The sequence below is a fragment of the Pezoporus wallicus genome, unplaced genomic scaffold (assembly GCF_028554395.1).
Source record: "Pezoporus wallicus isolate ANWC-B61680 ecotype Strahan unplaced genomic scaffold, APGP_CSIRO_Pwel_v1 contig_8476, whole genome shotgun sequence".
Lineage (NCBI taxonomy): Eukaryota > Metazoa > Chordata > Aves > Psittaciformes > Psittacidae > Pezoporus > Pezoporus wallicus.
Genome location: NW_026641139.1, coordinates 218487 through 279434, shown reverse-complemented (window position 1 = coordinate 279434; position 60948 = coordinate 218487). Strand labels below are relative to the sequence as shown.

At 45.6% G+C, this 60948-nt stretch overlaps 2 protein-coding genes across 7 annotated transcripts; both read right to left on the bottom strand.

Moving 5' to 3' along the window:
* Positions 1-1312: 1312 nt before the first annotated feature.
* On the bottom strand, positions 1313-8553 carry SEC11A (SEC11 homolog A, signal peptidase complex subunit). Of its 2 annotated transcripts, XM_057422129.1 has the most exons (6): positions 8462-8553; positions 8253-8362; positions 6191-6340; positions 2367-2486; positions 1773-1830; positions 1313-1611 (listed from the first exon to the last, which is right to left on the bottom strand). In XM_057422129.1, the coding sequence occupies exons 1-6, from the start codon at positions 8510-8512 to the stop codon at positions 1561-1563; spliced, it is 540 nt and encodes a 179-aa protein (XP_057278112.1). In that variant the 5' UTR covers positions 8513-8553; the 3' UTR covers positions 1313-1560. The 2 variants fall into 2 exon arrangements, with proteins under 2 accessions (XP_057278112.1, XP_057278113.1); XM_057422130.1 differs by lacking the exons at positions 1313-1611; positions 1773-1830 and adding an exon at positions 2975-3123.
* Positions 8554-9520: 967 nt separating this feature from the next.
* ZNF592 (zinc finger protein 592) lies at positions 9521-51363 on the bottom strand. Of its 5 annotated transcripts, none has more exons than XM_057422119.1 (9): positions 51173-51363; positions 45896-48213; positions 27016-27194; positions 22215-22391; positions 20202-20361; positions 17054-17332; positions 15531-15643; positions 11944-12079; positions 9521-10624 (listed from the first exon to the last, which is right to left on the bottom strand). In XM_057422119.1, the coding sequence occupies exons 2-9, from the start codon at positions 48203-48205 to the stop codon at positions 10106-10108; spliced, it is 3873 nt and encodes a 1290-aa protein (XP_057278102.1). In that variant the 5' UTR covers positions 48206-48213; positions 51173-51363; the 3' UTR covers positions 9521-10105. The 5 variants fall into 5 exon arrangements, with proteins under 5 accessions (XP_057278102.1, XP_057278101.1, XP_057278103.1 ...); XM_057422118.1 differs by lacking the exon at positions 51173-51363 and adding an exon at positions 48698-48718; XM_057422120.1 differs by lacking the exons at positions 11944-12079; positions 51173-51363 and adding an exon at positions 48698-48718 and having other exon boundaries at positions 10392-10624.
* Between the last annotated feature and the right edge of the window lie 9585 nt (positions 51364-60948).

Genomic DNA, 60948 nt, shown 5'->3' with positions numbered 1-60948 from the left:
ACTACAAGTCAGCCCAGCTCCTGAACATCAAGCAAAATGGTCCCATGGACATAACTAACGGCACAATTCACCTCCATAGGAGGGACAGGCCTGACAAGCCTAATGAGGTACACATACAAGAAGACCATAAACACCCAGCTGGGTTTTGTCCTTGCTTTTCCAGACTGCTTTTACCCTAGCTGTGTGCAGGGCACAGTGATCATCCACGATAATCCCTGTTGCTGTGGATTCTTGAAGCAGTCATGAAGAGGGAATGGAAGATACAGTGAAATGCACCTGAAGTAACACACAGCAGCTGTCCTAGCAAGACAACCAGAAAGTAAACTGCAGGAGAGGGGAGAGGGGCCAGGCAGCCTCAGAGAGAGGTTGTGCTCCCACTGCCTGCTCTTGTGAAGATCTGCCCTGGTGAAGGGGAAGCAAAATGGTTTCATGAGTCAGTGTAACGTGACAGACACTAGTTATAATGGTCGATCACCCAGTGAAAGTGGCACACGTTTAGACTGAAGCTGCTAACTGCAGACTCTCTTCCTTGGGCTTTGCTGTGACACCACTCTACACAAGCAAGTTCATCATTCTGAATAAAAAGCCTAGAAAAAAGCTGTTGCACATGGTGACAAGTGACCTTCTTTCAGACCTCAGGGCAACGGGGGCACAGCCTTTCTGTGCCTGTCAGGTGAGCTCCTGAGGCGGCCAGCTGTAGAGACCATTAACAACCTCAAACATGTTTACAAACCTAAGAAAATTTTATTATTGCATCCTATTAAATTGTCCTTGCCAAGAGCTACAGCTACTTCCCATCTCAGTTCTTCTGTTACCTAGTGCTACAGTGCCAGCTTATGCATGAAGTAATCCTTTGCCATCTTCTGCCCAAAACACCTTGCAGCCTTCAAGCAGATCATTTCAGTGTTTCTGTTTTACAGAAACATAGAAATATCAATGGATCTATAGCTCAGGACCACTTACTCTCCATAAGGAAACGAGGAGGAGCTGCTATTGCTCTGTAAAGACAGGACAAGTTAGTTCACGAGGCTCTAGGAGTCATCCTGCAACGGCAAAGCCCAGGTACCTCCCAGGGCAAGGAGGCTGCACTCAACAGAGCAGTAACCAAGAATATGGCAGGGATCATACCGGGCAAGATGCATAATCTTTATTCCAGTTCTGAATTGGAAAGAACACCACCTCCACAGCCAGTGTTTGACAGCTCAGTCAGCACAGGGAGAGGTCACGCTTGCCCAGTGGAGGCACAGACTTGGAAGCAGTCCTGTAGGCACTTTGAGAGGAAGCTCAGCTTCAAAGTACAAACACTGACCAGTTTGGCTTAAATTTTTAATATAAAAATTCACTAAAAATGCTAAAATGTGACAAACCATTGGAAATACTGTGACAAACGTTTCCCCTTACGCAGTAAAAAACAGAACAAACCCAAGAAGCTCTGAAATTCTTGGATGGACTTCTTCTTCCTCCTGGCACATGAGACCACCATCTACTTCAAACGTTCATCTTTCATAGTTCTAAAAAAAAAATCTATGGCACCTTCACCTCATACTTCAGTTCAAGAGGCTACTCTCGATGGACCAGCACAAACAGACCCAGGAAAAAAAGGACTGCATACTGTAAGAGAAAGGAGACACAAGAATGCATGCTCACATCTAAAGATGCAGTAACAGCAGCAAACACACAGGGCAAATGGTTCTGCCTGTGCTTGTAAAGTTCTCATGAAGTAATTTTAGCCGGGGTGGGAGAAGCAGGCAGAAAATGAAAAGAGCTCTTACCTTAAATTTTGGATAATCATTCATTAAGATAGTCACTATTCCAATATAGGGCACAAATCTACAAGAATAAAGGTTTTATTAAAACCTATTCAAAGCTGCATGTTGGAGAAGCACTGCCCTGGTACTTCAACAAATGAAGAGCCACTTAAGCATGCTGAGGGCTATGGTAAACTTGCTTAACAGGCCTGGGACTTCCTCCCAAGTAGGGAAGCCACTGCAGTGGGGGCCAAGTGACAATCAGCCCCAGAGCATGTTTTAGCCTCTGCCCTGTTCAGCTCTCACCTGCCTGTAAAGACTGTGCCTTGCAGACTGATATTGATGGGAATTCCAGTCACGCCTGAGCGTGCGTGGACTTTGCATCAGTGTCCACCCAGGATCAAAACCTCAGGATGCAGCTCAGGGCTTGATACCTTCGCTTAAGCCCAGCCAAGAACTGAACTACCTCTGGTTTTTAACTCTCCATAGTACCTTTTGAAATGCTTTCAGGCAGGTTACATAAACCCAGCAAGGAGAGTTCAAGAGGAAGAGGAGGATTAACAGATGGCACAGGGGGAGGGCAGTGTAAAAAGCAGCATCTTTTTCAACTTCACTTACCCTCTTGCTCGTCCTACTACATCCTTTTTCTCCAACCAGTGCTGCCCTCGTTTGTACAGCCCTCTGTCATCAACAGCATTATTGTCTCCCTTTGTCAGAAATTTGATGTCACCATTTTGCCTAGCAAAGGAAAGGCAGCCAGGTAAGTCAGAGAATAACTCATTAAAAGCTGTTCTAGAGCGAGCACATAGAGACTAACACAAAGGTTTTAGAAGCAGTCATGTCCTACATGTGAAGCAAGATGAAAAAGGAAACTCTGTCAAATGCAGTGGAAAGCAGTTTGGAGGAACACTGCCAATGAAAGAATGAATTCTGGCCCCAGACAAGCTTTCTAGCAGAGCTGAAGAACGCAACCAGCAGGATGAGACATTTCTAACAAAGGTGCAGCTACCACCTCTTTGCTTTTGACCTCTCTCATGTTGATGCTTCTCTTGCTTCATATACAAATGTTGGGTGCCGGGCTCTGTACTATCACCCAAAATGAGATTTGGGGTTAAAGCATACAGTTCTAGACAGTGGTGGTCAGAAGCAAGCCGAAACTTAGAAATTATTAGGAAAGGGGGATAAAACAAAGCAAACAATACCATTATGATACTGCATGAACTCACAATGTGCCTACATCTTGAATGCTCTGTGCAGTTCTGAACCCCCTACATCCTTTTTTGAAATGGAGAGAAGAACTGGCAAAGGCTCAGAAATGGGTAACAAGGTCTGGAACCACTTCCATACAAGAAACAACAGACCAGGACTCTTCAGCCTGGAAAAGACAGAACTGATGGGAGATACGTTGGTAGTCCAATGCAAATGACACAGACAACAACAATAAAACAGCTTTTCACTGCCTCTTCCAATACCAGACTGAGAGGGCATCAAATCAAACTCAGAGATAACAAGTTCAAACAAGCCAGAGAAGGTGCTAAGCAGAACCAACAACAGTGCAAACATCTCACCGGAAGGGTGTTTTGGATGCCAAAAAATTGTATTAATTCAAAAAGTGACCAGATACTCCATGTGAAAAAGTGAAGGAGGCCATTAATAACAAACTGTGACTGTGCCTAAAATCATAATGTGCTAAAGCAGGGAAATTATCACTAAATACTCTCTCTAGTCTTTAATTCATCCTGAGATTAATTAGTCAACTTGCCAAAACCAGGATCCTGGAGCAGACAAACCTTTGACGTGCAAACAGCTGCTCTTATGCTCTAGCTCTACACACCACATTGTGCATCCTTCCCAGTCATTTCCCTTCAGTGTGCTGGGCAGTCAGCTCTGCTGTCTTCCAAGCAGCAGCCTGTGCCACTGCTCGGGGTTCAGTGACCACTGTCATCTCCCTGTGGCATCTGGAGGCAGATGCTGAGCAGGAGCATTCTCCATGCTTGACTCTGTCAGCTTATTCACAGAAACGACAAATTAAATGCAACACAGGAAAGCATGCAGAAGGTCTTCAGAGCTCGTGCTGTTTTCATCATGCCTGAATAGCAGCATGTGTTACTTACTCAACAGGAGAAGCTTGAAAGGAAAAAGAGGTGGGGAAAGAACAGATCTTTCTTCAAAGCACATTTGTCTCCCTGTGTAGGGACAACAAACTCTAGAACTTACAGATACAGTCTGGAAAAAGAAGATACCCAAACATAGAGAGAAAACAGTTATCTCTGCAGACTGATGGTGTAGGAGCACACCATCTTACTGAGGAGATTCAATGGTCTACCAGGAATGAGCACAAGAAGCCCACAGCACAGTTGCTCTGTCTGAAAGGTGACTAAAATCTGCTTTGGCTGTCCTGCACCAAAACCACCAAGGAAGTTTTGACTACAGACTGTGTTTAGTGATAAAGAATGAATTCAATTTCAGTCTGAACAAAGAAAAAAAGATCAGCAAGGAAAAAACATTTTCTCCCTGAAACAATATTGATGTGAACTGGAGCCCAAACTGCTAGAAGATCCCAGGGAACAGGGTTTCTGTTTTCCCTCAGCTTCACACTCGTCAGCTTTTGCAGAGACTTTTCACATTCATATTCACTTTTCACATTTCATATTCAATCCATGACTACAGGAAGAAATGGGAACTCCATCCATTCAGAGGATACTCCCAAACTCTAAACTGGCACCAGAAAAAGTATTCTTTAAATAATTAAAAAAGCAACTGATACCCGAGTCCTGCCTCCTGGCTTCTGCCTGGCTTAAGGTCACTGTAGGGATTTTTCAGTTTATCTTTCCTAACATAAAGTTCAGGTTTTTATTTGGTTGTTTTATTTAAATGAAATCTAAAATATTGGAGAAGGGTTTTACTTCACAGAATCAACGACTGGCACTATAGGCCTGTTACTTAAAATAGGAAAAGCCCTGGATACCTTTATAGTGCTGAGACAGAACCAAGCAAAAAGTGTAGGGTGGGTAATATCTCAAGATGAACTGACACATAGAATGCACATTTCTGCTTCCCCTTCCTAGATAGCGGCTGAGAGTGGAGAAAGAAGACCTTGAACTTTGTTGCCTCCTCAATAATCAGCCCAAGCAGCACTGGAGCCCAGCTGAGACTTTAGCATGCAACAGGGGAGGAGGAAAGTACCATTTCACTTAAGAGTTCCCAAGACATCTCAAAAAGTGCACGTGCAGCATTAGATTACAGATTTATCAACTATACTGACCTTATTTTTGAATTACTGGTATCAAAGTGGTACTTTGAAAACTGGCATTGTTAAAAGATTTGAGTACAGAGTAAATCTGAACAGCAAAGACTGCTCTGTCTGCTGGGAGAGGTGCCACCCTCTCATAGCCAGGATTTCAGCTGGACTATTTGTGTGCATGAACCTGTCTGACCTTGTTGTTGGGCCAAACAAATGATCTGGGTGTCTCAACAGCTATGGCTGCCATGAATGCTTGGGGGAAGGGACCTTTCTCTATCCCCTCAACCTCGCTTGACTGGAGCAGTCATCAAATGCCACCTTTACACATGATTCAAGTAATTCTCTTAACCTAGGAACAGATCTCCGAGTACTGGTATAGTTCCAGTTCATGCATCTTCCAGCAGGTAGAAACAGATGCTGCAACCCCATCCAACTGTTGCCCTCTCCGAGCTGGCTTGAAGAACCAAGGATTCAGTGCAAGATTTAATTTTTGCTCAAATGCCTCATGGGGAAGGCTCATTTCCCCCCAGACTGGCCAGAAGCAGTCACAGCATCCAGCAAAACAGAAAGGCTCATGGCTGCTGAGGAAGCCTTGCTTGAAAATCAAGCCCTGTTCAGCAACCAAACCAGAATGACTGCGCTTCATTCCTTCAGACATGCAATCTGACAGAGAATGAACAGGACGTGGACAGCCCAATGCATAGAGACCGCGAGTGTAACACTGCCAGACTTCCTACAGAGAAGAAAAGAAACACCCTCCCTCTGCATGACAGCAGAAGCCAGGGAGGGTTCTGCTTTCTTCCACAAAGACAAACTTTAAAATAATGCACTCTACACACAAAATACCCTTCTTCCATCAGTTCTACCTCCACAGACAAGAACAACTTCACACACAGAAGTGCAGCCGTGCCTACAGGTGACAATACGTAGTACCTTGGGATGGAAATGATGGCACAAGAAGACATTAAGTGACATGGGGAGTCCAGGTTACTCGCACAGACCTTCTGCATTCTGCTGGATTACCTTTACAAGTAAACCAAGGAGGGCAGATTTTGTCTGTCTGAAACTTATGTGCTGCTTCCTACAGCACCTGGATACCAGTTACTGACGTCACACCCGTTCATTTAACCAAGGAGATGAGGAAAAACATAATTTAGCTTAACATCCTGCAGTACAACCCCCCAGATTCTTAACATACTTCTCATGAATTTTCAGGACACGATGGACTATAGGAATTTCCCTTCCTTCTATCCTAAAGACCACGATTTCTCCCACTCTGATTGGATCTTCAATTCGATTTGTGAGGAACAGGAGATCTCCTCTGTGAAATGCAGGCTCCATGCTGCCACTGAAAAAGAGAAAAGGAGCAATTGAACAATATTTAACACTCAGAATCAGGTTTTGGAGATTACAGTCCTTTAAGAAAAATCTCACAAGAACCTCAACAAAGAGCTCCTTAGAAAACCACCCTGGAGACCAGGCACTGTTGAACCCCTATCACAATCAGATTTTAAATCCCCATCGTACCAGCAGTTTAGATTTGCTGGGAAAAGAGCACTGCCAGCAGCCGGTGTTAATATCACACCAAATGGGAAAACCCTTCTGCTTTCTTCATAACAGCAAAGCTGATGACAAGCAGCAGCTCTTGACTTCTGAGCTCTTCACTGGTAGAACTTCCACAGTGGTGGGAAGCTTCTTTTCATAGAAACAGCGAGGCTGGAAAAGACCCTTAACATCATCAAGTCCAATCTTTGTATTTCATTTGGTTTCTTTTTTTGCAGGCAGGTAGATCCTCCTCACTAACAAAGCTCTGAACACACACAGGCTCTGTATTCCCATCTGGAACAGACGGGTGTGCTAAAAATCTGCTACCATGATTCATGGCTTTGCTTCCCGATCTCATTTCAGGCACTGCTATTCATTTATTTTAGTCCTGTCTTCTAAATGGCAATTGTTACAAAATACTTAACCTTCTTCATTCCAAATAAATAATGCAGTCCAAAACAAAACGATGAACTTTAAGTACCATGTATATTCATGGCTTATCTTGAGGCAGCACGGAAGCTGCTACTCAGAAGATCACATTGCTGAAGAAGTGACGTGACCTAACAGCCCCTGTCTTACTCATTGGAGGAACAGCATGAAATATGCCCCCTGTACTTACAGACCCTTTGGCAGGGAGTTTTGTTAAATGGCATGTGGTGATTAACACCAACATAGAAACACAGAGAAGGCACCGCAGCTACAGAACAGGCCCTGGGCAGTATCCACACCAGCGGCTGACAGCTGCCCAAGGAATCTGTCCCAGGCGGTAGGAGGGTGGGAGTAACACCGGTGGTACCGACTGCACCGCACTTCTGTGAGGGCAACGTGCAATACCTAAAACATATCCAGTCACAGAGCAATAACCCTTACATAAAAGAGTACAGCTAAGGCTCCCCTTTTTCTGGCCATGCTATAGCTTACTAGAAGGCCAGGGGAAAACCAAGCCACTGTGAAAGATGAGTATTTTTAAGGATGAACTGTAACATGTAATAACACTCCCCAGGCATTTCAGGGAAACAGCAAATCCTTTTAACTGTAAAACTTTACCCCCTGGTGTCTCAAATCAACTCCCTTTTCACTCACCAAGACTCATTTGGTACTTCACCTATCCATGCGGCAAGACTGGTCAGCACCATGGAGATACCACTGCGCTGCGGTGTTCTGCTACACCTTCTGCTATGGGAAGTGCAGTTACCCTTGATGACAGGATGGGCTGTGCCACAAATACTGTGTTTATACAGGGATAACACACACACACACACGCACACGCACGCACCCCAAGCTTCTCTGCTTCAAGGTCTTTTTCATGGCTCTTTCACCTGCACCACCGAGCATTTCTCCAAGAGGTTTGATATGATCCAGAGTTTCGCTCTTGCTGTATTTCTTTGAAGTCCTTCCTCCCCTTCACCCATCCTCAGGGCCACCCCTCTAGGGTACAACCCAGCAGTGACAGACGCAGAAGGAAAAGATGCTGGTTTCACTGCAGGCTGCCGCCCATGCTTACCGGCTTCCTCTCCCCTCGCCTGCAGCTCTGCGCTACACGGCAGGGCGAGCTCTGTGCGAGCCAGGGCCGGGAGCCTCCCGCTGCCCCATCCCTCAGGAAAACGCCCTCGGTCGGGTTCAGCGCCGCCGGCCCGCGGCTCTCCGGCCCTCAGCCCCCTCTCCGGAGCAATACGGGCGAACCCCCCCCCCCCCCCCCCCCCCCCCCCGTTTACCTCAGCACCACCACGATGGGGCTCTCGCTGCCCGTCACCACCATCAGCCCCTTCCATATCATGAGGGCGGACGACACGATCATGCCGAAATTCAACACCTGGTAGTAGAGCTGGAGATCGGAGGGGGTCGGTCAGGCCCCGCGCCCGGGCAGGGCAGACCCAACGCACCCCCCGCCCCGCCCGGCACCCCGCCCCTTCCCGGCCCGGACCTGCCGCTTGTTCATGCGCCGGACATCGTCCAGAAAGTCCAGCGACAGCATCGCCGGCCCCGAGCGCGGCCGCCCCGGCCCGCGCGCCCCGCTTCCGCGCTCGCTTCCGCCCGCCGCGCCGCCGCTTCCGGGCCCGCCCCGGATGGGGAAGAACGACGCCAGGCAGGGACCCTTGGATGCTTTTATTTGCGATATTTCGAAGTAAACATCATAGCAAGGCACGGGCGCCGCTGCGGGTTAAACAGATACGTGGTGGCTTGGGGGTGCCCCCTGCTATCCTTAGTTCTACGTAGGCTACCTGGTAAAACATCCCCTAGGCTAACGTACACTGTATCAAAAAATACAAAGAGTCCAAACTGTTCGTATCAAAACACGTCGAGACGAGCGGGTGAGCGATCCGAATGCAATAAGATAAATAGTTCTTAAATTATTTAAACATCGTCATAGTAAACAATAATGAGCAGGGTTCTGGCTCAATGTAATTAAAAAAATAATGGCATAGGAGATAGTTCTGCTGCACAAAGCGCGTGTGATGGGGGAACAGCTGAGGAGGGAGAGTCAATATGACTATGCGGAAGGAAACGTCTGCCGAGTGGCAGTAATGCTGAGCCGTGTCAGGAGAAGAGCTATGGATGGAGCACCGGCAGCCCCCCTGTGGGCTGTGACCCCCATCTGCTGCCACAGCTCAGCCCAAGCTGCAGGGAACACTGGCACCAGGTGATGCTGTCAGCAGTGCTGGGGTGGTTTCACTCCAACTGATGCCACGGACAGGGATGGGACGGGGGTGTGTTCTCCCCTTCCTGAGATGGTGCCAACCTGCCACCCTGCGCTGCCCAAGCTCCCTTCTGGGACAAGCTGCCAGGCACCAGGCCTTGCTGCTCCCGCCCCGGGAACAACTTCCAGCAGCACAACTCCACTGACAACGTGGCCAACGCATCCCCAAGGAGACCAGGCCTTCCTTAACAGGACACATGGCTTTGAGCTGTGCTCATCTGAGGACGTGGGCTACAGAATTCTCTTTCAGGATGATTCAGGTCTGAGACATTTCATTAAACTGCATTTTGGAAAATAAGGTTGTTATTCTGGCAATTAAAGGTAAAACAGCACAACATACAGCTTGAACCCATCCCGTGTAACACAGAAGATCCCGGATCAGCCAGCATGGTCCTGACAAGCGTGTTTTGCTGAGACGGCGTTATGAGTTAAAAAGAGTAAAACAAAGGCAGGATGGGAAGAGAAAAAACAAGCCATAAATAGGAGAAAGAAAGCAATAGGGAAGGCTCTGGCTCCGGGCAGAGGCTGAGGCAGTGCACACTTCGAGGAGAGCTCATCTTAAGGAAACTGCAGCTGCAGAAAGTGCTCCTTGATCCTCAGGAGTTGGGACAAACTCCAGCAAGGATTCTTGCCCTGCTTTCCCTTTTCACCTCTCTGGTCTGGCAGAGAGTTAGTGCTTAGGATGCAATAGCAGGGTTGGGTTTTTTCTTTTTTAGATTTCCCTTACAAATAGAGGTTAACGGAAAGCTATGTCCATCCCAAGAAATCAACAGAATATTTCAAAGATTCGCCCCATCCCCACCCTGTATTTTGAGTAAAAACCCTCCAACAAAAAAAACCCGACGAACCAAAAGGGTTTTTTTTTTGTTTTTAAGTCTGAAGAGACTTTGAATGATTGTTCTGCGAGGTGCTATTAGGACCCTCCACGCCACACATCTGACTGTGTTCACAAAGAGCTGAGTCACTTTCGCACTCCTTACATTTCAGATTTTCTTCTTCTGTTGTAGTGTTCATCTCACCATTATAGCCCTCGTGTCCATTCTCACCTATCTCCCTTTCTACCTTCTGCCTTGCATCTTCCTCCTCCTCCTCCTCTTCTTCCTCCTCTTCCTCCTCCTCCTCATCTTTTACTTTATGAACAATGAAGAGGTGTCTGTTCAGAGAGATGTGAGAGGTGTAGCACAAGCCACAGAACAAGCACTGGTAGGTGGAGCTGTCTGTCTTGTGCCGAGGTATGTGTTCCTGAAACTCAGTGCTGACGTCTGTTGTGAATCCGCACTTGGCGCATTTCCAGTGCGCTCTCAGTTTTTTGGCTGGCGGCGCGCCCGAACCCGCAGCGGTCTCTGCCTGACCCAGCTCATCCATTGCCATGCTCTTTGGAGATCTGGCCTTAAAAAAAATACAAGACATTAAAAAGTTACTTCCTTGCTTGAGCCCCGGGAAGAGCAAGTACTCAATTCCACATGCGTATCTGAAGACACCTGTGGGTGAATCCACATCGGTATTTTGAAACAAACTAGACAAAGCTGTGCCACAGGACTCATGTCATATGGCCTTTCCTCCCAGCACCCAAACCCCTCACCCCAACATGCATGATCTCAACTGCTGTCCTGCAACAGGAGACCTGGTAAGGGGTGCCTGGGCAGGAACATGATGGGGTAAGAGAATATGAAAACTTGGTGTGGGAAGGAGGAGCCCACCAAGCAGGGGCAGCTGAGGGACACAGGGATGGTCATTGGCCCAGACAATGCTTCTCAGATTTAACTGCGAGCATTCTCCCCTCCACTCAGGCTTTTTCTTCATGGCATTTCTAATGAACTCATCCCCTCATCCCACAGTGTGCTTCTCTTCCCACGAGGATGGCACACTTGCATACATCCCTTCACATGATTTTCTTATCTCCTTATCCAGCAGCACTGAGCAGTCTTTGTTTAGAATACAGCTTATAGGCTTGCATTTGCAGACCTGCTGGAGCCATGGGAAGCCTCTGGCTGTCCCTGGTTAGCCACGTGGCTCTGTTTGGGGAAGCAGCCACCAGCTCATGGAAGTGAATTCCTGGGCTATCCCACGTTTCCTTACAGCATAAATAAAGAGGAGAGTCAATCTTGGCTGTGATCCCTCAAGAAATCAGGTGAATGATAAATTACAGTGATATGGAAAAGGTACATCTATTTTTAAAGTAAACAGAGCAAAGAAGCCCCATCAGCCAACCCTCCACTCCAAATGACCCGAAATCAAATCAGTTGACCAGTTACACTTGCTGAAAACAAATTATACAGTCCTACTCAGGAGTAAGGCAGTTCACGTTGGGAGTGGATCTAAGTAGTAAGTATTTTAAAGACAAAAAAAAACCCTTGTGTAACTAGCAGAAAAAAAAGGAGAAAGAGGAAAAACGTAGCAGACTCATGACCAGAGCGGCAGGGGCAAACAAGGGTAATAACAATCTAAATTAGATCTGGTTACAAAGCAGACTGCAAAATGGCCAGTAAAACATAAGGCCACATGTTCAGGAATATCTTGAAAAATGCAAGACATGTTGTGCAGTTTCAGCTGAAGTGCAGCTGATCCTGACACTGCCAGAGAGAAGCAAACTGGAGGAGTTGAGGACAAGAAAATCTGCCATGTGGATGAGAGGGCTTGATATAACACCTCAAGGGAATAGCTACTCGCCAGGTACACTTATTTTTCAATGAAAACGTATCAATTACTTCTGCTGTGTCTCTCTCTGGAGCTTTTGCTTTGGCCATCTGGGATAAGTCTGGGTTTTTGATGCCATGCATGAGGCTGATGTGATTCTCCAGCATGAACGGCTGAGGAAATGTCTGATTTTCATCTGTGCAGTACCTTGGAAATACAAAAAGGAAGAAAATTTATTAGAGGAAATGCCCAGCTCTTTGTTTCCATTCAAACAGTTCTTTGCTATGTGCCAAACCAATAGGTGTCACTGGAGTGGAGATGCTGGACAGTAATGTACGATTAGTTTACCAAAATATGCAGCAAATTGCTGGTTTAATAATAAAACATTACCCCTGAGAGAAATCTAGAACAGTTTAGGATTTACCACAGTAAGCATGAATGGGAATGAAAGTAGGGCACATCTTATGTACAGTCCAGTACTAAATACAGGAACTAGTGGAGATCAGGCTCACTGTGATACATGCTACAGAAGATAAATAATCAAGATGGAAAATGCAGGGGGGGAAACAACTCTGAAATGAGAGACACAGGCACAGAGGGACCTCATGACTTGTGTAGCACCAAGGAGGCTGACAGCAGAACCAAGTTCCGCAGCCAGTGCTCCCGAGCCCACGGCAGCATCCCATCCACAAGACTATCTGTATCTGTATCATGGCACACTGAAAATTCTTACACAGCTGCTGAACTTCCAACTTTAATAATAAGCTAGGCAGAAGCACTCAGGAATGCATCATGTATGTAACTATTCACGTTAAAACTTGGTAGGACTTAAGAGCTGCCATTTCAAGAGCATCCATTTCAAAAGGAGATGTGGATGTGCCACCTTGACTCCCAGATGACCAAGAAATAAGTGCCATGTCTTGCAGACACAGTAACCCACCCCCTGCAGCATGGTGAAGTACACAGAGGTCTCTGTGAAATCCAAGACTGACTGTACTCTTCTGCTGCCTGCAGTGTGACACAGGGAAGGTTCATCAGCTACACACTGACTTGAGCAATGAGGCAAATTACACTGAACTTCTCTGAAATACACAAATTGCAGCTGAAATGCAGGCAGCAAAGGATGAAAAGCATCAGCAAGGAGATGAGTGTCTCTGGGCAACAAAGATATATTTTGAAAGGAGAGAAGAAGATTCCTCCTGAGCTTCCAGTAATTAAATGACAGTCAGTAATGATGTGAAAATGCAGACATGCTCCCTGAATACTTCTTTTTTTTTTTTTAACAGGAACTGCTTAGATGATAGATCAATATTTAATAATGATGGATTTTTTTCTTCCTCATGGAGGGAAGATGAGAGGTTATTAAGTGATATTTATCAAAAATAAACATGTTGAAAATCAAGCGTTCCAGACAGTCTGTACTTAAGCCTTGGAAAATGAGAGCAAGTTCTCGTAACAATAACCAAGTGAATTATGAAAAAAATACACATCAGAATGTTCTGCAATTTGTCCTAATTTAGAATTCTTTTTATGTGAGCAGAGAAAGATACTTTCCTAACCTGAATTACTCCAGTGACAAGCTTGGCAGGAGGGTGTTCAAGCAAGTCCTCCATCACTGGTGTCTCCCTACAAATTTAACAGAAGGCAGAGCCCTAAGTAGGGCAGGGGGAGAAGGGGAAATCACAGCATGAAATTTTAGAAGCCAGAGGGAGGTGACCTACCAGACAGCACGCTGAAGTCACCAAAATACTCAATTGCTGGATCAATGACAAATTCTACTCGTTTACTCATGGAAATCCACAAGAGGAGAAAAGGGTGCCAAGAAGTTAAAGCATCAAAAGTCCTGAAGGGAGTAACAGGTGAGACTGATACAAACTGCCTGGTGGAAAAAACGAAAACAGACACCAGCAACCAAGGCAAAAGAAAAGGAGCAGCAAAGATGTGATGCCTTACAGAGAGCACAAGGGAGCTGAGAAGGAATTCAAAGAAATGGGAGGATTTGCAGTCACAGAGGAGATTTTTAGAACAGCACTCTGGACAAACTAAGAGGTAACAAAGGCGAGACTGAACAGAACACCTGAGATCGAGACAAAGAGAAGCTGTTGGAGATGCCAGGACAAGTATTTCAACGAAGATGTTTCATTTGAAGAGTGCTGTGAATTCACTAAGTCTCCCGCTACAATGATTGAGGAGCACAACCACTCTCCAGTTAAGACTTCATCACCAGATTCTGAGAAGGAGCAACTACAAGCTTGATAATTAAACACAACAACAATTCATTTGAATTTCTAGCTGTGCCTTCTCTGCTGTGAATCTGTGCATCCACAGCTGTGTGTTGCTCTGAAACATAATAGAGAAGCTGGACTCCAGGGCCTGTACAAGCTAATACGGACAGCAGGCAGGCACATCCGAGGCTATTAAACAAATCCTTCTTCCCAGCTAGGCCTTAAGTTCATTTTGGTTCTGATACACTGCACTTTGAAAACAACTGATCCAGAGAGAATACACAGATGCAAATCAGGTGTACATAACTCCAAAGATCATCAGCAACATCATCAAACATACTGGGAGCCAACATTTCACCTTCTCCAGAGGTTCCAAGTCAAAGCACAGTTAAAAGAAAGTTTAGAAGTCCTGTCTGAAAAATGCATCAGGAATGTATTCTTATCAGGCCCCAGTGGTGATGCCAATACTTTATCCATTTACTGAAAGCTACTGTGGCTCACTAGGCAGTCCAAAGAAATAAAACACCTGAGGATGTACTCTTCAAGACAGGCTTTTAGTAACTTAAGTGCAGCAAAGTGACAGGACGCTCTTCAGAAACATTTGCATTAAGCCAAAATCTTAGTTAAAGAAAATCCCCCAACCTCCATTTCTGCAAACTTCCCTTCAACACAAATGTGCGGGTTTAATTCTTTTTTACAGAAGAATGTGTCAGAATGAGACAGGAAGCAGGTCTGCACAGTCACTCAGATATGACTTATTCTGCAACAGCAGATGAGAACGCAGCTGTTTTAGAGGCAGTTTTGTAAGCACTGGGCTTTGTTCTGAACTGAGACTGTATCCGCAGCTAAAAAATGTTCCCCAGCAATGATTTTCATTCACTGCTGATTCATATAGCTCATTCTCAAGTCTCCAAATCCATTATCCAACTTTGAGGTGCGTCTTCTCAAGCAAATCCAGCAGGCTTAATTCTCCATTGCCCTGCAGCTTGTGCAGTCAGTTCTGCCTGTATACAGTGGTGGCAAGATCTAGCACCCATGCCCATGTTCATTAAGACTTTACATACCTTTTGTACCACTTTCTCATGGGAAAGGCACAAGAGTGATGAACGACCACATCAACCACAAAGTAGCAAAAGAGTGGCCCAATATTACACTGGCTGTTCCACAAGGGTGTCCAATATAATTTGAATTTTGCACTTGTAGATCTCAAATCAAACCTTATCCTAAGTTTCCAAAGGGCATTTTTCAGTCAAAAGCAAGGACTTATTTTAGCCAAGTCTCTCATGTTTAACATACTCTTCTTCTCACTCTCCCTCAGTAACTTATAGCCTGGAGCAGAGAGGAGCAGACACAATCTATTACAAAGGGCTTCCAAACCTGAAGGCTTAGCCTGGTGTTGAAAACAAACGTCAAAAGGGGTATTCAATACATACCAGCAAGTATAAACTTTCTTTGCTGTGTCGTGATTATTGCGGATGTGTCTGCGCAGACTGTTGGAGGCGTTAAATGAGCGTTCACACTGTCGACAGGGATATCTCTTCACAGACTAGCAGAAGAACAGAAATATATTTTAATAACAGGGAGAGGAAGGCACTGGCTGGATTCTAACATTTCCATAATCTTCAGCTTGACCTTACCTCTTGGGTGCAAAAAAAATCCCTCTTCCGCTGATAAACATCACTGAGATTTTGGAGTCCCACTTATATTCAGCCCAACCACTGGCTAATGCTAGCACTGATCTTACGAAAACCAGGACTAGTTAAAGCACGTGCTTGATTTTTATTTATTATTTTTAATAGGAATTGCATTAGCTGCTTCTCCTGGGCCTCATTTCACTGCAGGACCCTCTGCAGAATTAATTCAGTGGAAACACCTTTCTGCCCCAGATGAACGCAGAACCCCAATGTGAAGTACAAGTTCACTTACCCTTCTCTCTCCTCGTAATTCAGCACAATAGAAGGGCAAGATGTTAAATAGCATCATATAATCCCACTTGTTAACTGTGTATGCTACCCTCATCCCCCTACATCACTCTGCCCCATTACTAGCCTCCTCCTTTCCTTCCAGTCCTTCATATAATCTGCATGCATTCCATTTAATGTCTACTTAAACTTAATAAATACATATATGTATTCAACTTCCATATTTGGCAAATTTCCTACTTCTAGTGAATTCAAATAGGAAAATACAGCATTCTCACGCTGTCCCCATAGTCTTGATACTTATCAAGTGGAACAATCTACCACTCCCCAAGTAAAGCTAAAAGGAATCAAGGTCCATGATCCACATTTCGACAGCCTCAAGAAGGGTGAGTCAGTGTACAGAACAAGAAGTCCTGATGCCACAGTACTAAGAAATCTGGCTGCACACAACATCTTGACCTATGTTCTGCCAGGAAGATTAGCTTGACAGATGTAGGTCAAGGCAACACAAGGCCTGAGCTGGATGAAACCAACAAATTGAGATTTACAGTTCTTGTAACAAAGGGCTCTGCACACTGTATGAGTCTGTAACTCTTCCCCAGTTAGGTGTAGCGATGCCTACCAAACAATACAGCACGTGGGGAAACTGTGTGTCCTTCTGTAACTTTGAGTATAGACAGTTTAGATCAGACTGTTGAACCAGCAGATACGACGAAGAAGGATGGAGAAGATGGAGAAGATGTGACGTTCTATCCACTTACCCAGATGAGACGAAGAGGAAGCCTGACATGAAATGCAGTGGAAGGGGAGCAGCAAAGAGGATGAGGTATGTAGGTTGTAGAGTATACCATCAAGGACAGAAAATGTACTTACAACAGGCTACATAGTATTTTTTTGTTCTGACCCTGAGCTTACTCCTCAGTGAGCTGCAAAGAGACTCACAGTTTCTTTTTGCCCCAAATAGTAACAATTACCAGACTCCTTTGCTCAAAATATCTTGTTCCCTAGTTGAAGTGTTTCATCTGAGTCCTTACCCTTCCATGACTTCTCTTCATGTGGGACACATAGGTTTCCCGATCGGGGACCCACTGTGAGCATTCCTTGCAAGTCCAACCAGTTCTTCTCAGCCTGGACTTGGATTTGGGATTGTATCCTTCCACCCTCATGCCCCTCCTCATCAGAGGGGAGTGGGAAGTCCCATTGGCCACTGACAGCTCCTTTGCTGGGGCATGAACCTGGTTCCTTGATGCCTTCTCAGATTTCTGTCGGAAGTTTGAGAGCTCCTCAGGGTTTTGGGGGACTCCATGAACACCCTAGATGCAATAATAATGGAATCGTGTAACATTTATATGCAATTCATATTATACATCTTTATTTATAAATAAATAACATTTACTATTTAGATTAATAATTTAACCCCACCCGTCCCCCAAAACAATATCCTGGTGCCTTGCTCCCACCCATCTTCCCATTTCCCCTTGAACCTGGCTACAGTGCTTTCTCCAGCAAGAGATTTTCCAGAGAAACATGAAGCTTCTATTTATGTTCCCTGCATGACAACAGCAACTCCTTGGTGCTGCCTGTTTAATATTTTGGATGAGCTCTAGGAACTCTGGTTAAACAGGGAAGATGTAACGGAAGAGAAAAGTTAATTGTCATTATTGCAAGAGCCTAAGCTCTAAAACGACTGAGCTTTGGTAAGCTCTGAATGAAACATCTGCTTTTATCTTGGGGCTCCAAAGCTGCTTCATCTTTGCTCAAGGGACAGGAAGAGACAACCTCTCAGTTTCTCTAATCCCATCTTCTTCAATTCCACACCATCTATTGCTATTTACATTTTCACGGTTCAAATCTTGATTCCTGACAAATAAAAGCAAGCATAAAGCCAGAAACCAGCCTTACAAGGCACATGTCTCCAGGCTCTTTGGTTGTTCAACAGGCCAGGAACGCCCCAGAAGTTACTTGAACAAAAAAAACTGAACATAAGGAAAATAATCCAGAAGCAAAGAGCTGTGGGAAAGCAAAAGCAAGTAAAATAGCAACATACCAAAGAAACCTCAAGACACTCCCCTAGGAACAAGAACAGTTCATTCACACAAAAGAATAATTAAGAGGTTTAATTGTGCAGTGTAATTAGTAACGGGTAAAGTTTCAACACAGGAAGGCCCCAGGCCTTTGGAAGTCTTTCTGGGGGTTAGACACCAAACAAACATCAAAACACAGTGTCTCATCTGAGAAGCCCATGTGCTTTGCACCTGATCCAGCTGATGTTCACAGAAGCTGTGTCATGCAATGGCAGGGCAATGACAGCAGCTCCACAGCACTGACGGGGTAACAGGAACAGTTCACCTTTCTCCCCATCTGGAAATCTCAAGAGTGATTTCAGAGCAGAGTACATGAGTGCCCATTACTCCATTTCTCCTGTTATTACACCACGGGGAGGTGGTGGAAAGGAGCACAGAAAAATGAACTGTCTTCTCTGCAGAATCAATAACAGGAACCAGACCTTCTAACTCCTACTCTTACGCGCTAACAGTGGAAAGCCAGGAGGGATGAGGAGGCACACGGCTTCTTTATTCTGCATGTAGGCACGCATTAGACTATAAACTCTCTATTGCATAAAGGAGCAGGATCCGATAGGAGAGGAGATGAAGAGACGGGTTAGGGCAGTTACTGTCCTGACACAGCCAAAAAGCTGTCTGCAATGACCATCTCAAAGACATGTTGATGGCCAAATACAGCCTCTCAGTTAAAAGACAAAAGTTTTGTATGGAGATGTCAGGCTGCTGGTGCACAAACTGCTGCAGACAGGTCCCTGGGGGGATTTGGAAATGAGCCACAGCAAGTTGTGTACCTCAACTCAAGCTTGCGTTTTAGCACTGGGGTTGAATGCCTCTTTGAAGGTCCCAGCCTTAATCTCAACTCTATTTTCCTCGCTATAATACAAGAAGATTAGTTATCATCAGCTTCATAGGAGGTCTTCAAAATTTAATTCATTACTGCACGCAAAGCAGTTCCAGATTTGCAAGTTAAAGGCATGGAGGAGAGAGCAAAGAAGTAGTTTTGAATGTTTTTTGCTTTTAGCAGCAAACTAATAAATCTTTTCAAATGCAAGTATAAACAAAGTCAAGTTACTCATTAAAAAAAATATGTCACTTTTGGTTTTTTTTCCTAATCAAAGGGCAATAAGACTTTGCGAGCTCTTGCTTCAGAATGGCACCAAGAAATCTGAGAGGATTTCCACACCGGCGTTGTTAGACACTGTCCATAGAAACACATTCACCAAGACAACAGAAAAATGTGGCATAGCACATTCATGGGATAAGCAGATCTGCAAGTCCTCCCACGCATCCTGCTAGAAACACCACTAAATGGACAATAACTGATTTTTCGTATGTGTAAAAGAGTGATGAATGACAGTGAGGCAATTGCTGTGCTTACTGCAAAACGAGCCATTACTGAGGGAGAGCAGGTCCAAAGCACTCTCCAGAACATCTCACTTCCAGCCGGGTTTTGGGGGTGCACACAACTATCCATTTCAGACCATCTTCTTGGAGCAGCCTGACTGGTACCAACACAGACAAAGTGGGGATCCCACCTCCCCAGAGCTGGTACACCTCCAAGGCAATCACTTCTGCCTCTGTCGCGCTCCCCTTTTGCAATCTGGTGCAGTTCTCAGGTGAGTGGAGCAGCCAGAGAAGCGGGATGTTAAATGCCATGCAGCCTCCCTGAGGCAGCTGCAAGCAGTCAAAACTCTCTAGTGAGCACCCAGAAGAGGGAGATTCAGCTCTCATTCTATAAATTGAGTAACACTGTCGACAGACAATACTTCTCCCTGTCTCCCAAACAGCAATAAAGCTTCCACTCTGGCTTAATCACTTTCTTGGGTTTAATACAGAACAGTTAAAAATCGAATGAATGCATTCACAGAAAATGAGCCTTTGTCACAAGGTTAAATTACATATAGATGAAAGCAACTGCCTGCATTACTACCAACTAACACAAAATGCTCCACTGACGTTTCCAGATACTACTGTAAATCACTGTAGTCTATTTTTCCACTAATATATTCCTCAAGAACCTTCCACTTCCTTAACCTATTTCCTCAAGTAGTGGATATATAAACTCTCTGTGGAGCCAAATAAGAGGATCTGCTATCAGCAAATGGTGGGCATTACCTACCTTAACATGCTGCATTAACTGCTGTTTCTGCATATAAACCAGCTGACACTGTGGGCACTTGAACACTCCCACTAACAACTTGTTGGTGTTCTGCTGGAAGTGCTCTTGTAGCAGCTTCTTCTTGTTAAAGACCGTCTCACAAGAGCATTTGTAGATCACCCTGGAACAATTAAAATGTAAACTCAGTCTCTCTTTGTTAGTTATTTTAAGAAGACAGTGCAGAAAGTTATCTCAACAACTTCAGAAAGGGATGGGTTTCTGAGAAGGGCTGTGCTCTCAATGGGTTGTCAACACACACCCACGTGGACAACCTAACCATTAACTCAAGAACAACAAAATGCCTCAGGCACATACCACAGCTTTCTAAAAATAGGTTTACTTCTATGCATATGCATAACTCTGTGTGTGCATGTAAGTGCAGACAGATGGGAGCAAATTCAAAGTATACCAGCTAGCTACACATTACTTTTAATCCCACCTTTCCATAGTTCCTTCCTTAAAGCATACAATCTTGGAACTAGCTCAACCCTTGGAGGGGAGAGCTACAGAGTGGAAAACACAGGAGGTTTCTCTCTAGTGATTCTTGGGTCAATGATGCATGGCGTAACTCTCCTCTTTCTTTCGAGTGCCAGATGCAGCAGTTACTCTGGAGCCCTCTAACAAGAAATGCCATTGTGGGTCCTGCTGCACAATGAGGTGACAGTTAAGTGCCTTTTACAGGTATCTTTGTCTCTAAACTGGAGAGACATAAATTTGATGGACAGACCACACGGTGCATAAGGAATTGGCTGAATGGCCATACACAAAGTCGCAGTTAACAGCTCAAGGTCCAACTGGAGATGGGTAGTGAGTGGTTCCCTCAGGGTCGGTGCTGGGACCAATCATGTTCAACATCTTTGCTGGCGACATGGACAGTGGGACTGATGCACACTCAGCAAGTCTGTGATGACACCAAGCTGTGAGGTTCAGTGAATACGCTGGAGGGAAGGGATGGGATCCAGAGGGACCTGGAGAGGTGGCCAATGCCAACTTCATGAAGTTCAATCAAGCCAAGCGCAATGGGGCAATCCCAGGCACAGTTACAGGTTGGGCAGAGAAGAGATTCAGAGCAACCCTGAAGAGAAGGGCTTGGGGGTGTTGGTCGATTAGAAACTGAATGTGAGCTGGCTTCAGTGTGCACTTGATACCAGAAATCAACTGTGTCCCAGGCAGGTCAAAGGAGGTGGTCCTACCCCTCTACTCTGCTATCATGAGACCTCACTTGCAGCACTGTATGCAGTGCTAGTGTCCTCAACATAAGGAGGACATGGAGCTGTTGGAGCAAGTCCAGAGGAGGCCACAAGGATGATCAGGGGCTGGAGCACCTTCTCGATGGAGACAGACTGAGAACATCGGGGCTGTTCAGCCTGGAGAAGAGAAGCTGTGTGGTTACCTCAGAGCACTTTCCAGTATCTAAAGGGGACTACAAGGATGCTGGAGAGGGACTCTTCATCAGGGACTGTAGCTATAGGACAAGGGGTGATGGGTTCAAACTGAAACAAGGGAAGTTCAGTTTACAAGTTCAGGAAGAAGTTCTTCCCTGTGAGAACGGTGAGGCAGTGGAACAGGCTGTCCAGAAAAGTGGTAAATGCCCCATGCCTGGCAGTGTTCAAAGTCTGGCTGGACAGAGCCTTGGGTGACATAGTCTAGTGGAAGGTGTCCCTGCCCATGGCAAGGGGGTTGGAACTGGATGATCTTAAGGTCCCTTCCAACACAAACATTCTATGATTCTATAATTCTACGATATTCAGCTCTTTCTTGCCCAAGTTCCTCTTCTCCTACCCGGGGGACCACGTTTGTATGAAGAAGAGCACACTGTGGTTAGGAACAGACCCACACCAGCAGACAAAGCAGCAGTTCTTCTCATATGAAGACAGAAACCAGAAACAGAAAAAAAAAAAAAGGGAGGTAAAGGAGGAATCCTGGAGCTACCCAGCAAGGGAGAAGAGGAAATGATAAATCTGAAATATTTACTGAGTAGTCTTGTGAGGCTCTGCTGGGTGCTGGCTGCTCATGTGAGTCGTGGTGCTGTCGGCCGACTTGAAGGCCATCGGGCAAAAAGAACACTTGTGGAAGACTTCGCAGTGTTTCTCGTGGATGTGCACTTTGAGCATGGCGAGGGTCATGAAGACAACTCCACAATGGATGCACCTGGGGGACACACAAAGAAAGAGCCAAGTTACAGCCACAGTGCTGCTTCCAAGATACACACAAAGTGGCACAGGTAGAGGCAAGCACCAGGCTATAGTGGGTCCTTGTTTAGTACCTTCAATAGCAACATGGAAGAGTCAAGGAGGAATAGAATACAGGTGTGCTGGTTTTGTCTGGGATAGAGTGATTTTCTTTGTACTAGCTAGCATGGGGCTATATTTTGGATTTGTGCTGAAAACAGTGTTGATAATTCAGGGATGTGTGTTATGTGTGACAAAGCCCAAATTTCCAGGAGATGGCTGAACACCTGCCTGCAATGGGAAGCAGGGAGTAAGTTCCTGGGTGTGCTTTGCTTCTGTGTTAGCTTTTATTTACCTAATAACCTGTCTTTACTTCAACCCATGAGTTTCCTCACTTTCACCCTTCTGATTCTTTTCCCCATCTCACTGGGCAGGGGCGAGTGAGAGGCTGCATAGGGCTGAGCTGCTGGCTGGGGTTAAGCCACAACACAGGAATTCACAGGCTGGGCAGATGTCACTATCAGATGCTAGTGACAAGATCTATAAAATTAGCCTTCAGAAACTAAAACAACCCAGAAAGAATAAAGGAAAATGTGGTTCAGCAAAACGCCAGCCCTGTATCTGTGAAAGCCAACTCTGCCACAGATGAAAGTGAAGAACTAAAGTAAAAGTATCTGATAAGATCTCAGCATAAATACCAGTCAGTCTCCAGTACAAAACAAAAAGGATATTGAGCTACAAAATCCTCAGTAACCCTGTACAATTGGCTCTCATTCCCCACTAAGCACCAGAAAATAACGACAACAGCAAAGATACTGAAAATAGCAACAGAAACATGGAAGGAACTGATTAAACTCATTAAAATCATTAACACAAAGGTGTTGCCTAGGAAGTGCTTGCCTAGGAGCTGGGTGGATGCTCCGGGAAGAGCAGAGGTTGCATGTGGAGCCAAAGGATTCTTCTTGGCAGCTAAAAACATGGCCAGGCAGAGCACCAGGGTCACACCACTGGTCCCAGCCTGCCTCTCCTCCCAGTGCGCTCTGTGACAGACCTTGCCTGGTACTCCCCCAGGATGGAAACCACCAGCAGCCTTACTGTATTTAACTAATATTCCTCTCAAGAACCCACCCACCTGCTGTACTTTGAGAGCAGCCACACAGCACTGCAAGGGCTCATGAAGATGCAGAGTGTCCTCACCTGCCTTGGCCACACCAGCCATGGGGTTCACCATGCCCACAGGAGCACCTATGTTAATCAGGGACTAGAACAGCCTCTCCTAAGAATAGTCACTCAAAATGACTAGTGGCAGACCTCCGCTTGAGCCAGCACTGCACATAAAGACCATTACAGTGGAGCTCAGCTGGGCAATCCGTGGGGCTAATGCTTGTGCTTGTAGGATGTGAGAGGCACCCAAGGGATAACTTCCTCCAGTAAACCTGGAGCTAAGTCACCTTAGAAATATCTTTTTTGCCTTGTTCTGAGGTCTGCTGTTTGTGTGCTCGGCAGTACCACAGCACAGATGCTGCCGTCACAGATGGACCCCAGCTACTGAGCAACTGGAAGGGCTCCAAGCCTGTATCAAAACCAAACAAGCCGCTAGATTATCCTTCCCTCCAAACGAGCCTCCCAACAGTGTTTAGGAATCAAGACCATGCTTTGAAGCTATACTTCAAAAGATCATTAGGCAGAAGCCAGCCCGAAGGAGCCGAACCCTCTCTCCCAAAAATCTACACACAGATGTAGTGTTCTTAAGTTTAGAGAGAGAAGCGATGACAACAGCTGGTGTCATCTTTGGGGAAGCATGAAAACATCCTGCCCAGGTAGCTCTGCCTTCAAGCCTGATCCTCATGTGACACAGAGAGAGACTTTCTAGGATAGTAACCTCAGGAACCATGTTATTATGGAAGAATAAATTCCCCAAGTATAAATGGAAGAACAAGTGCTAATCCTGACAGTAAGGTCTGGCTGGTACATCCAGGAATATCCAACAGGTTTCTTCCACAAGCGTTCCCTGAACTAACAATAGATGGTTTTGCATTCTGCTTAGTTTTGGTAAGTACTTCAATTAGAATTAGGGATGAAATGAGTACTAGCTCAAGGTCAAATGATTACAAGTTGATTTAATTTTACAGTAAATGGAAGTTTAAACAACAGGCACTTTGTAATCAAGAATTCCAGTGCCAGCAGGACGAAGCTTGATAAAATAAAGCAATTAGCAGAACAAAGTGGATGGAGGATGTCAGAGGCTTGCCATGTAATTTCTACAAATTGCAAATTCTGCTATCATCTCCCCAGGAAGGAGGGGAGGGAGAATAATACGCCAGTGAAGACTCTTGGATAGCCCCAGGACAAGGAGGGGTGGTGTAAAAGTCTTGGAAAGCAGCCTGCAAGAGAAGATAAAACTACAAGATGTTGTCTTAACCCTCTGAACATTTCCTGTGCTGTCACCTTCCAGCCTCTCAACTCTCCAGATGGCACCAAGCAGGAAAACAAGCCCCAGATCAGTGGAGACGGCCAGCAGGTGCTTGGAAAAGGTGGGGAGGTGACACTTGGCTCCAAGTGGAAGAAGCATTTAGGACAGACTTGGGGATTTTAATTTTTAACTGCAGAAGGCCTTTCTCATTTTCAATGCAATCACTTGCCATGATTAAAACCCAAATAAAACAGTCTTACTCCAAACTTCACTGAACACATTGGGGTATTAGGAAGAAAGGAGACAGAATAAGGACTGAACACACAAACAAACAAACAAACAAAAACCAAACAAACCCCAAACTTATGCATCAGAAAATCAATGAAAACAAGGATATAGTGAGAAGCAGCAAAATAGAGCTGATCCTGGGAAGGATTTAAAAGAACCTCTCAGTTTTTCAGCCCTTCAAGTAACAAAAGTGAAAGAAACGAAGTGGCTACATGACCACAGGGCAGATGCCAAGGACTATCAACATATGGTTCTGCAACCAGAGTTTATTTCTTCCTTTTCCAAAATAGCAGAGACAAGCAGGATAACAAGGATGGCACAGCCAGAAGTTTACCTGTCTGGTAAACCCAGTTTTCACATATGAGCTTGAGCAGATGCAAACTAGAGAAGTTAAAGAAATTTAGCTTCTAGAGAAGCTGAGTAAAGCTAAAAACCCTGCAAGCATCATTCTTGAGCTCTGTCTTGGTTTAAATCTTCTTTAATGTCCTTGACATAGAAAGAAGGCATTTGCTGCTGACAGCATCATAAAGATATTACTGTAAGACATCTGGAATGAATAATGTTTTTAAAAAATGCCAGGTCATACACTTAAGAGTCAGGATCAAGCTTTGCTCTACACTGCAAGCCCATCACTTAGAGGCAAAAGGACTTGCACTGGATCACTGCTAAAAGACTGAGTTTCCTATATAGTGCAGCTTGGGCCTACGTAACTGTGACAACGTTATTGATCCAGGCATCAAGAGGGATGAGGATGCTGCACAAGCAGCTCAGCATGCTGAAGTTGTGCCTGCATTTGGGATTCTTAGGTGCCAGTGAAGTCCAAAGAACTGCACCAAAGCCATGGTTAGTTTTCTGACATCTCCATTCCAATTTTTCCATTTCAGGGAAAACATTATTTTTCAGCTTTCCTCCCTCTCTCAGATTAACCCATCTTCAAACAGCCCGAGTATCACAGCCATTTAATTTGCTACGGAATTAATCCTTTGTTGTGGGCTCTGCCCCCTCCAATCAGATCCCACATAAAAAGACACTTCTCTGTTTATAATTAAATTCAGAATCAGTTTGTTATGTGTGTCTTGTCTTCACAGTTGAAAGAAAAAGCCCTTGAAAAACTAAGTGTGATTTCAGAACAAACTACACAGGCTTCCTGAATTTGCAGCCATCTTAAAAGAACAGCTCCATGAGCAAAAATTGCCCTATTCATTTTAAATCTCAAAGTATTCAATGGCAATAAGAGAAAAAACAGAACTTAAAAGGTTGCTAGTCTCATCTCCCAAGTAAATCATCTCTGTCTTAAGAGCTGTGCTGCAGCTGAGGTGATCTAAACATGCCAAGGAGGAAAGCCTTGTAGGGAAAAGTCTTTTATTAAAATGTCTTTTATTAAAGCAATCAATTTGGTTGGAGAAGAGACAACACATGCAGGCATACACACAACCACATCCAGAGCCTTCCTCCATTTGTCTCAGTTCATGAGAAGTGTTTGGAGAATTGTAGGCACATATAAGAAAATAATCTATGCCCTTCTCATGCAGGCACACATCCCTCAGACCATTATAACTTACATAAATATAAGTTCAAACCTTAAAGAGACTTAGAGGATTAAGATCTGCAATCTTTTTGCTGGAAATATCAATCCTGAGACACTTGTCTGCAACTTCAATTCAACACAAAGTTCCTTCAGCTTAAAGATGCCTCCAAATAATTTCTGCTCTCAGAAACCTCTCTTAAATCCATTTAGTAATTCCGATTTTGAAATAGGTTTTATCATGCAGCAAACCACACCAGCTCCTGGCTACATCCTCTTTTGTTTCTGTTGCAAGGAAAACACATTTCCAAAGATCTAAATCCCAGTTTCTCATTCCCTCTTGTCATCTCAGCACAGACCCTCTGGACCTGCACAAACCTGAATCCCACTTTGCGGGAGTAATGCAGGCAGTTCTCCTTGACGTGAGTCTGGAAGTAGGCGGAGCGGCAGACGGCGCCGCACTCTGGGCAGCAGTACGGAGACTTGTGAGCGTGGATCCTCTGGTGAGCGCAGTAACTGCACTGGTTGGGCAGCATCATCTGGCACACTTGACACGTCTGATGAGAAGAAGGTTACATTAGTTAGTTATCCTCTATTTGTTTCTTTGTCCCCCCAAGTCGCCCTAGAAAACTTTCAGGTTTAGAGGAAGCTCCAGCACATTCCTCTAGTAGAAACATAAACTCTACGAAGCTCTTTGGCTAGCCTCCTCAGCACCTTTTTCCACAACAACCCTAACAATTTCCACAGTAGCCATTCCCAATGGCAGTATCCATTCTTAAGCCATGTTCTCTGCGGATTATTTCCTTTTTTTCTCTTAAAAAAGGAAAACAAAATCTTTCACTCTTAGCTCCACTGATATTCTGCTTGGTCACTGCTTTCATTTCTGCATTAACGCATTTGAGAAGGAAAGCACATTTCTCAACAAGTCCCCACCCTGCACCAAGGTCACGCCAAAATAGCATGAAAACTCCATTATACCCCATCTCCAAATCCTCACTGCTGAACACAATGCAGCTCTGACATGCAGCAGCCTTCACCACCAAAACCACACTTGTGTCTCTTGAAAGATTTCTCTGGACCACTGAAATCTGAACTTTCAAAGACCACAAACTACATGCGCTATGACATCTTTATAGAAACATGACAACTAGAAATGATGCAAAGACTCTTACTCTCCCCATTTCTGCACTCCTTCTGAAATCCACCTTTTCCCCTACCCTTCCAAGAGCCACACTTACTATCAATACCACTTTGCAGAAGAAGCATCATTTACTTCATGTGTAAAGTGTTTTATGTGGACATATCACTCCAGTTTCAACAGCTGTCAAACCTCTGCACCCTTTCACACATGCCTCAACTCCTCTGTATTCATTCAAAGCCCAGGAGCAGCTACTTGTCCTCTCTAGGGTGCATATTACTTGATGCCTAAGCAGGAGTAAAGCTGGAGCAGGAGTAAAGCTGGAACAGACACCAGACCTCCAGCCTTGAGCCTTCTAGGAGCTCAAACTCTATTCCGTCATTAAAACCCACACAATTCCTCTGCTCCTAACTCCTGCTTAAGAATGAACTACAGCAAGCAGCTAATTATGGATTATCACATCAGGTAATTTAACTACATCATTTCTTCCGCTATCATTAAAGAAGGTTACAGGGCTCATTAGCTCAGATATGGTGACAAGTTGTACCAGAGTGTGTGCCTACATGGTCAAGCAAAACTTTCAATGTAGCATGTGCCTACACAGCTGGACCAAACCAAGTCCTGCAGGCTTCACTGCTGGCAACCAGGGCTCAGAAACCTGGGAGAGAAGCAACTAAATCTGACAAAAAAGATTAAGTGCCAACTCCATTTTCTCTATCATTGCTGTTCTATGCAGCATCTCTGTGATGCTCCACTATACAACATCTACCAGTGACCGGTCAAAAACACTGCAGGTAACAGAAAGCATCATTTATAATAAAAGCTATGACAAACCTGAAAAAGGTTAATGAGGGAGGGAGGGGAGGGCTTAAAAAAACAGGAGGAAACTGCAGAAATTGCCAAACATGTCAGAAGCCTCAGACACGTGATCCCAGACATGCTGCAACTGAAGTTTAGAGAAAACGTTTCCCTCAAGAAAGAGAGAAATGGGTAGAAGAAACCACATTATAGGACCCCCATGCCTGCACCCAAATGCAATTCAAACAAACTAAAGAGTATTTCAGCCCTTCCCCAAATGCTTGGAGAAGCCCCTTAATTTCAGCAGAGAAAACCAGCACTACTGAGCCATGGTGTGAGCTGTGAAATATAAGCAGAAATGGGAACATGGGAAATAGAAAAGCCCCCAGGATATATCTCGGAGTTGCTGAACGGGACCTTAAATTTTCCAGAGCTCTCTCAAATCTCCAAATAAGAGCTGCAAGAAGAAAATAATATCCAGGGCAGTTCTATTGTGGTTTATGGCATTGGTTTTTCTAATCGAGTTTTGATTTGTAATGGGAAATTTAACTTCTTGGCCTTATCAAAACAGCACTCCTCTTGCTTTGATCCTGCCTAGCATTCAAGGCAGACTCAGCACAAGCACAAGTTGAAAGCACCTTTGCCCTTGTAGCTTAGTGAGATACATTTCCTCTCCAGATCCTGCCTTGTCAAAGCCAATTTAGTTTTGATTTTAAGCCTGCAAAGAGACAGTCTGAGGCTCATCTCTTCCTCCCCAGCATGGCCCCAAAGGCACCCTGGCACACAACACACAGTAAAGACCTGAATTTTCACTGTCATGCATGCTTGTGCTGGATCTGAAATATGCCAAAATCGCCCCACATTTAATGGGCTCCAGGCCTGGGCACTGCTGCCTGGGGATGTGCAGAGCAGCAGCAAGCTCACAGACCTGAGCTTCAGCACTGCTCTCTGATTTGTGTCTGGATGCAGCAGACCTGGTGGTCCTGACATTGTGAACAACTCCCTCACTTTCTGAGGTGTCCCTGTGAGACCGTTACATCTGAAGAGTAACTAATGCCATGTGTGAGTCAGCATAAAGCAAGCTTCAGCTGGGGAAACGAAATCATCTCACGGTGCTTGGTCCCTTTAGCTTATGGGCTGCTGGGGTGGAAAAGATGAATCCTATATCCTTTACATTGCGCTTGTGCTCCTGCTATTACTTTGCACCCACCCAGCCGAAGTGAAAGGGTAACTTAAGACACCAGCTGACCCTGCCACACACAAAGGTACAAGCGGACAATAGACTCCAAATACCACTCTGTCATGGGTAAAATTCTTCTATAAACTACTTTTAATTAAAGGTTTAATATGCCAGCTCTGCTGATGGAGCACAAAGCTGATCATTTAGTTGTGTTTGGTGCCTATGCTTAGAAACACGGCATTTCAGCAGCACCACTCAGTAGACCCAGGACAATTAAACACAGCAGCCAGGGCTGATGTGGAAAAGACCCACTAGAATTTACTTCCAAATGGCATTTATAACAAAACAAATAAAACCACAATGGAGGATGCAGGAATACATGGCCCATGGGGCACAGCACAGTCCGGTCCATGCCATCAGCCACCTGCACAGCAAATGCAGAAGCAAAGGAGGCAGCTTCAGCTGCCTTTTGCTGGTCAGGTCCAGCAAAAGGGAGCCCCCTACTCCTCCCTTGTTACATGAAAGGCTTGTCAGGTACCAAACCCATGTCAGCGTAGGGCAGAAAAGTTTGGGGGACAGCTAGCAAGAGCCTTCAAAACTAGTGGTTATCTTCTTAAGGCTCCATTAGAGCAGGAAGCCTGCCAGAGAGTGCATACACATGACATGGGAATAAAAAGCAAAACTGTGAGGATAAAGAAATGATTTTTTTGCATGTGCAGATGCTGGGGAAGAAGCTGGAAGGATTCCTATGCTGACCCCATGCTCTGCAGGGGGAACTAAAACTAGCCCAAGCCTCCGAGTTCAGATCTTCCTGTGGAAATGTCAAGAAGTTGGGGAGTAAACAGACAAAATGAAGAGCGATGAGTCACAGGACACATTAGTAAGAATAAGGAAAACTGTCATCTTTAACAAGCACTACTTGTACTTCAGAAAAGTCAATGCAAGCTTCTCTCCTCCTGCTTCACAAACCTATCCAAGCTCTCCAGAGGAGTCAACAACCATGTGGGTAAGGAAGATCTGACCTGCAGGTGGGTCAGGTTACCTGGAGTTCCAAAATCGTTTTGCAACACCCTTCCTGAAAGGATTTTAAGGAAACTAAGCTGCCACAGTATGAGGAAGGCTTGTGCTTAAATAAAGAAGTGGCAAGAAGAAAGGAATAACCAACCAGTTCTTTGATGGAGGAGGGTCCCCAGTAAGTTCTGCTGGAATTTGGGCTCTTTGAAATAGTCTCAAAGTATCTGGGAAAGGGAAATGAGAAGTGAAATGGCAAAGACTGATGACGATAACTCAGGAGGTTACAGATAAGGGCTGACCACAAAGAACTGCAAAAAGACCATAGAGGACTGAGTGACTGCGTAAAGAAATGGCAGGTTGGATTTTTTTACTGAATCAACCAAGGAAGACAGAAGAGCTGGAGAAGGTGCAGTAGTGGTTACAAATTATAACCAACATTTTTATGCTCATGCTTATAATTTTCTTAACATCTGCAGAAGATGCGAGGCCAGAAATCCTGCCCAGGGGTATGACAGGGGGGTCCAGTCGTCCTCTCCACCCCAGGAGCTGCTGCATTTGTCAGGGCAAATGTGCAGCTGCCTGTGGGCTCCATCACTGAAGGCTTCATCTTGGAGCTGGAGGAGCTTTTTCTTTTGCAATTCTTCTGCATTTTATGAGAAACTGTAACTTGGTTCCAGATGTCACATTTTTATCTCTCTCCTAGTTTTCCATGACTTCTCAAAGAAGTCTGGCAGCAATTTGAGACATCCATTAGCCAGTTATTTCTAAAGCATGTTACCAGGATATGATTTTGAGTTGTGTAATGTCTGTGTTTTTCATATACTCCCATAATCTACACTTTAATCAAGAGTTATTTATTATAAATCTTCTTTAATTCCGGTTTGCCCGCCACATCTCATTTGGCCTTTTCTTCCAGAAGGCACATCCACACACAGAGGAATGCTCAGATGTTCAGCTGAGGCAGAATACTTGATTTTAGTCCCATTTTTACTTGCAAGCTTCTTCAGAAGGGGGAAAAAATTAAAATACTCACTGAAGTAGAATGAAGGTTGAAAAACCCCACGGCTCCAAAAAGGTTCATCTGTTAAACCCAACCCTGTGGCCACAGACGTGTTTGTAAATCAAGACATTTATAGTTAACAAAGTTTTGCTCTGCAAAGTGGCTGTGTAGAGGTGGCACCACTAACCTTTCTGTTTTATTGACAGGACTGACCACACAACTTGGCATCAAATTTGATCCATTCATGATCATGTTTTCTTTTAACCGCCACTAGATCAGAGAGACAGAGCAACTCCCATCTTCTCACATGCAGGGATCACCACAGAATTCCTGAGGCCACTTTTCTCACTCAGGTAAAGCCTGTGAGCAGCGAGAGCATGATCCCTATCAACACACCACTGAAAAATTAACTCAGGGCATGAAACTCTTTGCTTTCACTTACACGCAATGCACAAGAGGAAAGGGAATGGCTTCAGCACAAGCACAGAAACTTTACTTTGGGTTTGGAGTGGTTTTGCTGTTACAGAGTCAAATGATAACGAATCTCATGCCTATTAAAGAGATTATTCCAGACTACAGAGATCCTCCTTGATATGATCATCATGCAGTGCAGCTTCAGCTAAAAACACAGGGCTGCACCAACCCTAAGACATGGGATCAAGGCTATGAAAGACAAAAAAGGTTCATAAGCCTAACCATCTCTGAATTAAAAGGAAAAAAAAAATTGCTAAGGACTCAAAGTGAAACAGTCAGAGGGGAACAGAAATTATATTTTTGGAATGTAAATGTTTTAAAGAATGCTTGCCCTTTACGTATTCAAACCAAAAATCCCCTGCTAGCACTGCCCCACAGTGCCAGTTCCTCCCAAATCCAGCTTTTTGTGAGCTTTGATTTTTCTACTGTAGGCAGAGCTGCAGGAGCAGCTGATACTTCTGCAACCAAGAGGTCACAGGGAGTTGGAGATTAGCAGGATGCTGCTGCTGTTAAAAAAACAGCAGTGACATACTACTTAAAGTTAACCTTTAACTTCGTATTAGCCTTCACCTGCTGCCTCACTGGAATAAATGCCAGGAACCTGCATCCTTCACTGTAGATGCTCCAGAATCTCCAGCATGCAGCAGCGTGATGTGCTGGCTCTGGCAGCACAGCTAGTCTCAACACCTTCATCTCTACAACTCTGTGCTCTCCTTTGCTACCTTCTACCAGTATGACTGTTGCTGGGCCACGCTACAGCCAAGATCCAGATGCCTGGAAGATTGTTTTTGACTTGATTTAGTTCAAACATCCAGGTTACAATGCTGCTACATAAAATTTTACCAATGTGAGAAGTGGTGAGCAGAGAATTTCTCTTGCTGTCACTGTAATGACTAAACCATACCCCACCCCAGGTTCTCTTTAAATGAACAGGCATCACCGCATTAGCATGTTGAATTAACAGCTGAAAAAAACCTGCAACAGAAACTCGACATTCTTAATTTGAGGAAGAAAAATCCAGAACCCAACTGACAAGCTAAAACCAGTGTGTTCAAGTTCCAGTGACAGAATATACATGCCAAGTCCCGTCCTTAACTCCTATACACTCTTATGCTGCCATACCCAAGCACAGCAAAGATAGTTTATTTCCTTGGTTATAGTTGCCTGTTTTAAGATTGACGACAGCCTGTGGAGCTAGTGCCACTGAGGGAGTCTGCCTGGCCTTCAGCCTGAAGGACATGACCACAGGACAATCAATCCAAAACTTCTGCCATCCGTCCTCTCTTTTGCTACCTCCAGCTTACTCCCCCTTTCATCTGTTCATTCTCTGCCTCATCAGTGCATCCCATCTCCTCTTGTCAACCTTGTTCACCCTTATTTGTATTCCTGCACCTCACTCACTGCCCAACACACTCCCAAAACTTGTGTCCTCCTCAGACCTTCACCAAGACCGACTCCTACAAACATATTTAAATCATTCCAGGACACAGGCTGCTTAAGCCTTAGTAAAATAGGCATTCAATTAAAACCTTATTTGCTGGAAAATAAGGCTGTTCAATAAACACGAAGTATGTTTTTTGTGTATGTAAAAAAATCCCTGGTTAAACTGTCAGTGTAGACTTAGAAACTTGACAGTTTTAGGAAACAAAGTAGAACTGCAATGGAAAAAAGCCACCAGCATCACAGATCTTAGGCAATTTCACATCAAATAAGCTTAATTCAGAATTTTCTCAGTCCATGGTCAGAAGACACTAGAAGCTGCCCCCATGTTGGACAGTGCCAGCTCCAAGACTGGCCAAAGCTGGGCCCACCACCGATGAGGGCAGCGCCTCTGAGGTAACGCATTTAAGAAAGGGTAAAAAATGCTGTGCAACTCCTGGGAGAGACGAGTGAGAAGATGTCAGACAGCCCAGCAGCCAGCAGACACCATGGTGGGTGAAGAAGGAGGAAGTGCTCCAGGCACTAGATGACAGATTCTCCTGCAGACCATCATGAATACCATGGTGATGCAGGCTGTCCCCCTGTAACCCATGAAGGACCACAGTGGAAGTGCCCTGAAGGAGGCTGTGACCCCATGGGAAGCCTGCACTGGAGCAGGCTCTTGTCTTGGCAGGACTTGTGGCCCCATGGAGAGAGGAGCCCACACTGGAGTAGGTTTGCTGACAGGACTTGTGACCTCATGGGAAGGACCCATGCTGGAGCAGCCTGCTCCTGAGGGATGCACCCATGGAAGGGAACCACACTGGAGCAGTTCGTGATGAACTCCAGCCTGTGGGAAGGACATGCACTGGAGAAGTCTGTGAAGGACTGTCTCTGTGTGAGGGACTCCGCACTAGAACAGGGGAAGAATGTGAGGAGGATGGAGTAGCAGAGATAAAGTGTTATAAACTGACCACAACCCCTATTTTCCTGCGTCACTCAGGGGACGCAGTGCCCCAGCAAGAAGGGAGCTCAGCTTCACTCCTGACTCTTGCTTCACTCCTCACGGGCAGGGAAGGTGTTTATAGCTTGCTTTCTATTTCTCACTATCCTACCCTGCCACAGTTCATTGGAAATAAATTCACTTCCCCAACACAAGCCTGTTCTGACTGTGATGGTGATTGATAAGCAATCCCCCTGTCCTTTACTCAACCTACAAGGCTTTGGTCACATTTTCTCCCCCAGGCCTACTGAGAAGGGGGTGACTGAGCATGCACCCACCCAACATTGACCCACCACACCCAACAGTGAACTGCTCTGCCTCTTGTATGGAGTCCTGGTTTGGGCTGGGATAGAGTTAAATCTCTTCCCAGTAGCTGGTGCTGTGCTGTGGTTTGGCTTCAGTCTGAGAACAATGCTGGTAACACAATGATGGTTTAGCTGTTGCTGAGCAGTGCTTACCCAAGTCAAGGACCTTTCAGTGTCCCATGCTCTGCCAGTAAGGAGGGGCACAAGAAGCTGTGAGGAAGCAGAGACAGGACACCTGACCCTAACTAAGCCAAAGGCATATTCCATACCATGGAACATCATGCCTAGTATAGAAACTGGGGGGAAGTTGGCTGCAAGATGCCAATCACTGCTTGCGGTCAGGCTGGGCATGTTTTGCTAAAAGCTCCTTGTTCATCCATGCAGACATCATGGCATTTTTGCATGACTTGCTGTTTGCTGGGATGGATTGCTCTAGAGCCTGAAGGAGGTGGCCCTTTAATATCAACCTCCTTTACTGGACTTCTCTTCCCTCCAGGACCTTATCACATAGGACTGTTTCAAGCAGATGCCTAAAGAGGCCAAAGTCTGATCATCTGTAGTCCACTGTTGTGACCTTGATTTTTGTCCTCAGAACCCTGAACTCCAGCATCCCATGGTCACTGCAGCCAAGGCTGGTTTTGACCTTCACATCCCCAGCAGGTCCTTTTCACTGGTGAGCAGGAGGTCCAGCAAAGAACCTCTCCTCCTTGGCTTCGCTATCACATGGCTCAGGAATTTGTTATCGATGCTGTCCAGGAACCTCCCAAACTGTTTACGCCCTGCTGGGCTGTCCCACTAGCACAGATCAGGGTGGCTGACGATCCCCATTAGGACCAGGGTCTGTGAACATGAGACTGCTTCCAGATGTCCACTTTTTCACCTGGTCAGGTGACATATATATGTCTATATATATATATATATATATGCATGTATCTATAGCAGAGAGCCACTACAATGTCACCCATACTGGTCTGCTCTAATCCCAACCCGTAAATTCCTCACCCATTCCCAGTCAAGAGCTCCACATACTCCAGATGCTGCCTTACATGAAGGACAACTCCCCCTCCCCATCTTCCTGGCCTATATCCTGAAGAGCCTGGATGCCTCCATCACAACACTTCAGCCATCTAAGCTGTCCCACCACGTCTGTGCTGTCAACATCAAAACCCTGCAACTGCAAACAGATCTTGAGTTCCTCACATTTACTGCCCACGCTGTGTGCATTAGCATTAGAGACTTTAGAGGACCATCTCCTCTTTGCACCCTTTTCCCTCTCTCACAGCATTGAGCAGACCTGCACCTGGGCTCTCATCCCCTGCCCATCTCTCCCAAAGCTCTGTGATCAGCTTTGATATTCTCCAGGTTGCTTTTGGCAGCATCATTGATGCCCACATGGAAGAAGAATAAGGGAGCAGGAGCTTTTGTCTCAGTGCCAGAAGACACCAGCTTCCAACATCAGCTTCCATCCTACCCGAGACAGACTATGTTTTTGTCTCCAGTTCTCCTCTCCTCCTTGCTCTTGGCCATGCCTTGGATCCCAGTTTGCACCCATGCTCATTTTCTTCCCCCGAGCTGGTCTCACTCCTCCAAAGGCTGTAGGACCACCAGGGCCAGGCCAGCAAGCCTGGGTGGGGAAGAAGAGGGTGGGACTGTCGCCTTGTGTAAAAGTGATCACACGCTGATTTAAGCAGACCATTGAGCCGCACACAAGTTTTCTTCCTCCCTGTCTGCTCCTCCACCTCATCCTGATGCTCTGTTTTGGCCTCAGTGCAAGCTCCGGCTCCTGTCCTGCCACTCATCTCTTTGTCCTCCCAGGGATCCCTGCCTGGAGCTCCATTCCCTCAACATGCTTTCATCACAACACCCTCCATTCCTTTCCTTCTGCAAAATCCAGAGGGAAAATTTCCATATAAAACAAAATCTGTCCTCGCTTGTACCCAATGACTGCATTGAACACCCTTGCTTTGGAAGAGGGAGAAAGCAGTGCTTGATGGGGCCAAAGGAACTTTGGCTGATTTTCAATTCTGTAGTTTTCTAAATTAAAACATGAACAGGGGAGGGGAGGGTTACAGGTGGAGAAGGGTATGGCTGCTGTCTTTCTCCTTCTGCTTTGCTGCTGGGAAATTACCAGTGCAGCATGTGGCCCTACTAGCTTCTGGCAAGTTTTAGCCAATAAATTATAAAACATTGATTTAAGAGGGAGAAGGAAGAATAAAAACAAAAGGCAGCAATAAAATTGCTTTTAAATAACTCCAGTGTAGGTAGTACATAAACAGGATATGTCACGACTCATCGAATTGTTCTTATTAGACAAATAAAGGGTGACAGAAGAAGAAAGGGGGGCAGGGAGAACAAAAGCACAAAAATGCAAGAAAATTCAGAGGTCCTTCAGAGGTTTGCATTTTGTATTTTATTCAAGTTCCTACCTAGTTTGGTGGATTTTGGGTGGTGAAGTCAAAAAAGACACACAAAAAAAGTATGAAACATCTCTGGTTACCAGTAGATGGACAATTATGCCCAAGAGGGTCAGGAAGTACTTTGAATTCTTGTACGTTATTGTGCACTGGTCTGTCCTTGCCAAAAAAACAAGCGAGCTCTGTCTCAATACCAGTTTGTGGCTTTTGTTCGTTACTTCTGCTGCAAACCTCTTCCAGAATTCACTCCTCTGATGACTGTCGACCATCCTCTGATTTTGAGCGTAAATCTATTTCAGTCTGTTCTTATATCATTCTTGCCCCCAAGTTTAAAAAAGCTCTTTTATATAAACATCACACTAGATACAGCATCCTCTGTATCCACTCTCACTCCATCAGGAAAACCACATCTAAAATGAAGGCACCAGGAGCTACAGTGGTTTTGTTCATCTGTAATTTGAGTCCAGCCCTGAGAAAGCTACAAAAACCTGCTGGATGCTAAGGAACTACCCAGGGAGATCCCTGCAAGTGCAGGAAGCTCTTCCTTACAGTTTCTGGTGGAGGAAAAGTGACACAACCCTCACCTTAAGACTGTGTCCACTTCAGTACTGAAGGCAACTCACCCTAACTTACCAGGCCTTTGCCAAGCTAAACTCAAAGGTTTTTTCAATTCAATTCAATTGCTGAGGTGAGTAGCTCGAGAGAGGACGCCTTCAACACCGGAGCGGGGGAGAGATCAGCGTCCAGGAGCCTCAACTCAGAGCGACAAGAGCCACCGAGGGAGCCTTGAGTCCTCAACAGGACCTGCCCGGGAGCCGGCAGCTCAGCTGACGCGAGCAGCTGACTCACACGGGGGGAGCCTGAAGCAGCGGCACCAGCCCTGGCTGGTTAAAAACCTGCCCCAGGGAGCGCGAGCGACCAGGAGCGCGGCGAACAGAGCGGGTCGAGGGAGACCAGGAGCGCGGCGAACAGAGCGGGTCGAGGGAGACCAGGAGCGCGGCGAACAGAGCGGGTCGAGGGAGACCAGGAGCGCGGCGAACAGAGCGGGTCGAGGGAGACCAGGAGCGCGGCGAACAGAGCGGGTCAAGAGAGACCAGGAGCGCGGCGAACAGAGCGGGTCGAGGGAAACCAGGAGCGCGGCGAACAGAGCGGGCAAACAGAGCAGGTCGAGGCAGTTTGCGCAGCAGTCCGCGCGGGCAGGCGAGCACTCGTCGTATGACCAGGGCCCGATCTAGGACCTCTGCTCTCGCTGCCCCGGCGTGGCCGGCGTAGGCACCCGGACAGAGCCGATGAGAGGGGAGGCTGCAGTGCAGAGCTCGGAGTGTAGAGAGTGCCTGCACTGGTCTCCTGAGGGGAGGGCGCACAATGGGGAAGGCTGCACTCGGTGCTCCCTGGTGGAGGTGCTCTTGCAGCCGGGGCTGAGCTGCGGGATGCTGTTAATAGGCTGCGAGGTGTCAGGGAAGCTGAGGGGAAGCAGGAATGCTTGCTCCCGGCCCAAACGGTGCAGGGGCCTCGAGCTTCACCTCTAGCTCATGAAGGAAAGAAAGAGGCCGTTAACCTGGGAAGCTGGGAATTAGTGACAAAAAAAAAAAAAAAAAAAAAAAAAAAAAGAAGGAAAAGGACTCAGTTAGAATTAAACTTAGCTAGAGGTATTAAAGATAACAGGAAGGGATTCTACAGGTACACAGCAAATAAAAAACAGACTAGGAAGAATGTAGGCCCCCTCAGGAAGCTCTCAGGAGAACTGGCTACCCTGGATTTGGAGAAGGCTGAGGTTCTGAATGACTTCTTTGCCTCTCTCTTCACTGACAAAGGCTCTGACTGTACCACCCAAGTCTTGGAAGGCAGACGCAGGGACTGTGAGAATGAAGACCTTGGGCCCACTGTAGGAGAGGATCTGGTTCGAGACCATCTTAAGAATCTGAACGTGCACAAGCCCATGGGACCTGATGAAATCCATCCAAGGGTCCTGAAGGAGCTGGCAAATGAAGTTGCTAAGACACTGGCCATCACATTTGAGAAATCATGGCAGTCAGGTGAAGTTCCTGATGACTGGAAAAAGGGGAATATAACCCCCATTTTCAAGAAGGGGAAAATGGATGACCTGGGGAATTACAGAGCAGTCAGTCTCACCTCTGTGCCTGGCAAAATCCTGGAGCAGATTCTCCTGGAAGGCATGCTAAGGCATATGAAAATCAACAAGGTGCTTGGTGACAGCCAGCATGGCCTCACTAAGGGGAAATCCTGCCTGACCAATTTGGTGGCCTTCTATAATGGGGCTAAAAGAACTGATGGACAGGGGTAGAGCAGTTGATGGCATCTACCTGGACTTGTGCAAAGCATTTGACACTGTCCCACATGACACCCTTGTCTCTAAATTGGGGAGACATCAATTTGATAGGTGGACCACTCGGTGGATAAAGAACTGGCTGGATGGCCGCACACAAAGAGTTGTGGTCAGTGGCTCAATGTCCGGCTGGAGACCAGTAACGAGTGGTGTCCCTCAGGGATTGGCGTTGGGACCGGTCTTGTTCAACATCTTTGTCGCTGCCATGGACAGTGGGATTGAGTGCACCTCAGCAAGTTTGCCGATGACACCAAGCTCTGTGGTTTGGTTGATACCCTGGAGGGAAGGAATGCCATCCAGAGGGACCTCGACACACTTGTGAGGTGGGCTGATGCCAACCTCATGAGGTTTAACCATGCCAAGTGCAGGGTCCTACACCTGGTTCGGAGCAATCCCAGGCACAGCTACAGGTTGGGCAGAGAAGAGATTCAGAGCAGCCCTGCGGAGAAGGACTTGGGGGTGTTGGTTGATGAGAAAATGAACATGAGCCGGCTTCCGTGTGTGCTTGCAGCCCAGAAAGCAACTGTATCCTGGGCTGCATCAAAAGGAGCGTGACCAGCAGGTTGAAGGAGGTGATCCTGCCCCTCTACTCTGCTCTTGTGAGACCTCACCTGGAGTATTGTGTGCAGTTCTGGTGTCCTCAACATAAAAAGGACATGGAACTGTTGGAACAAGTCCAGAGAAGGGCCACGAGGATGATCAGGGGACTGGAGCACCTCCCGTATGAAGACAGGCTGAGAAAGTTGGGGCTGTTCAGCCTGGAGAAAAGAAGGCTGCGTGGAGACCTCATAGCAGCCTTCCAGTATCTGAAGGGGGCCTATAGGGATGCTGGAGAGGGACTCTTCAATAGAGACTGCAGTGACAGGACAAGGGGTAATGGGTTAAAACTTAAATAGGGGAAGTTTAGATTGGATATAAGAAGGAAATTCTTTCCTGTTAGGGTGGTGAGGCACTGGAATGGGTTGCCCAGGGAGGTTGTGAATGCTCCATCCCTGGCAGTGTTCAAGGCCAGGCTGGACAAGGCCTTGGGTGATATAATTTAGCGTAAAGTGTCCCTGCCCACGGCAAGGGGGTTGGAACTAGATGATCTTAAGGTCCTTTCCAACCCTAACGATTCTATGATTCTATGATTCAATTTCCTCTCCAGAGATCCTGTTTCCAGCTCTCCGGTCATTCTTCCCTCACTTATTCCTGATTATCCCTAACAAACAAAGCAATACACTTTTCTTCAGCTAGATTATTTCTAGTGGTGACAGGGAGTATTAATGCAGCCTGGACTAGTACTGCAGGTTGACATAAATCCCCTGCATCAGTATCATCCAGGTCAGAGTTATTTCAGGCCCAACAAAAGCACCAAAATTGCTCCTCAGCTCCATCTAAACCTGCCCTGGTGCAGCTTGAGGCCGTTTCCTCTGGTCCTATCACTCATCCCTTGGAGAAGAGATCAGCCACCTCCTGGCTCCTCATGATTCAACTTCTTCAGTATGGCTGTTCCCCATACGGCACTCTAACAACTAGCTCACTGAACATCAAGGAGATTAGTATCTACTCACTTCTCTACTCCAAAAATAAATTAGAATATGTGTATCAGATTGATTTGGCATTAACTACACCTATTTAATAATCCTTCCCCTCCCCCCCCCCCCAAATAATCTTGCTCTAGAATCTAATACTGCTGTAGTCAGACCAAACAGACCTTAAATTACACCAAACATCTGCTACCACCTTTTGAACATCTGGGAAAGCACAATGTCTGCATAAAGCATAGCTTCCAGTTTGAACAAAATCCAACCTACCAGATACTCAAATTCACGTACTGCTTTTTTCTTGCTGTTCTATGATTGAAAAACAGTAAACCCATCGAGCAACTCGATTCACAAGCTCGCAAAAAACTGCAAAATTGGCCTCACCAGTCTCCAAAAAAAGGCAAAGTAACTGTGAGCCCTTGAGACAATCCACTCAAAACATACATCCACTAAATCCAGTTCTTTGTATTTCTGAAGTGGATTAACTCACAGTTCTCAAAGCCTGTATGCTCAGTTTAAGCCACAGAGATCCCACTATGGTATTCGGCTGAGAAGAACTGCCTTAATCTTATACATATTCAATATAATAATTAGCCAGGTAGGATTCCCCTGCTGTACTTCGAACAATTTCAATCATGTAGCCACCACAAGTCTAAAATGCAGTATTAAGGCCAAGCTCTCAATTGTTTTTCTGAACGTCTTTCTACTCCACCTTCTTAACCACAGCATCATCCCCCTCTCTTCCTATTCACTTGCTCCAAATCTCCTCCTTTCCCTGCTGTCCAAACCACATACATATCTGTGCTTTCCTCCAAAATAACCAGCCACGTCATTCTCATTTTGCACACACCTGGAAAAGTCATTTACCCCTTATCTATCCTATTAATATGGGCTTTACTCAAGGCCCTTCAAAAATGTAATACCAAGTATTTCCCAAGCCATCAACTGGAACAAACAGACACAAAACCCAACAATCACCTTTAAAACAGCTACAGGAAAGTGTAAAGATGTCAAAGTAATTCACAAAGTCATGGTAAGAAATGCCAGCTGAAGTGAGAAGCCTTAATTATCAACACAGGATAAGGCTTCTCATGGAGCAGAGCCAGCTTAGGCTGCTCCCCCTCTCCAGTCTAATCACTGATGCCTCTGACGGCAGCTTGCTTGTCCTTCAGCTTCTGGATAACTGAAGACATCATACTGAAAAATAAGTCTTTTTCCTGCTATTGCTTTTCTTCATCAAGCTGACTGGATCAACCCTTCCTTGTTAACAAGGTGACATACCCATTCATAAAGGTTTTTGAGCTAAAAAGCACTGTAACTGATCACTTCAAAGTCTGCTCAGTTTCTCAAGTTACGGTCATGTTAGATATGCCCGTCATGGTTAATAATCTAGATTTGGGATCATTTAACAGAAAAGCTTCTAAGAACATCAATAAAAAAATCCACCTAGTTTATTTTCCATAGGTCAGGGGCCTCCATCTTCTAAATCAAATCCAGGTGCTGCAGATAAATCAATTTCACCCTTCATCTTCAGCCAAAGATGCTCCTTCCCTTATGCATCCACCTAGCCTTCCCAAGACTCCTCTTTTTTAGTATAGTCTGGTACCAGGCATCTGAATAGTCACAGATAAGCTTTAGGCCATAATACAGTGGGGACCTGCCCTGCTACCTCTTGAAGCTCTTTAAAAGGCATTAATCAAGCCATACCTTTGTATAGAAAATATCAAGATACTCCATACTTTCTCAAGGAGAAGAAGGCATTGCAAAGTGCTTGTGTCTAAATTCTGGGATTGAGTAAGAAATTAAAATTTAAAAAAAAAAAAAAAAAAAAAAATTACAGTGCAGTTTTTTTGTTAGCTTTAAGAAATTATTGCAATCTCTCCCTCAAATCCCATAGCTGCTTCTAAACCAGTGTTTGAATATAGTGAGAAAAGCATCAGGTGTGAAGGAAGAAACACACAACTAGTTTTTGCTCAAATGTGCAAAATCATGATAAATACTAAACAGTCTCCTGAGATCTAGGGATGCAGTTCACATCTGAGCTTGCCCACAACTGTTAACACCATTGCAGATTGTCCTGCAACAGCAGTGTGCTCCAGATCACACCTGGGTATACAACAATCACTGCTGTACCTTACTTTTTAATTAGAAGTACCAATTTTTTAATTAGAAGTACCAATCAAGACCTTCTGCCATGCAGACATAACGGTTTGATCCACTACAGGGGGCACAAAGGATGTGTTATGTTGAATACAGATGTTACAGTAATGCCTTCCTCAGCAACACAGTTTCACTGCCACTCTAGAGATGGAAACCAGAGTTTTCAACCACTTCCACCACAAAAAAAGTGTTCTGTAAACACTCACTGATAACCTCCAGCTCCTATCAATATTCCTCCTTTTTCTGACCAAATTAAACACAGCAATGCAAAAAATCAGCTTCATTAATGCAGAGTTACAGATGTCCACAGCACCTACTTGGAATGGGTTCAGCCAGTTCATGTTTTCCTGTTTCAGGAGTTTGTGATGCATACTCCAACAGCCCATATGTCTATCTCCTTCTAAAACCATGTCTAATATCAGACTGAAGTTCATTAACACCCCTGATCTGCAACACCTTTGGCTTCCCATGTCTTGTTATGCAGTGTGCTACCCAAGTAAGACATTTGGCAATCCACACCCTCTCCCTTGAGCCGCTCAGAGAAGCTGAGCATGGCATCCATCTACTGCAGACCACTGAATTTTACCCATCCTTTTACCTCTTAGTCCAGTGACACCAAATACCCTGGGTACTGCTAGAAGGCAGAGGGATGGTTTCCATTAGCTACTGCTAAATCTGGAGGCACGCAATTACAGGCATATGGGTACAAACTCATATTTCCTTTAGAAATGAAACAGCTTTGCTGAAACAGATGTTCTGGGAACAGCATGGAGACCACCGGGCAGCCTGGAGGACAGCTGATACAGTGGAGAAGGACCCCCAGAGCAATGCATGCATCCCACTGAATATAAGCATGGAAATATCAAACAGGGAGAAGGAGATGGTTTTACAACATCTAACATTGCCTCTTTTCCCAGTCTGTCAATGCTTCTATGCAGAAAAATACTACAAAAACAATCTCCCAACTAGCAGAGCTAACTTGAAGTGAGGCTTAAACTCTTTTATTAAGTTACAGAATAAATTATTTGATTACAAGCTAAAAATACTTACTAGCAGACATTCCTCCTCTCTTTAAAATGCTCTTGAATTGATAATCCCACAACAAAAATAGGAAATACATTTTTAATGTGACCGATTAACATTTTAGCTCACTTTGGAGCATTCATTATATCCCATCCCCTGAAGGTGAAGATTCCAGACTGCTGACATTTCCTAAAACTGCATTAAAGTTGAAGAGTAAGTTTGGGTGTTGGCAGAGCACAGCAGTTGCTGCTCTGCCTTGGGCACAGAGTGTGACTGTGGCCACACCGGTGCCTTCTGGCCTCACTATCTTTTACAACATAAAAACCATCCAGCCATATTTTTTTTTGATGGTGCTGAATTTAAGAGGAAAATAACAGAAAATCTCAATGTGACCACAGCAATCTCAACACTCCTGCAAGCCTTTTAACAAGCAAAGGGATGCACTGGAGTATGCAAGTACTACAATGGTCATGGCAGGGATGGGTGGTCATCTCCTCAAATGTCTCATGTTGACACAGAGTTCTTGTTTGTGAAGCTTGTGGAGGAGACTGCACTGGGAGCCTGCCAGCTCTGCTGGCAGACACAGCAACATGGAAAGCTTTCACCTCATCTGAAGAGATAAGGAGAAACGATTCCTCCTCCTGGTCAACTTGAGGTTGGCTTATATTTACACAGGATTGACCCCATCTTCCAAAGCAGAAAACGTAAACAATGTGTATGGTCTTGGTACAGAACAAAAAGCATCTCCTCCTCTTCATCAGTAGAAACTGAAGAGTTTCAAAGAGGATTCAGACCCTGCATTTGCACCCATGAGGGAGGTCCACAAAGGTGATGGACACCCAAGCAGGGCAGCACTGGAGAAAGGCAGGAAAACATCACAAGGCTCTTGAGCCCTCCTTTAGAAACATGACTCGTCCCTCTCTCACTCAAAGTTGCAAAAATAACCAAAACCAACCATCTACCCTACACACTGCACCTCTTGCCTCTCAACCAGTTCTGTCCCAATATACACTTTACCACACTAACAAGGGAAACAGCTCCCAGTGTTCAAAGTGTTACACAGATTCTGGCACAAGTTCTAGAAAAGGTAAAATTAAATTGTGTCAGAACTCCTCCAGCCACGCTTGGAGCACAAAAACCTGTTTCAGGTAACTCTCTGCTGGTCCTCCCCTACAGCACTCTTGCACACCTCATCCAAGTGATCTTTGATCTCGATCAACACCTTCCTTTGATGCTCAAGGATCTCCACTGCCTCCACACTACACAAAGGGTAAAAAGAGGACAAGCAAGCAACACTGAACGCTCTTCATGTGCACATGCCTGGGCTTGTGTGTAACCCAAATCCTCTCCACAAGCACTTTTTTAGACAAAGCCACTATGATGCCTATTTCTCGCAGAGAGGACGATCTCTTTAAACTCAGAGAGATTTAACTAATAACATTAAAATGATGACTTACCAGTCTCTCATTATCTTCTGAGGTTCTCTGGTAATGAGCTGCTAAAGCAACATAATCCTGTGCCTGCTTGTTACACTCTAAACACTTAAGTCCATGACGGATTAGTCTCAATGGGTCCGTATAGAGAGGCAAGGCTGGCTGAGTGTTAGCAGAAATTCCTACCCCACCTCCTGAGGCAGCACTGGGCTTACGCGAAGGAGAGGGCGAGTGCAAAGTCTGAGGAGCCAGAGAGGCTGAAGAGCTCACAGGAGGTGAAAACATTTGGTCTAAGGAAATCGGTTTCATTAGCAGCTGAGAACACTGCATGATAAATCCTTTGCTCTTATGATCTCTGGCATGTTTAAGCAAGCTACACTTATTAAAAAAAAGTAGCATAGTTGAACACTGAGTGCACATGACTTCGATATGAACACTTCGTCTACTATAGTGTTGAGTCAGGCTTTTCTCTAAGGCAAATGAGTCCCCACATTCCAGGCAACAGTACCCAGAGGCAGGTAAATTAATACTGGTGTCAGGCGGAGGACTAAGGTTTGGAGTATATATCGGCACCGGATTGGCACTGTGTAGTACTTTATTAAAAGCTTCCACGACGACGGGAGCAGCTTTCTTGACTTGATGCACCAGGGGCACAGACATCTGTGTCACCTGAGGCTGACTTCGCCTCTGTGCAGATGACTTTGCCGTAACAGAAGCAGCAACACTATGTGGGACCAAGTTGAGATTTGCCAAGTGCACGGCTTTGGGAAGAAGGCTAGAGGTGGTGACACTGGATGGCTGCATCACGATACCCTGCTGCTGCCTCTTAACACCTACTTTTATGGCACCACTGCCACAGTTTGGCAGTGGAGATAAAGACACAGTACACGTGCTGTTTGCAGCAATATCTGTTTTCATGCTATCTGCGTAAGGACTTGTTATGCTTGACAGCTGGATAGCCACAGTAGCCCCATTTTTGGTTGAATTCTTGCTGGCCTCGCTTTCCATAACTACACTAGTGTCAGGGGATGGAAAAGATTTGATAAACTCTTCGGCAGATGAGGTTTCCACAGGCGACTCTTCTGAAGTTTTGCCCAACTCATCATTTTCTGGCAAAATTCTAGTTACAGTTCTTTTAATTTCACCAGAAGATGTCTTGATAGTCTTTATTCTAACCTTGGGAATAGCTGGTGGAGAGCCAGCTGCCAAGGAAGGAGAGCCTTTCCCACTGCTGTCGCTGCACACGCTTTGAGGACTCTCGGGCTGCTTGCTGGCCTTTCTTACCACCTCTAAAGGGCTTCGGGGACTCTTTGGTGACTTGGGCATTTTTGGACTTCCCTTCATCCCATCTTTAAAAGGACCAGGTTCCTTGGTAAGATTTGGTTGCTCACCTTTTGGAATACATGCAACCTTTTTGGCCTGAAGAGCTACTAACGCTGCCACGCAGGATGACAACTTCGAATGAGCTGGCTTTAACCTCTGGCGAGGTGGTATTGATGAAGACATGCTCACCTCGGGCACAGACCCCTTTTCTCCTAAATTATTGTGAGGGAGGTCTCCAAACACCAAGCCTTCTCCAAGAAAGCTATTGGTATCTACTAACTCCTTGCTTGACTCCAAAAACCTCTCTGCTGCTTTGTCTTGTTCTCTCCTGCTCATTTCCGGCCTATTTGCCGGCTGGCAGTGGATTTCCATCTTTTGTTCCTTTTTACAGTATTGATCAAACATGCTTAATTCAGGCTCTGGTACCTTTCTAAGATGATCTAGTACTGAAGCTCCTGTTGGTATATACATTGAAGGTGGTGGAAAATATGGTGTTTGGGCATGTTTGGGTTTATCACCAATGCTGTTCTCTTTGAATGCATCCTCTGGTTCAGGGCTGGAAATTGGGCTAAACTGACTAAATGTTGGCAAAGGCTCTGACTTGGACTGCTCCAGTTTATCAGAGTAACTTCTTGAGCTGTCGCCATTAATAAAAGTTGACTCAAACTTGCCATAATTATGGACTAAAGCATGAGCCTCTGATGGCAGATCAGACCCACGAAACCCATTGTGTAGCAGACCAGTACCAAGGTGATTCCCCTCCTTTTCTGCTTCAAAGGACTCCTGCCGACTCGTGTTCTTCACTATCACACTCACAACAGGAGTATCAGAGGGAGGCAAAGAGTGGGATAAGGACACGTTCTCATCGATGCAGATTCCTGATGACTTCAGGTGATTCTCATTCTCCTCCCCAGCTGGTGGGATGGTCTCCTTGGCATCAAGGCTTGTCGGATCAGGGATGTCAAAAGCAGCCAAGAGGTCATCAAAGTCTGGGGTTTTCATGTCCCCCATTATGAAAGCTATAATTAAAATACAAAAAAATTCTTAGTCAGGTACATCTTTCCCAAGGACAGACTTTGTAAGACTAATCTGCATAAATACCTTATGTGACAAAACCCATAACTGCCCAAAACGCTAACGCAGCAGGTACAAAGGCTAGAAACATCTGCAGCAGACACTTCAGTTTCCATTTTAACTATTCCAAGATTGGCTGTTTATATACAAAAATATTAGCCCAGCTTTTTCAACACAGCTTTCAAAACAGAAGCACCATTTGTAGGGCATTACAGGGAAGGAACCTCTCCTGCCCTTGCTGTACATGGAGGATATGCAAAAGCTCAGATCTCATCCTGCTCAAGCTGGCAGGGGCAGGTGACGAGTGGCAGGAGCTGTTCAATCCTGTCCTGCACCACAACCTGGCCCCTCTGGACTGTGAGCAAAGCTGCTCCTGGTGCTTCAAGCAACATGCTGAGTCCCCGAGAACAGAGCTTTTTCAAACATGACCTTTTAAATGACACCAAGCTCGTGCAGGGGACATCTTTGCAACCTGTCAGATGAAACTCTACTCCAAAACAGCCACTGTCATGAGCCTCTGCAGAAAAGATCCAGAAGAACATCAGTGCTGGGTTTCTTTTTTGTTTGTCTGGGTTTTTTTAGAGCCAATACACAACAATCACTGTGGATTTCTCAACAGATTCTCTGAAGAATTCAGTCCTGCTTCAAGGAACAAAGGCAGCGGTAAACAGGTGGCCCAAGAGAAACAGGCCAGAAAAGTGAGATGACTCCCACCCAGAGCAATTTGTACAATAGAAGTCTTCAGTAAATATTTCAATACAGCAGCTTAAAGCATGGTAAACGAAGTGGGATTTATCTGAAACACAGGCAATTCTTAATTAAAGAAGGATGTGAGGCAAAACTGCCCAAAGACAGAATAAAGGATCATGTTCAAATCATAACAAGAAATGGTGCTCCCAGCCAGCTCTCTCTTTATAAGCCCTCCAGAGGGATAGTGGGGACTTAGATGCTCACCACAGAGACCTATGACAGCAATAATGAAGCTCTGATGAGATGCATAATGAAAACTGACAGCACAGAATTACTTGAACATTTGTGTTTGCTATTGTCAGGGATAGTGGTTTTCCCCTGTTTAATCAAAATATTTTCAAGTTAGGGCAATATACAGACTTCCCAAATATTTAATACATGTTCTACTTAAACCCCAAATTTATGTGAACTGATGCATACTGTATGCAGGGGAGCTAAAAAAAAACCCCAAACCCAACAAAGAGTGTCAACTGAGCCAGCAGAGCACCAGTTCCTTGGCAAAGAGCACCCACAGGCAAGGTAAGTCCTGCCACGCTCACTTGACCTGGGCTGCATCAGAGCTGCCAATGCCAGGGGCAAGTGAGGGAGACAGCGCCCAGAAGGGGGCAGAGCTGGGAGGAGAGGCACAGATAGAAAGAAGGACCCTGGGAGAAAGCGGAGGGAGATGAAGGAGCTGTCTGATAGAGGCCACTGATTTAAGGCTGCTTTCATTATTTACAACTGGGTTTAAATGTTTGTGAAGTGTCACATTAAAACTGCAGGTATGGGGAACACTTTACAGAGCTGGACAAGAAAAATCACTTCAGCTTTGAACAAGAGGACATAACGGTCTTTGAGCTTTAGTTTAGCCATGCCTCCAGACAATCCCCATAGGTGTTGCTTTGGTTAATCTACTGCAAAACATTCTGTGGAGACTTACTTGGCTTAAGAGTGGCTCACTGTGGTTTAGCTTAAACTTGTTCTCATTCTTAAATTAAACCACAAATATGAATGTCCACAGACAGCTGTGCAGTACTTTACAATCGCATCCCTAAGCAAGGTAGCTCGGCTGTGCACTACACCCCTGGAAGCTCAGATGATTATCCATATGCTTCACATCACTAGCACTTGATAAAGAAACATGATGTTCTGAAACATCAGATTACTGCAGTTGGCAAAGAATGTTGACCTAAAACTTCTCCTTCCTTTGGTGAGAAAACTTGTGCCAGCTGGGAGAGAACAAGGCACCACTGAGCTCCCAAAATTTCTGGCACATAAACCCTTCCACAAGGAAGATATTTCATCTTGAGCATAACCTGTAATGCTCAAGTTTTATATAGAGAAAAAGGAGCTTGCCAATCACTCTTGATTTTTCCACCTATCCACATCTTTGGACGCAGCACTACTTTAAAATACCAGACAAAATAAACCTGAGGTATCTGCAACATTACAAAATATGCTTTTCTTGGAAGAAATGGTGCATTTTCAGAAGCTTTCGTGTACATCTTTGAGTCCTATGAAAGACTAGCTTACACTCTGCTATTATGAGAGCGCAAGTCTCTACTCAAGCATTTCTCCTCAAAACTGCATCTTAAACATGTCATACATGAAGCTAAAATTCTCAAAGTAAAACTCGACTCAGATTCTAGAGAAGACCAAGTAGGTAGCTTGCTGACAAAAGTGACTTTTAAGTGAAACAAATTTAAAATTTTGACTAAACACCATTTATTTCTGTTCTCAGATAACAAACAGAAGCATATTAAAGGAAATCATGTCAAAGCTTCCTGCAAACTATTTTGTGAGGAAAGACAAAACCTCCATCTTTCTTGTGCAAAGGACTTGCCTTCAAACCCAAGCTTGAAATCCAATTTTCTTTCTCTGCTTGCCTGTGAAAACATGGAGGTTGAGATTTCCAAAGCAACAGAAGAGGTGAATAAAACAAGCAAAGAAGGAGTTACAGAGTAGAACACATGTATTTCAATGTGCAAAGCCAACCTCGCTATAGCACATTTCTCCAAGGAGCATGGAACCTAGAAGCCTCCAAGCCATCAAAAACACCCCTGTGAACTTGCTCGAGGCTGTCTGTACAACCTCAGGGCTGTGGCTAAGCTTCAAGACATTGCAGCCAGGCAGAGGCACCACAGGATAAGCACTCCATATATGCACCATACAAACCTTTCGCTAGCAGTGCTATTCCTGGGGATTCTCAGAGCTCTGCAGTAGCTCCTCTGGAGCTTTCAAACCAGCGTGTACCATGCTGCTCAAGAAGGAGGTTCAAGATTGCCACCTAAAAGGAAAGCATGAAAATGCAATTACACCAAGGTTAAATAATACAGGAAAATAACGTTAACAGTAAATACTGGTAAATCTGTAAAATAGCAGTGAGGTACATGGGAAAACATCGGCCATGGGGTCCTCTCACCAGCCCAGAAGAGGGCTTCCTCCTGGAGGGATGGCACCTCCTGGAGGGATGCAGAAGGAATGTGAAGAGGGCTTGTCATCTGGGAAGGCACGGATGGCAGGAGCAGGGCCCAAGGAAGCGCAAGCAGTACATGCCAACTGGCAGCAGCCAAAGCAGACCAAGGCAGAGGCCACCCAGGGGCTGTCAGGGCCATGGGGAAAGTATAGGAACGGGGAACGGCAGCTGGTAGGAGATTAAACCGGAGGCTCCAAACGGGCCCCGGTGCTGCAACACCCACTGAAGTTACAGGAGCGCGGTTCGGAATCACTGGTACGAGCGGGGCCGGGGGCTCGGGGTCACCGCCCGGGGCAGTGCTGCCGCCGTCTCCACGCGCGACCCACCCAAGACAAAGGCCTGGGGCCTCCCCGGCCGCCGCCCGCTCCCCCCGGCGCTGACACCCGGCGCGGCCCCGCGGCCCCGGCCGCACGTGGGCGAACCCCGCCGAAGTTAGTTTGTCCCAGCACCGCCGGACCGGGCCGCGCAGCGCCGCGCCGCACCGCCGTGGGGTCCGGGCCAGCACTCGGAGCCGTGACCGGAGCTGCCGGAGGAGCTGACGGTCGGGAGGTGAGGAGAAGGCGGCGGGCGCCCCGCGGGCCGGAAGAGCCGGTGCGGCGGGCAGGCGGGAGCGCAGGGCTCGGTCCGCCGGCGGCGGGGCCGCCCGCCCTGCCCGCGGGGCGGCAGCACCCGCTCGGCCGGCGGCCGGTGCCCCGCTTCTCTCAGAAAGGCCCGGCCGGGGGCGCCCCGGGGGCCCCTCACGCCTCCGAGGGTTCGCGCTTCAACGTTTTCTCACCGAAACCGATCTTGTAGAAGGGCGTCCACTGCAGTCACCTCCCCTCGTCTTTTATCTCCTTCCTCACTGTACCCTGCATCAACACCGATGTGATTTTGCTTAGTTAGGCAAAATGACGTGGCATTCATAGCATCAGCCAGGGATGGGGCAGCCACAGCTTCTCTGGGCACCCTGTGCCAGCGCCTCAGCACCCTCACAGGGAAGAGCTTCTGCCTAAGAGCTCATCTCAGTCTCCCCTCGGGCAGGTTAAAGCCATTCCCCTTGGCCTGTCCCTACAGGCCCTTGTCCAAAGCCTCTCTCCAGGTTTCTTGGAGCCCCATCTAGGTATTGGAAGACTGTTACAAGGTCTCCTGGATTAATCACTTCATGTTCGCAGATGTGCAACAGGGTTGGAGTTTTGCCCCCTGCCTTACAACCTGGTGTAGGCTGTTAGTATTGACCATCGATGCTAATTGCTCAGCATCTTCCTCCAGACGATGAAATTCCCAAGCACACACTAGCAAGTCACACAGTTAAAAAAAAAAAAAAAAGAATAAAAAAGAATTGTAGCAGTCTGTGCTTCACATCTTCCACAATTAGTGGTGGCTCTGGAAGCAGTGGCAAGGCCACCCCTGGAGCATAATGTCCTGTGCTGGGCTCACCTCTGTGAGAGAGACTAGAGAGTCCAACAAAGGGTGCCTAAGGTGAAGAAGGAACCTCATGATGAGGCAAGGCTGTGAGCACTGGGACAGCTCATCCTGAGAAGAGAAGGCCGAGGTGGCCAGGAATCTTACCAATGTCCGTAGATAGCTGAAGGAAGACTACACAGCCGAAGGCTGTCTTTAGTGGTGACCAGACCCAGGACCAGAAACAATGGGCGCAAACCGAAACACAGCAGGTTCCCTCTGAATACCAGGAACATTCTTTCACTGTGAGGGTAACCAAGCCCTGGCATAAACTGCCCAGGGAGGCTGCAAGTCTCCATCCTCAGAGGTTTTCAAAAGCCGTCTAGATTTCCTGGGCAACCTGGTGGCCTTGCTTCAGGTTGGATCAATTGACCTCTGGAGGTGTCTTCCCACCTCAGTCACCATGTGATGATGTGAAGTATTTTGTGTTCAGGTGTGACTATGTCACCCATTGTAAGAAAAGATGAGTATTTCCTGAGTTTGTTTTTCCTGTAACATGACATTTTTACTATCTACACCTGGCACTGGACATGCAGCATTGTTCAAAACTCATTGTTTCTCATCGAGTTAAATTATTCTTTTTTTCCTTGTCATCAGTCCCATGGGAAAAACATTTCTTAGGTTTTTTTATTGACACTCATAGCTTCAGTTCAGAATCAGTGTCATCACCTTTCTCCTTTTGGAGGTGACTGCCTCAAGACCAACAGAAAGGCAAAGGAAGTAAAGAAGAGAAAACACTTCCAGTATTATAACTGCTACTTGTATTTTCAGCACCCCTCTATGAAAAGCTGTTTGGGCATCTGTAAGTTGTATCTATTAAGAGAGATGACATTTCTTGCACAATTTGTAAAGAACTGCTGCAGTCCTGAACAAGTTGTGGCTTGCAGGAAAGCCACTGTAATTTGAAAGATTGTGCTAATGAAGAAATAATAATGCCAATGGGAATTTAGCTCCATCCAAGATGGCCAAGGAAGAGAGGCAGCCCTAAAGTGGCCATGTAGGAAGCTACATTCCCCTCCTCAAGACAGCAGATACACAAAAAGGACTAAGGAGAATCTATATTCTTCTGTATGAGCTACCTGCACGTGCACATTTTTAGTCCAATGTGGTAACTTGACAAATCTGGAAATAAAAAAAATAGTCCTCCTTTTTTCTGAGATTTAAATTTGTCCCTTTAGGCTTGTTTCATCATCTGAGCTAAAGGATTTGATGTGGAAGAGACAAAAGCTGTGGATCTGAAGGAGACATGGTACAAAGCGCTTGGGACGTGTCAAGGCTGGAGCGGTAGAAACTCTGTGTCCTGGTGACACCTCAGTGAGGGAAGCCCCTGGATGAAATACTCTCAAGTGATGTCCAGCTGCATCCAAGATCTTCACTTTTCATTTCTCCTTCTGCTTGGGGTTGTTGGTACTCGCTTCTTAGCTGGGGGAAAACTGCCTCTTCCCAGGTGCTAGCTATGTTGGAGAGTGGATGTAGGCAGGCAGGCTGGCAGCTACAGTGAGGCCTATTTTTATTTATACATAACAAACATAATAAAGTCCTGAGCATTCATGCCTAGGCAACTGTCAGCTTTCAAATCAGTGATTAATTTGTTTCTGTCAGAGCTCGGTGTTACAGAGAATTACCGTGAGCTGGTTGCAAAACTTGAGTGTTATAAAACTATAATTAATGTTTCAGAAACTCCGGGGAAAGTTTATTACTGGCAGAGTGAGAATGAATCTCCAGACACAAACATTCCTCTAAGATAACAGCATAGCCTTTGGCATTATCTACACACGAAAAGATCAGTATAACTTAAATCAGGGTAATTAATTACACAGATGTCATCTGTATACATTTAAAACCATTTACTCCTTTCACTCTGGCTTTCTGGTGTCCCTGACGCTCAGGGCATGCCTTTGAACAGATTTTCCCCCCTCCTTTTTTGCTTCTGGACACATATGCTGATGAGCCAACACATCTCTTCAACAAAGAGTCCTCTGTACACCGACTGATCCACCATGAACATGGAAAAGGCTTGCCTTCACTCCACATCCATGCTCAAGGCAGCTTGTAGTCAGTGGCTGTGGTACTTGCTTGCAGTGATGGACACCTGACCTTAAATTCCTGCATCAAATCAAAGAGAAGAAAGCGAGTATTCCAGCAAGGGTGAGAATAGAAGTAAGAACCCAATTTGGCAAAATTCTGCTAGAGAAGAACCGCTTCATGCCCTACCATGTTTCTGATTCCAATTTAATGGAGCTGGAGACGTGCTGAGATGGACTGATTTCTGATGGGGAGGTTGCAGTCAAAGCCTGCTGATATGGCAAGGATGTGTATTTCCCATATTGCATTCTGCTAGTGCAATAGCAAACCTGTTTTACAACTCGACTAGAAAGCCAGGAGAGAAACTTCCAGACAGCCAGTGTTCTTCACCCACGAAAACTGCAGGCTCTGGTGTGGTATGGACATGCTCCAAGGTCTGGGCAAGCAAGGAACCTTTGCAAAATCCTCTGTGCTGACAGTAGAGACAGCGCAAAGCCCTGGGCTTCGCATTGCTTCGCCTGAGTAGCACTGATGCAACCACTCGCAGTGCTCTGCACGTGAGTGCTGGATTCACTGGCGGGGGGACGGGGACACTGTGGTTTCCCCATGTTTCCCAGGGTGACAAGACTAGCTTGAGCTGATCTTGCTTTTGTGCCTCCAGTTGCCCCGTGTAATGGTAGTGGGACTGCTCTGAGAATCAGAGAGAACTGATCCAGGCTTCATATACCTCTTTGGGAAAGAAATTAAACGTATGAGTTCACACATTAGCTTGCACTTAGCCCCATAAACAGTTGTGTGGGGTGGTTGGCTACCACGTGGGAAGCAGCCAGATGGAAAGCTGCTGGAGCAGAAAGACCAGTGGCACCAAGCCACAGCCCAGGTTACTCCAGGAAACTCTTCTGAACTTTGCTAGAAAGTTTAATCGAAGCTTGAGAAAGCTGCAAGAATAACTGTGTAAGAGTTCTCTGTCCTAAACTGCCTGTAGCACCCTCCAAGCAATTTCAGTGCAGTTGTATCTTGAAAAGCCTCATCAAGATCGCTGAGACATTCCTTTGCATGTTTGTGAAAAGAGAGATAGTAATGTAGATGCCAGTGCAAGGTCAGTCCATGTTGCAGGCATAGCTGAGGGGTACACAGGATGTTGCGGCCATTGCGTAATCCCACAGTTTAGCCAACACACTGAACAATAACAGGGCAGTCAAGCATGAGCAGGCTCAGTCCCAAGAATGGGCTTTCTGCATAAAGCCTTTTCTTCAATCAGTTTCTCCAATTAACAGTAAAATCTTTACATTAAACGGATGAAAAGGGTTTTCTGTTAGGTTTTCTTCCCCAGAAACCCTAACAGTCTGCCCTTTAGCTCCATGCTTACCCTCTTGAGATGGATCTGTTGGGGAAGCAGAGCTTGACTCTGTATGTTACAATAGCCTTTGGTTATAATTAACTATTATTTCTTCCAACAGGAGGAACAAGCAGTCAATATGACCATGTTTGAAGGTAGGGTAGGAAAGAACAGATGAGTAGACGAAATTGCACTGCATGCAAATGATCTCATACAGCTAGGAGAGACATTTAGGATTTAGAATGTATGAATATGTTTCCAGGTGTCAAACAAGGATTAAGTGCAATGTAGCCCCAAAATGAAGCGTAGGACTTTTTGCTTTCTGTGAAAATACATTGAATAATCCTAAGGCGAATCTGACACTTCTGGCACCATTCACTGGCTAGAGAGTTTTCATATTTAAAATGCTAAAACTGAAATCATGTACAGAACATCATATCAGTAAGAATAAAATAGCTCAGACATGAGGGCTTCTGGTGCACAGCCCCACTGACTGTACCATAGCCCATACATAGGTGAGCACCCATCTTTGTGATTCCTGATGTTGCAGTGATCTCAGACCTGTTCCCAGGTGCAAACAGGAGACTTGCTGATCCTCCCCTGGGCACAACGAAAGGTCTCCAGGGCCTATGAGGCATCTGAACAATTTAATCTGCAGTTGGGCTGCATTGACGACGGTTCCAGCCCGAGGCAGAGTGGCACATGTTGAGGCTTTATCCCACAGCTTGCATTGAGGAGCATGGCCAGATTTTAAACTCTACCCAATCTGGAGCAGTGGCTTTTCTGCATAGCTAGGGACAAGAGGACAGCTACCAACCAAAAGATTTTTCTTCTTGCTTTCCAAACATTGTGGGTTCCAAGGAATCCCAGAGATGAGGAGGCAAAAGCCCTTCATGCTTGATCTCCACCCTGTCATAGTTTCTTCTTTTTCTTTTTCCCCTGAAAAATATCAACAAAACCTTTTAATTCATTTGAAACTTAAAAACTCAGTGCATTTTTGTTTTCAGAATTGTATGTTACTATTTTCTCTTTCAGCACAATAGTAGGAAAACAGAGGTGAACCTGGAAAAGTTTATGTACGAATTCTGTTCATCACTGATTCGGAGAAAACTCCAGGAACAAACTCGCCAACAGAGTTTCAAGTTGACAAGCAAGTATTCTTTATTGCGGCGCCGGGAGACACGGGGGAGAGCTCCTCCTAACGTGTGTCCCCGAATTGCTATACAGGTCATCCTTATATGGTCACCGAGCATATTACGTCATTTTCCAAAAAGTTTCCGGCATGCATACAAAATGTGGTGGTCTTTAAGGGTCGTTTACTTTTCCCAACAAGCTTAATTAACATTACAGACCTAGCAATCATCCTGGCCTCTACTTACCGGTTAGTTTAACTGCTCTCATCCTGGACATCTGCTAGTCCGGGATACTCCCTAGTAGATGCTTACACCAGCTTAATGGGTTTATTAACACCTCAAGCATAGCAATCATCCTGTCCTTTTACTTACCAGTTAGTTTATCTGTGCCTACCCTGGACATCTGCTAGTCCCAGATACTCCCCTTCCCCAGGTCCTGTCCTTCTATTCTGCTTTTCTCACACCTTTTGTACTGAGGTCCTGAGGGCCTGGAACTATGTCAACTACCTTCAAGCACCGCAGTTATTTTCCATTATAAAGCCATCAAACTTAACATTACTTAGAACTGATTACATTTTGTACTTTTGTGCCTCCTTTTTTCATCACATCATTAGTTTCCAAGTATTTGTTATCACACTGTTATTTAAGAGCACATACTAAACCAGTCTGTTCCCTTTGCCAGGGTAGTCTCCATCATATCCGGAAATACTAAGTTGCCGTGAAACTCATTCAGTGCACTTCATGCTTCTCCCATGAAAACCCAGAACATGATGGACTGCGAGGCCACAGCTTGGAGCTTGACTCTGCTTTCTGGGAAGTGGGCCACATCCACGTCACCCTTTCACAACATCAGGAGGGCTGTTCAAGCCCCCAGCAACACAGAATGCAGTTTGGCTCATGCACTTGTATTAGGAGCTGATTTTCGCTTATGTGGTGCCCCAGCATGTCTGGAGGTGTGCTCTGCTGTCCCTCGCTCCCTGGTTAGTCCTTCCACCAAGCTCTCAATCAAAGAAAAGATCTGTGTCTCAGCAAAACTGCTGAATTTTTCATTCTGGTTTGTATTTTAGTAATGTAAATGTCTTGCCTTCATCTCTGTGTCCATTATTTCATACATGAGGGAAGAGCCCCCCACACCTGCTCACTTACTCCATGTTCATGTAGCAGTGGGATAATTGCAGACAAATCACTGCGGCTGCCACATACCTTGCTTTCTTCCTCACTCCTCTGCTTCTGCTGCCTGGCACATGTATGCCTCTGCCTCCTGCATCACTTCTGCTTCCTGCATCGCTCTGCCTCCTGCATTGCTCCTGCCTCCTGCGTAGCCTCTCTTGCATTTCTTTTGCCTGTTGCTTTACCTCTGCCTTTTGCATTACCTCTGCCTCCTATATCACCTCTCTCCTCCATCTCCTGTGCCTCCTGCATCCTTCTCCCTCCTGAATCTCTTCTGGCTCCTGCATTGTCTCTCATTTCTACATTGCCTTTAGCTCCTGTAACACATTTAATTTCTGCATCATCTGCCCCACAGGAGGGGCCATGGGCAGAGCCATTTCAGCTTGGGGCAGCCAATACTGGTACTACATAGGACATAGTTCAGTGCCCCTCTGTAGACCTTGCTGTAAGAGGTTGGAGGTGAAGGCTGGTATTAAAGCAGCAGTAATTACTTCCCTGGAGAGGTCACAGCCTTCAGCAAGACCTCTTAGTGCTTTCTGAGGAGCAGTTTTAGATGCAAAATCTCTTTATTTCATAAAAATTGATCTTTGCCAATTACTTTCTCTTCCTCCTCCTCCAGACTTTTAGGGTTTTTACCCTGGAGGGAGAGGTACCTTGGGAATTTACACACCATATCTCTCCTTCCTCTCTCACCTTGCTTTGTCCTTAAATTAAAACCTGGCTTCAGCTGGGATAACTGGTGGTGTGTCATGTGTGTCCCAGAGGCTTTCACTGCATTATAAGACTGAGCAGGCAGAACTGGTCTCTGCTCTGCCTTTGGTAAGTTGCCTTCACACTTCTATGTCCCTGGAACAAAGAGCACAAAGAGCAAGCTCCTGAACACAGAGTCAAGCTGTAATCTAGGAATTGCAGCCAGTACAGTGACATGGAACTGCAGTGCTGTCAGCAGGCCTTGGAACTGTCTCCTTCCCAAGTCCTGTCTCCTTGGGAAGGGGATGCACAGCAGAGGTTTCTTAGGCCTACACCTTGTTGGCAAATTTGGGCTACAAGTCAACAAAATATGGCAGGGTCCTGGCACCAAAAGGTGCTTTTTAAGGTTTGTTTAACAGCAGAAGCTATCTCAGATGACTACTTTTCCATAAAGATGACTGGGGTGTGAAGAAAGGAAAAAATAACACCATGTATCAGGCACAGCATCTCATAAGAGGTGCAGGATGCTGAGTACTTTTTTGTTCAAAATAAGCATTGGGAGAAAGGTGAAGAAAGAGAGGAAACTATAAGGTACTGTGACAAACAGGCTTTTCAGAAAAGAAAACCTCCAAACCAAAAAACAATTGTAAGATTTGTTTTGGAGAAAAATCTTTTTATGCCTTAAAACCACTAGGGACTGTGATGTTAAAAAAGCACTGTACTAGCAGTCAAAAGTCATCTGAAAATGAAGTTTTTCATAGGAGGCCCCCTTTGACCCCGTTAACTGTGGCCATTAGGGTATTTTCATGGGTATTTTTATCCTGCTGGATATTCACTGGGCCCTCAGTTATGCTGTGCTGTCACTCAGGATCCTAAATGATGGTTTGTGGTTGCTCTGATGTGTCAGTGAAAGACATTTAAGTAAAGGACAAACAAATGTCTCTGGCCTTCAAGAAACAATTTTCCAAAGGTTGAACTCATATTGACTCATCCCGGTGCAGCAGAGATGTGCTGAGTGCTCTTACTGCAACCTACAGGGAAGCAAAACCGTTTCCTGTGAGAGAAAATAGTGGAGGGGAGCCAGGAATGAATAAGCAGCCTTATTGCATTGGGGATTAAAAAACCTCCTGCTATGAAAGGGCTGAGTAGGGCTTGTTAAAGCATTGATGAAGACAAAGAATAAAATTATGATGGAGTAGACAGGGTAAAATTATAACCTACAGCTTTAGGGTAGGAAGGAAGTGAGCAGTAAAGGAATTGGCCTGTGTGGGAGGCAGCAGGTTTCTCATCTTCTCCTAGAGCATCTTGCCATGTCACATTGCTAGAGGTAATGTACTGGGCTGAAGAGGTTTCTGGTGAACCTCTGTTCTATCCCTGTATTCCTTTTCCCTAGGGCAATGCTGCCCAAGCTGGACAGAATCTTTTCAGAGCATCAGCATGCTGCTCTCAAATGCCACTGCTATTGCCATCACCTACAAACCCCCATCTTTAAGGTACTTTTCCAAGAGAGGGGTTTATCTTGTAGATCCCATGTTCAGGATCAGCACCTGCACATCAAGCCTGAAACACATCTGCACTCAAAGCATGGTGCTGTGAGTCTGGGGTGGATGGTGGGCTTTTTTCAGACCAAGGCTTCTGCATTTCTCTTCAGTGGCCACCAGCCTTCGCAGGACAGTTA

What these genes read in the sequence shown, in the direction of transcription:
- ZNF592 (XM_057422119.1), bottom strand. Translation starts at nt 48,205, where the DNA reads ATGGGGGACATGAAAACCCCAGACTTTGATGACCTCTTGGCTGCTTTT. An exon ending in GAGCCTCACAAGACTACTCA is followed by an intron (nt 20,362 to 22,214) that starts GTAAATATTTCA and finishes TAATTGTTCCAG; the next exon opens with GGTGATCTACAAATGCTCTT. An exon ending in AGTTAATGCAGCATGTTAAG is followed by an intron (nt 17,333 to 20,201) that starts GTAGGTAATGCC and finishes TATTGCATCTAG; the next exon opens with GGTGTTCATGGAGTCCCCCA.
- SEC11A (XM_057422129.1), bottom strand. Translation starts at nt 8,512, where the DNA reads ATGCTGTCGCTGGACTTTCTGGACGATGTCCGGCGCATGAACAAGCGG. An exon ending in CCCATCGTGGTGGTGCTGAG is followed by an intron (nt 6,341 to 8,252) that starts GTAAACGGGGGG and finishes TCTCTTTTTCAG; the next exon opens with TGGCAGCATGGAGCCTGCAT. An exon ending in GTAGTAGGACGAGCAAGAGG is followed by an intron (nt 1,831 to 2,366) that starts GTAAGTGAAGTT and finishes TTATTCTTGTAG; the next exon opens with ATTTGTGCCCTATATTGGAA.